Below are 65157 nucleotides of genomic sequence, written 5' to 3'. Positions count from 1 at the left end.
TTCATTAAAACTGGAAACAAGAAAGCGATAAATCATTTCGCAGATGTTTAGCAGATTTAAGATTTCTTTTTTTTTTATTTCAAGTGAAATTTAAAGAACTAGTTTGATCTTTTATTTATATTTCGTTCCCCTCAAAATTAGGACACATTAAACGCCCATGGTCATCATAAATATTAAAAAAAATTACATGCTAAATATAAATATAACACATTTTAATTGTTAAATCTGACTATAAGATTATCAGCAGCGCGGCAACGAACAAGGTAAAGTTCAATGTTGTCTTCGACAAAGTGATGCAATGAAGACCAGTTGTCTCTCCCTAGTTCTTTTTTCGCTTTCATTTTTTATAATTCAAGCATGCGTAACTGTATCAGTTCAACGTTCTGTAACAAACTAAGGTTTTCTACACTTTCCTTCATTGAGAACATGTGACGAAAACATTGTTTTGGTATGAAATGTTTCTTCCTGCAAAGTCTCGTGGTGTAATTATGTCCAGTTTAAATATCTAGTTGAGTGAAAAATGAATAAAAAAAATGCTGTTTCCTTAATTTAAAACTCTGAATATCAAACATGCATGTTTCTATTCGTTAATCTAAAAATTATTTCCTTACTCATCAGCAAATGCTATGTCAATCATGAATAAAAGAAAGTATTCAACGAAAGCGAAATCAGTCGTAATAGATTCAAAACACGTCTCTCCCTTCAAAGGATTTGAAAGTTAAAATACAACGCTTGAATGCTTTTATCTGAAATAATAGTATTACAGAACTTAAAATAGTCTTCAGATTGTAATGAGTACTTGAGTTTAAACTAAAATTAAGGACTTTATTCATTGAGCTTCCTATTTTTGTAAACAAGCTACATGCCCATTTTTATACATAAATTATTCTACTAAAAAAAGCATTGAATGACATTTCTATTAGGAGAGATTTAAGTAAAGAATAAAAGAAATTATTCATTTAAATCTCCTTTTTATGAATCTTAGAATGAACTTGTTAGTGACCATTTTAAGGGGAAAATTATTCTTCTCTTATTATTAGCAGTATCACGTGTGGGATATGAATAAGTTTCTTATTCTCTTAGGTCATTGGATAATAGTTTATTCATAAAGAAAAATAGTGTTACAAAACAGTAAATAGGAGATATTTCATTTCTTGCATTTGTTTTCTTGTTCTAAAAGATCTTTAAAAAATTAAACTGAAAATTATCACTTATTTTCTACTGTCTTTTAATTGTTTGGTATATAAGCTTGAGTTTTTATTAAAGTTATGTTTAGAAAGGTACTGCGTCAAAAACTGTGATAGGCATCGATGTTACGAACTTCTTTTTATGCTTATTATATCTAGGTAGAGCAGTCACTAGATTTTCCGGGGCGCAAAGCAAAGGTTTTTTCATGACTCTTTTCCACAGGATCTTTAAAAAGCACTTAGAGCTGATATTTTTGCTTAAATTAACAAAATCAATTGCACAGTATTTTTTTAATTTGATCCCTAGGAACAAAAGAAAAAATAATATTCTCCTGAATATAAATTTATTTTATTTCCAAATATTATTCTACCGTTTTATTTTTTAAATGGAGAATAGTGCAAATTAAAATAGCGAATCACACTCTGAATAACTTTTAAAAATCGATCGGATTTTCATGTTCTGGAGCTCAATTCTAATGGTACACGGGAGTGACCTCAAATATTCTAGTTAATTATTGCGGACGATATTTTAAATTACGAAACACACAAAATCATACTTTCTCTAAATACACATGCCTTTTTTTACGAATTTGGGCTTCTAACTTCCGAAATACCGCAATTCGAAAAATATAATACCAATAGTTTGATCAGGAAAGCAATCGAAAGTTTGAACCTTTTAATATTAGTTTTACTCTTTGTTTATTTTGCCATATCTCGAGAACTCTAAATGAATCAAAAACAGTTTGCACAAAGATATAAAACTCGTCTGTCCAAAGATAATTCCATCCATAAAATAATTTTTAATAATTATTTATTATTTTATATATATATTGTTGATTTAATAACAGTCAAAAAGATTTTGAATAATGAGGCACACACAAATTTCTACATTATTTTAAAGAATGTCATTTTTTATGGAAAAATACAAAATCTAAATAATTCCTAAAAATTTAATTTCAAAAAGTTAGTATTTTTTTGTGCACTGTGCAGGCACAGTACGCTCAGAAGTAAAGGATTTTGCGTCGGGGAGCTGATTAAAACAATCGTCTAAGACTTTTTAAATATATCCTATTTTCAAATTCTATAATTTTGATATCAATAGACAGCTTTTAGAAATATGAATATCACTACCCAGAATAGATAGGTGTTTAGTTTATGATCAAGTACATTTAAAGCAGAAGAAAAAGGTTTTTGAATTTTCACTATTCAAAATATTTTCTTCTTTGAATATTCATATCTTGGCTATCCCAATTGCCACAAAAATGTGTAGTCTTTAGCACATGCCCTATCCTTACGCCGACACTGTATCTAGACACTGTATTCAGAACTATTTAATTGCTGTATTGGATTTTAAATCTCCAAACATTAAGCCTCTTCAGAGTAGTTATCTTCCTTTGATACTGTATCTTTGATATATCTGTAACATCCTTTGATAAATACGAATTTTGAACTTATGTAGTTTTAAGTTTATTTTCTATCCGATTGCATTTAATTAAATTTAATCAATACCTGTGAAAAATTAGAAAAATAAACAAATGAAAAAGAAATCGTATTATCACTTTTTATGTGAATTCCCATTTTTGGTTTCTAAACACGTGTATGTAAATATCATTTTCTTTTGAATTCTTTAACATTTGTAAATTGTTCTACAGATAAAATGAGCGAGTAAAGTGGTCTAAAAAACTGTGCAAGAAGTTTAAAGGGTTAGTGAATATTAGCGAGCGGGGTGTAGCCATTATAGTAATTTAAGTAAGAAAACATTTTCTTTTAATTTTATGTCGAAGGTGAATTTTATTTTTTGTTCAGAGGAATTTAGTTTAGGGGGAACTATTAACAGTAACATTATAATATTTTGCTGCTACGTAATTTTAATTTTGATTATAAATAATACATCCTACATTGTTTAAATTTCTATTTAGTTATGGAATAATTTATTTCTAAATTTATTTATAATTAGTTATTTTTTTCTTTTCATAAACGAATATCAATTCACTCTAATATTTTGCTTTTTTATTTTTGGCTCTTTATCGGTTATCCATCCCAAATTGGAAATTGATCTGAAAAAAAAACTTAACAAGGAGTTTTGAGAGGTGGTGAGTGATAATAAGCATGGTACGTAGTCTTTAATATAATTAAAGTTTAAAAAACATTAACATATACAATATGTGGTATTAAACAAAACTAAGGGGGAAAGAGAAAGCAAATCAATCTGAAATAAACTATGAAAGCCATTCTGGAAAATTGGTAAGTGATATCGAGCAAGACGAGGAACCTCCTAGTTTATAAAAGAATAAATACATATTTCAAATTCATTTTTTTTCATTTAATTATTTCAAGTTACATTTTTTAGCAATTATACTACTAAACAATAAAATAAAATATGCATCATATTATTAATGATATTTTCATTGCTCATGCATTATTCAATTACATTTGTATTACATATATATATACATTTGTAATTACATATTGTAAAATCAATTATTATAAATTATTATGTAAATAATTATATAAATAAAAATATAGTATTTTTACAATACTCCGGGTAAGAATTGTAAAGAGCGATAATACTGAATTCATATTTTGAAGCCATATGCAAAGAACTGTTAAGTAGTTCGAGATAGCGAGCAGGAGGCGGAGTCCCTAGTATTGCTAATATAAAATAATTTAATTCCTTCATTTCATTAATCTAAGTATTTTCTTGTATTTAGTTAATTTTGTTTTAATGCACCATAAAAGGGCTAAATAATCACTAACGCAATGACAGATTTTCTGAAGAATAAATTTATGTGACAATTCTATATGTGTTATAAGAAGTCACCTAAAAGGTGTTTGACCTTTAACACCTTCTAGATGTTTTAAAATTTTTACATCCTTTATAGTAATATGAAAAAAAGATACTCCATAAATATCATTTATTCTTTAGTTATTTCAAAAATAATAATAAAGTACGCCAGATTTTAATTAAAGTAATCATAAAAAAGAGAAGAACAGAACGGCAGAACATTATAACAACAATATTCAATTCAAACACAATGCATGAAAATATTTAACAAAATATAATTCTAAAATTTTTTCGATTATTTCCGTGAATCGTCCCAACGCAGAAAATTAAAACAATGATAATAGTAATTAAACTCATAGTACCAGGTAATTCTCTTTTAATAGCAATGTTTCATTATCACATTCTCTTGGAAATAGCTAATTCCTAAGTCATTTCTTTCTTTCATACAGGCTTTAACTATTATTTCCCCACACTTTATCTACAATTTTTTGCTCGTATGGAGTAAAAAATTGTAAATAAAGTCTCTTTTTTTTATCTCTTGATTCAGCAGTCAATATCGTTTTTGTTTGAGTTTTTTCTTTGTATTCAGCTTTTCTACGAAAAGGGTAATTAAGGTAAAAAGAAAAAACTCTTACTTCCTAAAAAGTTCGTTTTTCATGGTTGAATAATTTGGCGATGCTTTTAAAAAGACTGTCGTCATTTTGGCTAAGTTTTTCTTTCATTTTGGCGATATATTTTAGCGGCTGTTTCTCTATGATAATTTGTTCTCTTCATTTCATGATCCGAGCATTATTTGAATACTTAGTGTGTGTGCCCGTATATCATTCATTAATAATTAATTTACTGATTGAATCAAAGATACAGATTTTTCTGTATAGATAATTTCACAGCAACAAAATGTAAGTTTTATATATTTTTTTATTTATATATTTTTTTTTATTTATTTATTAACTTATATTTAAACTTACAACATTAATAATAAATAAATAGCTATAAAAACGTATTGTTTTTTTAATACACTAAGAGTAACAAAACTGCATTTATATCTGCAGCTGTTAGTAATATTTATGACAAAATTTTGTGCAAAAACTGTAAGACTGTAACTATCTATTTTAAAAAAATTGTGCTAAAAAATATTGAAACATTTTTAAAATAATGTTTATCTTATAGTTATTTCGAATGATAAAAGATGTGATGTAAATTAAATTTAATTATTGATTTAATCATAGAAAATCACAAAGTATATTCCAAAAGGAAAAAAGGTTTTCGGAAAAAAGTTTCTTAACATAAAAATATTATGAGTATGTCTTGTGCTAAAAATGATTATGCCAATTAAATCAAGCGAAGAAAAGGTTTATTATTTAATGCTTGTTTCGCTTGTTCTTATTCCAAAGAAATTATGAAATTATATTAAAAACATTAAAAACTTCAAATTCATAATTAACAATAAAATAAATTATGAATTTAGGTATATATATTAAGGTAATTTAATTGAAATTTCAGTGTTCTTGATTTCTCACAGTCGAAAAACCAGAAATAAGAAAAAATGTGAAATCATGAATAAAAATATGTAATGTGAAAATTTCATGCATCAGAAACATTTTCACTCAGAAATTATGCAATTATTGATAAACAGTTTGATAAATAAGTAGTTTTCATTGACCATGATTTTAATTCCTTTAGCCTAATAATTTTAATTTTATGGAATTAATTTTATTTTCCCTCATTGTGCTAATTCTTAATTCCATGCTTTGAACGCATTTTGTTTAAGGGAAACATTTTGTATCTTTTTCAAAATAGAAAAGTGTCGTAATAATTTCTAATTTTAGCTACTAAATTGAATACCTTAATTATTTTATTTTTACAATTTGGGATGAAGTATGACTAATAGGACTTAATTTGACCCTCATACTCAATCAACTTTTTGAATAAGTCATGGATCTCCTAAAATTTGGACTCGCTGCAAACTTGGGTAGCCAAAATTTTTCGGCCGAAAAAATTAAATATTTAAAAAATGATTTTAATTAAGAAATTACTTAATCGAAAAGTTTTTTTTTTCATTTTAAGCTATAAGTGTTTGTCGCGCTGAACTCATATTAAAATAAAAATCAAAAAAAATTTCTAATTTTTCCCTTCATATTGTAATATTTTATCAGAAATCCTGGTTTTGAAAAATTATAGTTCTTATTAGTACACATTTAAAAAAAAGTACAAAACTGAAGAGTGAATTTAGCTGAGCAAATAATTTTTATGCCATGCTCTAAAGTATCAAGAAAAAATAACCAAATTTTAACACACATTATAAAACTATATTTTATTGTTAATTTAACAAAAGTCTCTACCAAAACGTTTCGGAGCTTCTTGGTAGTCCAATAGAGTCAAAAGCCCAATAAATTTAACCATATTCTGATAATTTTAACGTACTTTCTTTCTCAATGCAAAATTTCGCACAAATTCATGAATACAAAATATTGTTAATACCAATATAATATTAGATGACTTTCTCATTGTTTAAATACTGTACGTTAAACTTGTAATCAAGTAAATTTTTTTTCAAAATATAACTATGTGGTAGAAAAATCTGCTATCGTTATGCAATGTTAGAAATTTTAAACTATTATGTCGTTCAAATTTGCTGCAACTTTAATACTGTCTTAAGTAAACCGCATGATGAACTTTGTTATAGTGAATCAATACATAAAATTTATTTAAATGACGCTATGATTTATTTTCAAGTGAAGAAGGGTTTAATTTGACATCTGAATGGGACAGCAAATTGCACCATATTACGATACAAGGTGTTAATATCATAGTTAAATGTTGAACCAATTCTTCTAACAATATAGGAGTTTTAATAATAAAAAATAACTACATATAGTATAACTACATTTTGCCACCTATAGTAATCATTATTTCTTAATGATAGTCATAGCAATAGTCATACATTTTCGGTTAAAACGCATAAAAACTATTAAAAATTAAAAGTTTTAAGTAAGTTAAAGTTTTAAGTAACAACTTAAGTACTATTTGTCTTTCCCATGTAAGAAAGAAATCTTCAAACTTCAAATTTTAATTTATCCAAATCCTTAAATAAAATGAATTTAAAAACTTTTTAAAGAACAAAATTGATATTAAAAACTTTCAAACTACTACAAGAATAAAATAATTACTTATGTGTTAACACTAAATGTTATTGTGTTCTATTGTGTTTTATGTGTAAAAGAAGCTCCTAATATTTTCGGCAATTAAGCAAACTTGCATTATTTTTTTTTCAAACTAATTACTTTCACACACCAAGGACTTCAAGAATTGTTCAATAATCGACAATCTACTGTTTGTTGTAAAATACGTGAGATTTTTTTTTTATCTTTTGTGAATTCGCAAATCTTTTTTTCCTCTTCCACTGCCTGATCAAATAAATAATCAAATTTACCTTCAGGAAAAATTATATTCAAAACGAACTAAAAACAGACGATGGTGCACGAACACCATTCGTCTATTATTTAACTAAAATTGTCTGTACTACTATTAGGGTAGCAGAAAGAACAATTTCATATAAAAAAAGTAAGCCAAATTATATATATGGATGTTACTTGTCTCCCCTTTCCAATATCTACAAATAATCCTCCAATTTCTGTATGAAGAGTCATCAAATTCCCATATCCTTCTCATAGCCTTCATACACATAAAGGATATAAGAAGAAAATAAAGTTCTTCCCCTTTTAAAACAACACTAGTTCTTCCCCTTTTAGAACATTGACACAAATTTTATTTCATCAAAAAATAATTGCTGAAATTTTTGAATTTATGCAGCTCCACGGGAGGTTTCCCATCCTTTGAGTACTTCCCTCATTACCCTAAACTATTTTGAGGAATAAGGTCAAATATATGCTGAATATAATATTCAAACAAAGAAAAATACAATATTTTAAATTTTTATTTAGTTTATTTTAAATGTAAAATAAAGTATATGCCAGCGAATTTTATCAATGAAGAAATTTGACAAAAAAAATCTAAACTTTCTTCTAATTTTAATATTTACGGAGTATATACTTAATCTAACCAACTATACACAATTTAAAAATAAAATAATATTTTATATATATGTATATATATATATACAGTCAAACCCCGCTATAGTGAACGCGGCTTATAGTGAACTCCCGGATATAGTGAACGAAATGCTCGGTCCCGTGCTTTGCTATACACGTATAATGTTATTTTTAGTGGATATAGTGAACCAAAAAAGTCTGTCTTCGACTGATTTCTCCCCCCCCCCATCTTCCTTGTAATAATTTTGAAATTTCTACTTCAAAATAAATACATATACTAATTTTTAAAGCCGTTTATAGAAACTACTTTTATGTGCTCGAATGGCAGATTGGACGGGTTTAAAAAGCGGAATAACAGAAATTCAGGAAAAATTATCTGAGAGTCAGGAAGTGTTTCCATATCTGATGTTGAGGATTGCTCATCAGCTAAAGATTACTAATTTTTATTTGTACGCAAGACGAAGAGTGATGAAAAATAACACATTTTTTGCTACTGCATAATATTTTCAGTCATTTATATGAATATAATGTAATAAAAGGGAGAAGTTTCTGAACCATTAGTGAAATTGCCTGCGTAACGGATATAGTGAACCAAAATTTTGGTCCCTTGAAGGTTCACTATAGCGGGGTTTGACTGTATATATATATATATATATATATATATATATATATATATATATATATATATATATATATATATATGGTGGCTGAGCGGTGGCGCTTCGCGCTGTCGTGCCAGGCAAGGTTGACTCAGCCTTTCATCCCTTCAGTGGGTCGATAAGATAAATGAGTGCCAAGCATGTTTGGGAACTAAAGATTGGGGGTTCCGAGTTCGGCTGACCACCCGACCGGAACATCTGCTCCTGCACCCCAGAGCCCAAGGTCAAGAAAACTAAGATGGACACAGTAGGCCTTGGCCCTCTATGAGCTGTCGCGCCACTGAGATTTGTTTACATACATAAAATTGTTGTACAAATACAAAGATTGTTTAAGTGATTTATTAATTTGTGTAATAACATCATCGTACTGCTTAACATGATTCATTAATTTTTTTCAGTTTGTAATTTCATTTGCTATGATTAGACATTGCAACTTAACTTATGTTTAAATTTTTAAACATTTCATCACATGAATAACAACTTTTCTTCTACAACGATAACTATTCAATCCAGTTTCCAATATCCAAAGGTTAACAAGCCTAATATCTTTAGAAAATCATTTATTTTCTATATATTAAAAATGTTTATAGCCCTCAGATTTAATAATGATTAAAATAACAAAATATTTTTCAGTTTTAAGAGTATAAACCAGAAAGTTTTTTAAGTTTTCTTGTATGACAGTTTTAGCACAAATTGTATGTTTTATATCTAAGAGAATGAACTCATGATATAGCATGAGTTCACACCCTTTAAAAATTTAACATCAATAAATGAAAATGCACTTCATTTCATAATATTATATAAATGGAAATGAGAAAGATAAAAACTTTACATTCTTTGCCTTTTTTTCGATTGAAATTTTTTTTTGAACTTGCAAAGAGTAAGAGAATATACTAAAACTTACTGACATAATAACTGGATGTCTCAATTTCTACAAATAATGCAATGCTTATATTGAACGCTTATAATACTTGCTTATTTTCATACATACTTCTCATTTCGTATATATATATATATATATATATATATATATATATATATATATATATATATATATATATATATATATAGTTCAGTTATTGTTTTCATATATATATTTTTGCTCATAGATAATTTATTTGTTTAATTTAATAAAAATGTAAAAAATAATTTTGACTTCTTAATGTTTTCTAGAAAATACTTTATTTGCATGTTCGCAAGATTGTTTTAAAGTTAATTCTTTCTACAAGAAATTATACTCTTAAGACCTATTGTTTGTCTTATTTAAATTCGAAAATATTTTCCCAGTTGTCTAAGAAATTTTCAGTATGGACTTGACAGATTCTGATAACCATCGTTTCAAATACTAAATCTGTTTCTAAACGATTTCTGTCACCGATTTCGTGCAACGAAATTTCACGCATTTATGAAAACAAAGTGCTGACATTTTGAAGATAAAAAAGGACAGAAAAATCTCATTTTGATTTATAAGCATATTTCCGCGATGGGTAATTCGCTCTCTGACGTTTTTAAGCTAGTTTTACTTTTCTTCTTTAAATAAATAAGCTTAGATGTTTGGCCATTAAATATGTCTTTATCATCAGATTTTTTTTATATCTTTAAAACCCCTCATTTCATTGTGACTGCAAACATCCTATTTAATTCTCCGGTCAGCAGTTTTATTTGCATGAGATATGTGACACTTTTTATATCGTCTTTCTACTACTATGTCCAGGTAATATTACACAGTGTAAAAAGTTCTGGCCAAAATACTGTATTTGTATGGTGGAGACAAAAAAGTCCATAAATCTGATAATTAAACCAAAACAGATGGTATTTAAACCATTTATTTGCTAATTTTTCCGTTCCATTACCAAATTAATTTGGGTAAATTACCAAAATGTTCTTCAGTGCTATCATTCGTTTTTCCTATTATTTTGCAATTTTAACCTTTATGCCTTTTATAGAATAGAATAGTAAATAGAATAGTAATAATCAGATACATGGTTTATTTAAAATAGCGGTTTATTAAAATGGTTGGTCGGAGTTAAATGACGTTAATCATTTTTTTCCTTAATATATTTCTCAATTATAACAAGGGGAAATAAATTATATATATATATATATATATATATATATATATATATATATATATATATATATATATATATATATATATATATATATAGTTCAGTTATTGTTTTCATATATATATTTTTGCTCATAGATAATTTATTTGTTTAATTTAATAAAAATGTAAAAAATAATTTTGACTTCTTAATGTTTTCTAGAAAATACTTTATTTGCATGTTCGCAAGATTGTTTTAAAGTTAATTCTTTCTACAAGAAATTATACTCTTAAGACCTATTGTTTGTCTTATTTAAATTCGAAAATATTTTCCCAGTTGTCTAAGAAATTTTCAGTATGGACTTGACAGATTCTGATAACCATCGTTTCAAATACTAAATCTGTTTCTAAACGATTTCTGTCACCGATTTCGTGCAACGAAATTTCACGCATTTATGAAAACAAAGTGCTGACATTTTGAAGATAAAAAAGGACAGAAAAATCTCATTTTGATTTATAAGCATATTTCCGCGATGGGTAATTCGCTCTCTGACGTTTTTAAGCTAGTTTTACTTTTCTTCTTTAAATAAATAAGCTTAGATGTTTGGCCATTAAATATGTCTTTATCATCAGATTTTTTTTATATCTTTAAAACCCCTCATTTCATTGTGACTGCAAACATCCTATTTAATTCTCCGGTCAGCAGTTTTATTTGCATGAGATATGTGACACTTTTTATATCGTCTTTCTACTACTATGTCCAGGTAATATTACACAGTGTAAAAAGTTCTGGCCAAAATACTGTATTTGTATGGTGGAGACAAAAAAGTCCATAAATCTGATAATTAAACCAAAACAGATGGTATTTAAACCATTTATTTGCTAATTTTTCCGTTCCATTACCAAATTAATTTGGGTAAATTACCAAAATGTTCTTCAGTGCTATCATTCGTTTTTCCTATTATTTTGCAATTTTAACCTTTATGCCTTTTATAGAATAGAATAGTAAATAGAATAGTAATAATCAGATACATGGTTTATTTAAAATAGCGGTTTATTAAAATGGTTGGTCGGAGTTAAATGACGTTAATCATTTTTTTCCTTAATATATTTCTCAATTATAACAAGGGGAAATAAATTATATATATATATATATATATATATATATATATATATATATATATATATATATATATATATATATATGTATATATATAAGCTAAAATAGTGAGAAAATATAGGTAGTGAGTTCGAATCGCGGGATATATCTTTGTGAAATCTCTCTTTATCTTATGCTATCTGTTCTTCGACTTTGCAAATGCTTATAAGCAAAACTTTGTAAGTAGCACAAAAGCCTTCATATGTATGTGTAACATTAAATAAATATGGATGAGCCTAAGTTTGCAGTGGGATTCGAACTCGTTCATGCTTCCATTTTTAAGATGCTGCAACAGCCTGATGGGCATTTAGGATTCTGATTTAGTTTAGCCTTGAACAGTCATTTGTATATAGTTGTGTCCCGCGACGGACTGATCATAAAGACACGGTTCCCCGTTGAAAACCGATCGGTAAGGGGCTGGGTGACCACTTTGATGCGCCTACGAAGGACCAAGGGTGCGTGGTATCTGTCCTCCTCAAACTGTTCTACCATAAAGTTCTCGACTTCAATAGCAGGTCGAGCGGAGGAGCCATCCCCTCTTCAGAGGATCAGAATTGAGATGGCATGTCTTCGGATCATCCTCAGGGATGTTTCCAAGACCGTCGCCTTTAGCCCATTGTGCAGCTCTAGAGCGATTTAAATAAAGTACCTATTTTTATATAGTTGTATATTTTCCTTTGTCGAATTAATGAACTCAAAACGATTTTCATGAAGAAGCATCTTAAACCGTGTGAATAAGAAGAAAAAAACGTACACATATCAGGTGAGGGCAGAGCGGTATCACCAGCCAAACACTGCGCGAAGCTTGTAGGTGGTGGATTCGAATCCCGTCGTAGCCATTGATGTATTTATTCTTCCTGATGACCTTCTCTTAGTTTTTCTATCTGTTCCTCTACTTGTACTCTAAGGTACGTGGTTCTGCCTAGAGGAATGTCCTTCTACTTGACAAACGCTTATAAGCCTACATTGAGCCCACAAGCCTGCAAATGTATGAAATTTCAATAAAGCAATATCAGGTGAATACAGAATCCCATGAGTCCTCTTGCCATATTTAAGGTTGTTTTCGACGTATTGCTTCATGCAAATGCCACAACACTTAAATAATAATCTTATTTGACTTCCTGGCAATTCAGTAGGAATTCATAATGCACAATACTCAGTCAAAGCTTCAATCATAATGTAATAAAAGAAACAACAACATTACCTTGATTTTTGAGTGATTTTGTTGAGGTGTTTTTGGCTTTGCTTCAACTTCCCGGCACTATTCACTTGATTGTTAAGCTGTTTCTGCGTCAGAAGCACAGATCTAGCTTTCATCGCCGATAATAATGTGTTTTATGAAGGAATCAGCTAAATATCATCTCTCGGGTCGCTCGAACACATCGCTGATTTTTGAACAAATTCTAAGTTCGAGGAGTAGTTTTAGATGCGACGAATTGCAACCCTAATGTTCTTTTAAAATTACCTGACTTAAGCTAAATTATATAAGAGCTAGTTAAAAAAGTTTCTGTTGTCAAACGACGATCACAAAATATCAATTCCTTGACTTGATCGATATGTGATCATTAATCGAACTAAACGGTCAACCAGATCGCTGATCATCTCTACCATCCTCCAATTTCTTATGACATTCAAATACTGTCGTGTTTAATATAAAAGAACTTTTTATAACATTTCAAATGCTTCAGTGGAAAAAAATTTTATTTTGAAAGCAAAATTAAATGCATGTTTATAACTATCTCTTAACTTAATATCATTCACCACTTTGGAAAATCGACGAAATGAAAATTCCTCTCTTATTCTTACTTATTTTCAGACGATAAAAGTAAATATCTTTTTGACTATTTTCAAATATTTATAAAAAGTTGTAAAAATGCTTGATAAAAATTTGCAGACGATATCTATTGTAGATGAATTGAATTTTAAATGAAGCAATCCGGCTACTTTTTGAAAGTATCCGGAATGCTCTTTTAAAAATTCACAGAAGTATGAAACAAAGTTTAAGTTATCAATTTTCTCTTTTATTTCAAAATATTAATCGAAATTTTAATATTAAACTTTTTTTATTACTCTGCCAAAAAATAACTTTGATATTAACTATTCATGTATATTCATGTTATTCAATTATAAAAAAAAGTCCCGACATTTTTAGTTCCTCTAAAAATGAGCATCTTATACTTTCTTGTTTGCTATTTCATTGATTCCAAATAAGATTTAATTCACGAATGTAAAATATTTAAAAGTAATTATAAATACTTACACAAAACTATGTAAGCTGTGAGAATTTATATTGTGAGAGAATTGTTTTTTAAACTTATATTTACAAACTGTGATATGACCTATTTTTTCTGAAAAAAATATGAATAACATTTTCAATTCTTATTTAAATCTCTTCTGTAATCCTGTCTGATAGTTTAAGCCTATAGGCTTTAACTTGCATCAGACTATAAGAATAATGCAAATTATTTGCTGACGAATTATATATTAATAAGCCTTGGCCAAGAATAAAAAATAAAATAGCACAATCTTAGCTTGGCTTTTCTCCCCTTCATTCTTCCTTCATTTTTTTCTAGGTTACAATGAAACTCAATTCTCTAAAAATAAAATATCATGTTTTTAAAAAAAATACAGGATATCAAAATTCGTATATAAATATAAGTTTAAAAAACAATTCATAATGATCAAAACAAAGTACATACAACGAAAAATAAAATCAAAAACTTTCCAATACAAGATAGCATATCTGCTACTGAGGGCAGTAGTGTTTTTAAATAGCTACCCTCTCTTGCTTCTATAGATTCTCTTCGCCACTTAGCCCCAATTTATTTGTTTAAAACCATAACTTATTTTCCGTAACATTTTCCCCACAACTTCTGTATGTCTTCATGTTTATCGAAAAAGAAAGAGGAAAAAATGCATGAACACATTTCTTATCTCTCAGCTGTCAGTTTAAAAAAATTCAACTAAGCATATGTTTTACAAGAAACTAGATCTCAAAATACATCATATAGAGCGTCAAGAGAAATAAAATAAAGCAGACCACCTAAAAAGCACATCCCTGCATAAGTTTATTTGTTTAAAAACTTCCGGGACCAAAAATGGTGCTATGTCGTCGACCTTAGATCACCCAGACGCGTTTCTCAAAAAACAATGCTGTAAATTTCCATCATTTAGATTTTATTGCACTACTCTAGACAATTTTTTATGCTGCTTCCTACTTTATACACGCATTGCACTGCTAAGTTGAGTGTTGACCACTGGAGAAGATAGGGTCAGTCAAATTTAACCTTTTATAGGACCACTTTTTTCTTGTAATGCTATGTTAAAATATCTAAATTACCTAAATAATAAATTATCTATTTTAATTACTTGCTGATTTTACTACCTAATTTAAATTACCTATTCTAAAATCTGATTCATACAAAGAAATTCGTTTAGCTTATTATCTAAAATTACTTTGGTTTTTCAGACCAATTTTTTATGGGAAAGTGGGTGATGTTTTTTCAAAACTTGACCAACAACCTGATGTCAAAACCTGATGTAAGGAATTTACCATAAATTTGAACTTCTGTGATTCTAAATAATCGAATTTATAAATACTGAGTTTAAAAATACAAATATACTCGATGAGAAATTATCAAATGAACGAACGCATAACGTACAAATGAAAATAGTTCTCTAAAATAAGCTTCTCTTCTTGATCCCATGTGAACCTTTACTGCTACCTACATTTATGTTAACAAAGCCCTCCTCATTGGTATTTTTTTCTATTTTCCGACGTTATCAACAGATGGTCGCACAAATTGCAGGTGGGAAAATAGTACATCGACATTTAAACATTAATAAATTTGGTGAGTAGTATACTTTCCACGGCATTACCAGGGCTTAAATGATGTTTTTATTTTTCATAAGACACTGTGAAAAATTACAGAAATTATGAAAAGGTACCGGCACTTATGGTTCCATTTAACACATTTAACATGACACATTTTAACATAAAATCCATTTTCACCTTAAACTTTTTCTGAACAAAAAATCGAATAAACGATAATTTTTACAGTAATATTTACTGTACAATTACTGAATCACTTTAATTAAAATTACAATATGAAATGTTACTGTAAAAATGGATTTTACTGTAAAATGGATATTATGATTGCTGTACTCAGGGTGTCAGTACTTTTTACCGTAATTTGATCTGGAATTTATTACAGTGAATGTTGAAAATTTCATAGAAGTTTTAAAAAAAAAAGTTATTAAAAACTGTTATTAAAATGAGTAATTTTCCATAAAAATATTAACCAGCTTCACCCCCTGCTCGCTTCGCTCTCTAAACCTCACGACTGCTATCCAACCATTTTTGTTTCTTGGCGATAAACGGGTAGTTGCAATTGAAAACTTTTAAAATAAAACATCCCATAACTTTTTAATGCATTAACATAGATTGGGTTCCACAGATTTTGCTCCCGATTATATTGGGATAAGATTTACGCAAAATAATTTAGGTCGTTGCAATTACAACATAATTCACAAATTTCTTTCATTTTTTCTTGCTTCGTTTCTGATTACTTTAAAAAAAATATTTTTCGCCTAAGAAATTATTTAGCAATAATGAAAAAGAATAGTTCTTAATAGAGTTTTAGGATTTTAAGTAGATATTTAGCTTTCATTATTTTAATTGCATACGTTGACTGAGCAAAGTTTTACATCAAATTTATTGTTAAAGTAAATAAAACTTGCTAAAGCAGTAAATATAAATTATTTACCATTTAACAATTGTAAAATAATATCTAAACAACTTGAAAACAAAATGCTGTGTGTTAAGAAAATATTATAGAATTACTTTAAAACGTAAAAAAAAATACCACTTTTAGTTCTAAGCTTTTAATTTTAAATGATTATCAAAATCAAAAACTCAATAACAGAGAATGAGAAGAAATGGTAAATAAATAGTAATGATAAATACTATCAAATAAGAGAGATAAATAATTTACGGGTAAATACCATTATAACTTTTATTAATTTTAAGATATCACAGACAAAAATTTCCGGATCATCTTTGTTAATTAAAAATCATATGATTTTTCTAGCCAATAAAAATATCTCAATAACAATGAGAAACGGTTATTAGGCCTATATCATTTAAAGCTATATTGAGAAATCATAATGAAATACGTCATTAGATTTTTTTATATTGTTATTTTTAATTTAATCACATTTGACATTGATAAAATAAGAATTTCAAACTTTAGCTTTCAGATTTAGAAGTATGTAAATTAATTTTGTACTCTCCAATTTTATAATATAAATAAAATTAAAAATACAGTGTTATTATATAATATGTCTGTCTAAAATAACTTTTTCATAAAACAGCAGACTGGGTATATATTATTTTAACCATAATATCACAAGAAAAATTAGTATTAAAATTACTAATTACTTTCTTATTTTACCAAACTGCATATATAACTAGCGAACTTCTATTTATGAAAACACTTCACAAAATACATTTCCTATGATATTATAAATTTGAGAAAATGAGAAAAATCAAATGAGCACAGAATAAATAAGTTCAAATTCATAGAATTCATTAATACCGTACATTTATTCTCAAAATAAAGCATGTGACTTAATATAGCTGAAAACAATTACCATAATGCTAGAAAGTTGAAGTTATTTGCAGTAGAACAAGCTGAGGTTTTACTTCTCTAGGCTCAAAGTAACAAAAGTCAAACTCTGTACTAGAAACTATGTTTGACGTAAAAACAATGAGTATTAAAATTACTAATTACTTTTTTATTTTACCAAACTGCATATATAACTAGCGAACTTCTATTTATGAAAACACTTCACAAAATACATTTCCTATGATATTATAAATTTGAGAAAATGAGAAAAATCAAATGAGCACAGAATAAATAAGTTCAAATTCATAGAATTCATTAATACCGTACATTTATTCTCAAAATAAAGCATGTGACTTAATATAGCTGAAAACAATGACCATAATGCTAGAAAGTTGAAGTTATTTGCAGTAGAACAAGCTGAGGTTTTACTTCACTAGGCTCAAATTAACAAAAGTCAAACTCTGTACTAGAAACCATGTTTGACGTAAAAACAAAGGTGGAAAAAAACGTAACGAAAAAGTCACGTTACTCGGTAACCCATATTTAACTGAAGCAGAAAAATTCCCTGGAGGAGTTAATGCCGATAAATGATGGTCATTTTTTTTTAAAAAGAGGTCCTAACATTGAGTTTTTCAGAAAAATGAATATATAAGTTTTATTCATTGTTTTATATGATACTTCGACAAATTCCTAAAACTTTAATCAGACCCGAATGTTTCATTGTTTTTTTCCTAAACTACAAATGAAAACATACACTGAAAAAAATTCCGGATCAAATTTAGATATAAAGTACCGGCACTTTGGTTGCATCACCCGTAAACTCCATTTTAGCCTAAAAACAGTTTTGCAGTAAATACCATTTAAGAGTAAAATCCATTTTTACCGTAAAATAATACACTGTAATTCTTACATTAATATTTATTTAATTATAGTGATTTTACGGTAACTATTACCGTAAAAATTACGTTTTATTAGAGTTTTTCCGTAACATGTTCCAGTAAAATGGATTTTGTGGGTAAAAGTACTAGCTCCCTGATTGCTGGTACTTTTTACCGTAATTTGATCCGGCATTATTTAAAGAGTGCATTAAAAACTACTATTTTTCAAACTCAAAATATTTATATATTATTCTGCTCTTTTAAGAAACGTTTGAATAGTAACTTACTATAGCACTTCTAGAACATTCTATTAAGCAATCGAAACCCTTCATGTTGTATTTATTTATACCATTTCCCAGTATGCCAATTAAAGCACAGTGGAAAAACTGTTTACCATCTTTTCAATAATTTATTGCTTTGAACCACACAGTCTGATCCCCTCTCCCATTTTTCTTCGTGGAATTTTACAGTTAAGGCTTAGTTTCATTTATACGGAGAACGAGTCACTTGTAACGGTTTGTCTGACTCAGCAATTAATTCTGTTAAATGAAGAATGTATTTATCTTAATGACATAATCATCAGCAACACTGAACTTTTTTAAACCTTATTTATATCGTTAGCTCCAGTTACTTTAGATAAATAAAAAAAAAGAGTCAAGTACCATACGGCAAAAAATAACTGTTCTTAGAACGAGGTCTTAGAACTTTATATCACACTTTCCACATTAATACTAATTGATAAAATTTTTGTTCATAAAAAGTTACATTTATTTTGTGTTTACAAATTTGCTTAATTATTCGTGATATTTTAAAACATATTTTAAAACATCTTTTTCATAATTAACTCACTTATAACACCTCATAACACCTCACTTTTTAATAAAAAAAATAAAAGAATTACTTTAACTATTTGAAAATAGGTAACATATACATATAGCTTTGTTCCACTATATATTCCAGCTGCACAATATGTATGATGGCAAATCAAGAAGCCAACACAATTTTATGTTTTTCAAAAGTCTCTTTCTACTTGGTCTTTTTTTCAGAGATCAAAAGTCTTTTTCTACTTGTTGTAAAAGTTGATATATCCTTAATCATCCCGTACATAGGGTTTCTAGAGCAAAACTTCGATACGCTTAGCTATCCTATTTGAAGAATCTACCATTGAAAAACAGCCGTCAGTTATTATTTTTCGTCGTAATGAGTTGCCAAACTGTTACACATTTTCCCCTACATCAATGTTTTCTGTTAGTTCAATGTTTTATCAGCGTGTTCTACAAAGTTTTCTATAATCATCGCCTTTAATTTATCTATTTTGGAATCCTTATCATAAATGATATTGCAAAACAAACACACTTCAATTTTCCACTTTCCAGGTATGTACATGATAGTAAATCAAAAAGTCACAACAGTTTTATATTTTTTAAGAATAAAAGTAAAATGGAAGCATTGGGTGTCCACTTGTCTACTTTTTGTTTAAGTAGATATATCCATAATTATCTCATACATTCGGATGTCCTTAGAGCAAAACTTTGATTTGCCTAGCAATCCTATTCCAAGAATAGACGATTAAAAAATAGCTGTCAATGATTTATTTTTCGTCGCCTTGAGCAGTCAAACTGTTATACGTTTTCCCACACATCTTTGCTTTCTTACCTTGTCCGACAAGGTATTACGTAATCATAGCCTTTAATTTATATATTTTAGAATTCTTATCAAAAATGACGCTATAAAACAAGCACATTAACCTTTGAAAATTAATATTTAAACTGGCAAAACAGCAAAAACGCTATAGAAATCTGATGAATCACTATAGAGGAAAGGAGGATTTAAAACATTAAAAACTGTTTGATTACGTGATAAGAACAAATGAGTTCAAAGGCGATTATTAGACAATGTTTTAACCTGGAATCAAACAGAATTTGATGGCTTTGCACCCACCTACTTAAGCTGTGATTGTTTGATTTCGATAGAGTTTTTTTTTTCCTCATTTAATTATAAATTTGCTATCTCGTTCGTATTACCTTACTTTGTTTTTTGGCAAAAATTCTAAAAATACATATTAAGAGTGGACGTTACGGAACATCTTGAACGACAGTTCACACTCAACATAAAAATTGCACTTGCACTTCAATGGAGTATGGTCATTAAGTTTTCGTTTCTCTCTCTCGCTCTCAAAAATTAGGAATATTCCGACTTCCACATCAGGTCTTATGCATACACATTGTAACAGCATACACATAAAGCTTCTGTTTATTTTACGTGAACGCAAGTGTCTCGAAATAGATTTTTTACTCTCTGAATATCACAATTAATTTTAATGAAATATTAATTTAAATTCGCTTTTTAAGAAACAAAAGACTTAATTAATATAAAACTACTTCCTTTGTTGCATCGCTTCTGTATTAGTTTTGAGCAAAATAATATTTTTTGGCCACTAAAAAATGATGAAAAAAATTGTGAATAACAGTAGTAATATTAAACAGGTTCGTTAAAAATAATGATGCTTCAAAAAATATTATGTTTCAAATTTAAAAAATGTTCTGAAGAAAATTAAAATAAATTCTCGGAATTATTTTCAATAAACCCAATTTTACCTTAAAACGTTATTGAATTATCACAAAAAACAATCCTAATTCCTGAGATTGAGTATAAATCTTATTGTTAGTTAACGTTCATGATCCGATTAAATCGGTGAAGTAACTCAACTAACAAGTACCGTTATGTAAGAGCTTTGTTATCTGCCGTAATTTTGAATGTTCTATTTATCCATTGTTACTCAACCAAATCTTTTCAAAAGAATTCCATTATTTAAAATCACAAAACCATTTTGATTCAATGATTTACAAAAGAAATTCAGTTTTGTATTCAATGTCTTAATGCTACTGTTTAGGGGAAATAAGGAATAGAAAAATATTACAATACATGTTATTTAAAAAAAGTTTTAATACAAATTTTTGAACTAGTTACATATATTTCCAAAACTAAGTTAAGAGATTATTTGATTTCAATAACAGATTCCGATACACTACTGTTTACTAATTTCAATACACAACTTTTTTTTTAAGTTTTTGGTCAAAACTATGCAACATACGGTATTTTAATGCAACATTTACATAGCTGATGCTTTTAAAACTGCTTCCATTCAGTTTGTATCAAATATTGATAATAAAAAAAAGATAAAAATATATTTTAAGACGTTGTTCAAAAAGTAAATCTTAAAGCAATGTTTTGATCACTTTACGAAGAAAAAAGTTCTGGTAAAATTACCGTACTGTATGGTCATGACATTTCTGGTAAGAAAATAATAATTCTGATAATAAAACTAAAATATACGGTATTTAACCCATTCATTTGATATTTTTTCTGTTCATATAGTAGCGGTTTACCGGAAATTCCGGTTTTCAAAATTATAGTTCTTATTACTACAAATTCAGCAAAAAATACAAATCTGAAACGTAAATTCAACCGAATAAATGGTTTTTATATCATGATAAAATTATCAAATTTTTTCGCATTTACCAAATTTTATCACCTGCAAAACCATATTTTATTGTTTATTTTACAAAAATCATTTCCAAAACGCTTTGGTGAAAATTATCAAGCTTTTCGATGTTCCCATAGAGCCAGAAAGAGAGTAAATTTTGCCATATTCTGGTAGTTTTGACTATACCTTTTTTCACAGTGTGCATCGTATTATACAAAATACATGTGATGTTACGTGTTTCATTTAGACATGTGTAACAGAAATATAAATATTGCATGCAAAAATCAACCATGATAGGTGATTAAATGATGTAATCAGTCATCGAATTTTAGGATTAACTAACCGACAAAATACATTGAATATGAGAGTCGGCGGTCTCTTCAAAAAAGAGTTAAATTGATCAGAGGCAGACTTCAAACAAAATTCTGTTGAGCATGTCAAATTATGTCCATATAAATAAATATGTCTGCAATAATATGTCTATAATAAAATACGTCTTTCTTAATAAAAAGTTTATATTTAAGCAAGAATTTATTACTTTGTGCTTGTCTTGAGAAAACTGAAAAATAAAGCTTATATTGAAATTAATGAGTGGTAGTGGGATGCAATGATCTCTGGCTAGTAAATTGATATTTTAATTTTATATCAATAAAAAATGAAATTTAAATTTGTTTTTCTAGGCAGCTTTTCTGTTTTTCTTCTTATATATATATATATATATATATATATATATATATATATATATATATATATATATATATATATATATATATATATATATATATATATATATATATATATATATATATATATATATATATATATATATATATATATATATATATATAACAGTCGCTGAAGAGCCGAACTAATTGAGGGTTTATGACTACTAATGTTCATCTCCGTGGAGTTGTACTTTTGAACCCAATCCAGAAAACAAGGAAACTTCTGGGTCTAAAATTGGGAGAATTTAATCATCGTGAAGGACTTTTTTTATGGAACTAACGCGCATTTGCATCACATGGAGAGGAAAACCACGAAAACCTCCTACAGTTAGCTCAACGGTAAGGGGACTCTTACCCATAATCCGTCTAACACTGAGGATATTTTAGGTCAGCACAGGGGTCGGTGCGAGCCGGGTGCGGAATTCGCACCGACCAACCATCTCAGGAATTCAAACCCGGTCCATTTCTTTGGAAGGCGAACGCTCTATCCCCTGAGCCATCGCAGCTCATGTGCATATTTTAAAATATTTATGCGGTATCTTTTCGAACTTATACATATAAACAGGCAAAGGCTAAAAAAAATTATAAAAAATATAATTTTACAAGCCATTGTACATCTTTTCGCAACAATATTTGTAAGTGTGGCGTATTTTCTTCATAACAAAATCAAAGCCGAAAAAAGGTTTGAAAATGTTTTAATTAAATCTTTAGTCGTTTATCACAAAATCCACATAAAAGAATATATTTAAATGGTTAAATCCTCTAAATGCTATGAAATTAATATGAATTTTGTTTTTCATTGATTCTTTAAAGTAAAAAAATAATAATTTTGAATAAGATATTTAATTCTATTGTACTCTATACAGAATGAAATGCATGAAATTATTAATAAAAATAATTTTGTAGTTTATATATAATACATTGACTTTTTAGTTTTCTGCTTAAAAATGCTGCTTTTAGTTGTAACTCTTCAAAAACTGTACTAGTTACGAAAAAATCAATACGTTACTTTTAGGAACTTATACTTCTATCTAAAGTCTTTGGAAATAACGTACTCATGTACCTTTTTAAAAGACAGAATTGGCTCCTGATCTAGTCATGAAAACACTTGCTCATTTGATAAACAAAAAGAAAACTAAATATTTAAGTTTGTAAATACTAAGAAATCACGTTAGGGAAATTCTTTTAAAAAGTACATGATATTTATTTCATATAAATATTTTACTTTTAATTTAGTACTTTTATTTTAAACTATAACTTCAATCATTATCTTATATAGCATAGTATAATTCAAAATCTGAAGAAAAAGTTATCGATTTTTTTTAAACAAAAATGAACTTCTTCAATCCATTACAGCTTTATAGATCCTGAATCGTTTTCTGAATTTCCAACGTAACGGAAAAGCATTTCCACTTTTCACTTAAGCTTCAATTTTAAAATCAGAGTTACAATGGTCTCTGAAAAAATGAACTAAATAATGAATTAATGTATTTTTCTTGATCGAAAAGGTGTTTAAAGGATGGATAAGAAGAAAATGATGGAACTCATCCTGTCGATTTAGTAAATTGTCTTCTATCGCGTTTAGTTGGAATTTCTTGGGCTATTCGCCAAGTTCAGGGTTATTTATCTAATCCTTTTTCTATCTTTCATACAAAATTCATGGACCAAGAACATCTATTATGCCGAGTTCTTTTTGATCTCTTCCAAAACTTCTTGGTACAAATCATTTTTATACAGAATGAACATATTTTTTTCTGCATTTTTTTTTTTTACTTAAGGAAAAATGTGTTGAGGAAAAATAACACAGAAATGGATCTTTTATATTGTGTCGCTGTATTGGCAATTCGGATACATATTAAAGTACTTATTAATGCTTGTTTTAGTACTTTTTTGGATAATTGTTATTTTCAAATCTTGTCCAAACAAAAATCTTGTTGAAAAAAACATGTCCAAACAACGAAACTTATTTAACAACAAAACGTTAAAAGTATTTAACAAAACAACATGTTTTCTTAAATACTTCTTAAATATTATGCTTTTAAAATATTAAAATATAATATTTTACTGTGCATTTATTAAGGAGGAAAATTATTCGAGAGAGAAATCACACATTAAATGCTCCGCTCTGAAAGCATTTCCCATACTCTTCAATCAAAACCATGCTTAGAAAATTTGAAAGATAAGATTTCAAAATACAGCCACTGTGGCTTAGGAGATAAGCCCCTTGCTTCTGAATGTGATAACCCAGGTTCGCCTCCTAGTGATGACTGGTCGATATGAATTCTTCACCCGGCTCGTACCGACTACAGTGCTGGCTTAAAATATCCCCAGACGTAAACGGAATATGGGTTAGAGTACCCTGGCTGTCAGCTAACCATGGGAGGTTTTAGTGGTTTTCCTCTCATTGGTTTTTTTTTTAATTAAAAGCGTTCTCCCAGAAAGCTATTTTCTCTCAATGCCTGAGCCAGGAGTTCTCTTGTCTTCTGGGTTGGGTTCATAGTTACAAGGCTATGGATATTGATAGTTGTAAACTCAGAATTGATTCGTCTGTTCTTGGCCGGTTACGAAATACTTTCATAAGTAAAATGTCTTATCCATTATACGAATTCAGATAAGTATTACAATAATAAAAAAGTGGACTTTTAAACTAAGTGGCTAAGTACTTTCCTCCGTTCGCTCGAACTTTCGTTTTAAAAAATAACCACATGTTTTAAGACTCCAACATATATTTCTTTTATACTTTCTTAAGATATTTTATTACATACGAATATACGAATGTTTCTTTTTTTTAAAAGATAAATGTTAGTAATGAAATAATTGTGTTACTACTGTTTAACATTCTGACAAAATGGCCTATGTTTCTTATGGACGTTAAGTTCTATTCAACTAGTTAGGTAAGATTTTTTTTTCCGTAAGAAAATGCTCACCATATTTAATCTGGATTAAAGACAGATGACATTTTTTTTTTCTTCTTTAATTTTTGTTATCTACTTAGTTAAAGCCAACTTCTTAATTTTACTTATGTAGTTTTAGTAAAATTATTAATAAATGCGTTTTTGTCAATACACAAATATGAGTACAAACCACTATAAGAATAACCAACGTTTTTGTACCAGGTTCAAGATACCGGAACCAAACTTCAAGTATCACTGTATATAGGATCATTGTCAAAAAACAATTATTTTGTAATTTTATTTCTTACACCATTATTTCGAAACATGATTTTTCTTCTTTTTTTTTTACATGCGTTACTAGAAGCTCACAATTTTTGAAGTCTTCTGTTACTATAATTTCCTTACGTAGGCCTATTTTTCATGTGAGTGATTCTTCTACCAGATTCGTTGGAGCGGAAAATAGTTTGTAATGGCTTGACACAACATACACCTTCTTTTTTCTCACTTTTTTTCTAAAAAGAATATTTTCTTTTACTCTTAGAAAAAAAAAAGATTCATGTCATCCAGCTCTATAATTTTTTTACCTGCAAATAAATCACTACGTGTAATAAATTTATAATTAAAAATACAACCTTATCTGAAATATCTGACAGTTTATTAGTTCTTTCACCTATTTTTAAAAATTAAAATATTTAGTGCTAATTTTCTCAAAATTATGTCAAATTTAATTTAAGGCAACTCCAATTGTTACTCCCCCTTAAATTTCTATCTATCCACCTATCAATCTATATATATATATATATATATATATATATATATATATATATATATATATATATATATATATATATATATATATATATATATATACAGTTCAAAATAAAGATAAAACAAAGGAAAATTACAGACTTATGAAAAAAAGGGGGGAAGAAAAATAATAATAAAAAAATAACAAACAACTGGGCAAAAAAAAATTATAAAAAAATTTTTTTTAAATCCGGAAAATAAAAGGTATAATCTTTTCATCAGCCCACACGATTATATCCGCAAAAAAGAGTGCTTTACAATATAGCCAAAGTATGTGTGTATAAAAAGATTGCGTATTTTGTGTATTTATTATGCTTGTATAAAATGATTTTAGAAAGGCAAAAACACAGGATTTGTAAAGAAAGAAAAATCAATCTGATGCAAAATGTACATCTTTTGATGATTTTTTTCCTTGCTTTTGTCTACTGCCCTCTAATATTAGCCATATTTGTTTTAATTGTAGTTGAATCGTTGTCATCATATAAGGCCAAAGTAATTGTAAAGTGAACCAAATTTCAAAGGTGATTTTTTTTTCTTACATCTGCCCTACAGAATTTTGAATCAATATTTTGATAATCTATCAGTAAAAGAATGAATTGAAAATCATGATAAGATGCTTTAATTTCTTTCGTATACCAAGCTCGAAAGTGCACTCCATCTGCAAGAAACATAAACTACATTTTTATTTTTTTTTTATTATTTTTATTTATAATTAGATAACTGAAATTTATCTTGAAAATGGTAATCTTTTGTATACAGATTGCCTGAGAAATTTTAAACTTATTAGTCATGTATCTAATACATTTATTTACTAATTTCTGTGCTTCAAATTTCAATTATATATTTGAATATATATTTCAAAGTAACCATTTCAAAAAGAAGCTATGAACTCTTTTTAAGTTAAATATTTTTTTATAGTGAAAATTTTTATTTTTTTATTTAGTATCTATGATATTATTTAGTTTTTCATAAATAACTGCTTTAAATATCTTTTTTAATGAAATAAAATAATAAATAATAATAAAATGTAGCAAAACTTTACTATAGTTGTTCCTTAATTTATTAAATATTACAATTTTGGAAAAAATCCAATTTAATCAAAAAATGAAAAATCTATGTAAATCTCAGCTTTTGGATATTGCAAAGCATGTAAATGCCGACCAACACCAATGAAATTTAATAATATGTTTTATACTTTTTCATTTATTTTTTGAGACTATGAAATAAAATCGACTGTAATATCTAAATTTCTTATGATGACCCAGCATTCAGTTCAAATGATGCCAATAATTCCAAAAGGAAACATGTAATTAGATGTTATAATTTTGTAACGGAATTTAGTAAGGTCGAAACACGTTGGTACTTTTCTGCTGGCCAGAAAGTTGTGCCATGAATTCAAAGACAAGGTGTTTTTATTTTGTTCTTTATTTTATTTTTTATTTAATTCTTAAAATTGGAAATTTTGTCATATTTTTTATTAAAAAAATGTGCAAAAAATATAACAAATTTCCTTTATTTAATGAATATGGCTGATACACAAATCATTGGAGTTTTTTCTTTACATAAATAGTTCAATTTAGTAATATGAAATTCGTATTACATAATATCTAAGAAATTTCTTTACAACATTATGAGCCTGTTGTTGTTGCTGTAGTTCATTTACGTCGCACTAGAGTTGCACAATGGGCTATTGGCGACGGTCTGGGAAACATCGCTGAGGATGATCCGAAGACATACCATCGAAGACATTGATCCTCAGCAGAGGGGATGGCACCCCCGCTTCGGTAGTCCGACGACCTGTGCGCGAAGTCGAGCACTTCACAGTAGAACAGTTTAACGAGGACCAATACCGCACACCCTCGGTCCCGACACAGACTAATCCAAGTGGTCACCCACCCCCACACTGATAGCAGCCAGTGAAGCTTGACTTCGGTGATCTACTGGGGCATTAAGAGTATGAAATTGATTGTTAAGACATTGTGAATAAAAAGACACAGTAATTCTTTGAATATAAACAAATTTCAAATATAGAAATAATATTATTTCAATATTTTAATATTATTACAGATATAATAACTAATATAATTTCGATTGAAAGTAATATCATGAATTAGATCATTTTTTAAAAAAAAAAAGAATTTAATTCTGATTCACGCTAAAGACAGCAACTACATACGACAGCTGCTACATATTATATTTTATTTTTAGTATCTTGCATATTTCGAATAATATTTTGATGCTTTTACCTTCTATCTAATGTTAAAGTATAGTCCTTTATAAAGTGGAATAGCGAAAAACCTTATCTAAGCTTATGAATTGATAACTGTATAAACCTAAGCAAAGGTGGTGATAGGGGTAGATACTTGTAGTGTTTACAATTGGCGATTGAAATGGGCTACAGGAGGGGCAACACTTCGTATACTTTCACCATTAGCGTGTAAAATCATAAAAGAAAGAAGCACGTTAGTTTCCGTCTTGATTCAGACAGATTAAAAAAAAATTTAGATAAAATACTCGAAAATTATTAAGGAAGGGAAAAAGTTTGTAGTAGATTTGCAACTGAGTTGGAAAGCGGGAGGATCAGGATCTGGAACGGTTTTCTCCCTAGATGGCGAATTCAAGTATTGCGATCGCGAATATAATACATTGTTTTATTTTAACTTTAGCTTAATCCGTTCAATTTTAACTGATAATGAATTAAGATAATTCCACAAGCATGCTGTGATACTACTCAAGAAATAACAAAGGCCGATATTTTATACATTTATCGCCAAATAGTCACTCCAAGCGAGCATGACACGCTTTATTTATGTTGTAATATACATTTTCTAATTTTTATTTAAGGATCATGACTTTTTGGAATTTAAAAAATTACGAAATACTCTTAAGAAGGTAAAATTACGCTCAAATTTAAGCACAAATCATAATAATAAAACTTCCTAGATAATCAAACTTCTTCACACATCACTTCATAAACGTAGCCTAGGTGGAGGTACACCGGAAGTTTTCTATATTTCGTCCAGTTTTAGGAGGCATGTTCAGGGCCGGCTTAAGCATGCCGCGTCCCCTAGGCAATGCTCGTCTCGGCCCCCCCTGCCCCTAGGCATTGCTCGTCTCGCCCCCCCCCCCCTATCGTCTTCTAACTTCTTAATATATTTTTTCGCTAACGCAACACTTTATTCATAATTAAGCTGTTTTTTACTACATAGGTATATTATCACATTATTCAATAAAAATATTGAATCAAACGAAAAGAATATAAGTAATTAATATATGCATTTAAAAAAAAATCATACAATGAGCTTAAATATTAACTCTTCTAACTTTTTTTGTTACAAAATCGTTCAAGGCATCCTGAAAGTTAACCTTTTCCAATACACCATTTTCAATTGCCATTATGGCCAATGAATTTAAACGGTTTTGAGACATAGTTGTACGAAGACAGTTTTTAATTAATTTCAACTTGGAAAAGTTTCGTTTTTCAAGCGTGTTGTGTTAAAAAAGCTGCTCTTGCTGTATAGTCATCTGATTAGTCGGCGTTAAAATTACCGCGATAAAATTGCTTGCGATTATATTACTGCGTTATATATGAACTAACTACCATAATATAAATATCTAATTTGGAATGCGTTCAGAAATGTACTAAAATAGCGTCGATGTAATGTACAGAGCAAGACAATCGTCATTGAAATTTCGAATTAAATTTTTACTGTTTAAGAAACATTGTCAATTTTTTTCTCTGTAGCACAGGGCCCCTGAACGTGGCGGGGCCCCTAGGCAGTTGTCTACAGTGCCTAATGGATAAAACGGCCCTGGGCATGTTATTGTTTGCTATTAGCACCCATTTTTAAAAATGTAAAAATAAAGCACCGGCTAAATTTTGCTCGAAGAGAGAAGAGTTATACAAAAAAAATCTTTCAATATGCCTGCTGTAAGAATGATCTCTTAACCATCGATATTGCATATATACATATGGATGGAGTTTCTACTATAGGGAGAACTGAAAGGTCTTGACTGCCTATACTTCCTTATGTGTTTTGAAGCCATTTGACTCATATCGTGATCATTGTGCTTAGAGATTCTCTTGAGTAGTATTTTTTGTATATTTGTATTTGTTATCAAATTTATTATTTGTGTTTGAAAGAAGAATCGTTATAATAATCGTCATTTGAAGACCTGTCATTTCAAGATATAGGAATTGTCATTCGAATAAAGAGTATTTATAAGACACTTGCTACCTTGTTAAAGATATACCAACTTCGAAATTTAAACCTAAATCATAATTTGCAAAATGAACTTAATCTCGCTGCTCGAACACTATCCTAACATTTACGTATGATGGTGCCTGGCTTACACCAAGAACAAACAGTAATAAACAAGAAAAAAGAGGCCAAATCAGATCTGCTAAAAAAAGCGAGTTCTTTCTAAATCTAGCAACCATGTCACGTTTCTTAGCAATCCATTTATAAATACCTAAAACAAATTTTCACTTTAAACTCACCACACCAGAATTACTTAATATCATTAATATCTTATGAAATACAGCAGATTTGAGATCCGAAATTATATAATTGATTTCTTTTATTGAAAACAATATTATGGGTTTGAAAATATCGCCTAGCAGAATAAACTGTAGTAAGCAGCTATTGGCGATCGCAACACTCGAGTACGCCATCTGGTGAGATTAGTAGTAGTAGTAGTAGTTCATTTACGTCGCACTAGAGCAGCACAATGGGCTATTGGCGACGGTCTGGGAAACATCCCAGAGTATGATCCGAAGACATGTCATTACAATTTTGATCCTCTGCAGAGAGGATGGCACCCCCGCTTCGGTAGCCCGACGACCTGCACGCGAAGTCGAGCATTTTACGGTAGAGCAGTTTAACGAGGACCCATACCGCACATCCTCCGTCCCTACGCAGACTGATCCAAGTGGTCACCCACCCGCACACTGACCGCAGCCAGTGATGCTTGACTTCGGTGATCTGTTGGGAACCGTGTCAGTCCACTGCGGTCAGTCCAGAACGATCAGTCCACTGCGGGACGGGGGAGAGACCGGGTTCATGCTTGGGACCTTCTCTCTTCCCTCTCCTCCTCTTTTCAGTTGTATAGGAATGTACTACGATATTTTCCCCTTTCTTAATATTTTTCCTTTTCATTTAATAAAAATATTTTTGAAAATTTCCGTGATGCTTTTCTTTAGAACTATGTTTAATGTATTGTAGTTTTCAGTTCCATATAGCTTTCCAACTTAAAAGATTTTAATCTATATGAAAATCAAGAGAGAAACTAACGCACTTCCTTCCTCTACGACTCTCCACACGCTACTGGGGAAAGCATGCGCCATAGTGTTGCCATAGGTAGAGAGTTCTGCTCTAAGCCACCTGCAGCCCATTTCGATCGCCAATGTGCTTTCTAACCAGATGTTGTAGTTGTTGTTGTAGTTTCATTTACGTCGCCCTAGAGCTGACAATGGGCTATTGGCGACGGTCTTGGAAACATCCCTGAGGATGATCCGAAGACTTGCCATCACAATTTTGATCCCCTGCAGAGGGGATGACACCCCTGCTTCGGTAGCCCGAAGACCTGCACGTGAAGTCGAGTACTTTACGGTAGAACAGTTTAACGAGGACCATACTACACACCCTCGGTCCCTACCCAGACTGATTTTTATTAAAGCAAAGAAAGACGTATTTTATTATAGACATATTATTGTAGACGTATTTATTTATATGGACATAATTTGACATGCGCAACAGAAGTTTGTCTGAAGTTTGCCTCTGATCAATTTAACTCTCTTTTGAAGAGACCGACGACTCTCATATTCGATGTATTTTATCTGTTAGTTAATCCAAAAATTCGATGACTGATTACATCATTGAATCACCTCTCATGGTTGATTTTGGCATGCAATATTTATTTCCCTGTTACACACGTCTGAATGAAACACGTAACATCATATGTATTTTGTATAATATGGTGCACACTGAGAAAAAAGGTTTAGTCAAAACTACCAGAATATGGTAAAATTTACTCTCTTTCTGGCTCTATGGGAACATCGAAAAGCTTGATAATTTTCACCAAAGTGATTTGGAAATGATTTTTGTAAAATAAACAATAAAATATGGTTTTACAAGTGATAAAATTTGGTAAATGCGGAAAAATTTGATAATTTTATCATGATATAAAAACCATTTATTCGGTTGAATTTAATTTTCAGATTTATATTTTCTACTAAATTTGTAGTAATAAAAAAATAATTTTGAAACCCAGAATTTCAGGTAAGCCGTTGCAATATGAACAGAAAAAAATATCTAATGAATGTGTTAAATTCCGTATATTTCAGTTTTATTATCAGAATTATGATTTTTTTTACTAGAAATGTCATGACCATACAGTACGATAATTTTAGCAGAATTTTTTTCTTCATGCAGTGATCAAAACATTGTTTCAAAATTTCGTTTTTGAACAACGTCTCCAAAGATATTTTTACTTTTTTTTTAAAACAATATTTGATACAGAACTGAATGGAAGCAGTTTTACAAGCATCAGCTATGTAAATGTTGCATTAAATTACCGCATGTTGCATAGTTTTGACCAAAAACTTAAAAAAAAGATGTGTATTGAAATTAGTAAACAGTAGTGCATCAGAATCTGTTATTGAAATCAAAAAATCTCTTAACTTAGTTTTGCAAATATATGTAACTAGTTCAAAAATTTGTATTAAAACTTTTTTTAAATAACATGTATTGTAATATTTTTCTATTCCTTATATATATATGCTTTCTAACCAGATGTTGCAGTTGTTGTTGTAGTTTCATTTACGTCGCACTAGAGCTGACAATGGGCTATTGGCGACGGTCTGGGAAACATCTCTGAGGATGATCGGAAGATATGCCATCACAATTTTGATCCTCTGCAGAGATGATGGCACCCCCGCTTTGGTAACTCGACGACCTGCACGCGAAGTCGAGCACTTTACGATAGAACAGTTTAACGAGGACCATTACACCGCACCCATGGTCCCTACGCAGACTGTTCCAAGTGGTCACCCACCCGCACGCTGACAGCAGCCAGTGATGCTTGACTTCGACGATCTGTTGGGAACCGTGTCATAGCTATCAGTCCAATGAGGGACTTTCTAACCAGAAGTAGAACAGATTAAGAGCTTGCGTTGTTTTTTGCATTTATATTGAAAATGCCATTCATATGTCCAAACTGGAAAACGTATATAAGTTTTCGATTGAAATAGAGAATATTTTTCAGAGCCTGTACTTGTTTTGTCGAATGGAAGAAGTTACTGATATTGCGAGTGATCTGATCCACGTGCTTTGTTTAATATCTAATTGGTGCACTATACTTTCATTAACTGATTTGCATGCAGTGAGAATAAGGATTTAAATAACAAAACACCCTTTTTCGGCCGTACAAAATTAACTGTTAACCGATCTATTGTTATGTTTTTTAAGTTTGTTTATGATTGGCAGCTGATACGCGCAAGAATTGTTTTGAAAATGAGATTTTCTTAGCTGTCTTCTAGGATTTTGAATTTTTTGTAACCATGATTTTTTTATCTAAATATGCTAAAATTTTACAAAAGTTATTATTATTTTTACTGAGACAATATTTGATTTAAATCTTTGTGACCAATCGTTTTTCATTTAAAACAATTTTTTAATCCCAATTTATGTGCTGATATCTAGTTCCAAAATAATGGTATTAATTATTTAATAATTAACTCAGCAAAACTTATATATATTTAGAATTTTTAATAAAATGTCTTTGATATTTTATTACTATTTTTAATTGAGTTAACAGTATAAAGTTGTATTTTACATAATTTAATATTACATCTTTAGGATAAAATGAACTGATTATTTTAATTAAGAATGATTTCTATTCAAAAACAAGTATACTCATTGTATATACTTTTAGGGCAAAAAAATTGGCGTGCGTGATAAGTATGCTTTCAGCATGATTGAAGCTACCTTCTAAAAGAAATCTACTCTGTAAAATATGAAGGTCAGAAGAATGATTTTACATGGGTATGATATTAGTTTTGTAATTTTTTTTTCTTCATAAAATGTTTATATAGTTGTAGGGCAAGATATTGAGTGCATTGGAATTCATATGTTTTCTATGTTATTCAAAAAACTTATAATAATTAGGTAGCTACTGTCTCTAAGAGCATGTTTGAAATTCATTACAAGTTATGTTGTTACATTTTGTCTGCATATCTACTATAAATTAAACTAATATTTATTGTTTACTATATGATAAAAAAATATAATTTGTTATATTTTTTTCCTTGCTATTAAAATAGTTTCTACTTTAGTTTAGATTATCTTTTTTTAACAAGTATAAGAAATTTAGGAATTAATTCTAAATCTGAATGGAGAACAAGAGAAATAAGTTTGCAGAGTTTCTCTAATAACTAATGGAAGTCAAACAATTCAAGAATTGAACTTTTATAATTTTATTAAATGAATCATTAGACTGATTTTGACATTAAAATTGCAGTTTTAAAGCAATAAATTCGTAGGAGATAAAGCAAGGTTAGTTGCTTTAAGCAAATGTAATTTAAATCAGTGTATAAACCAAATGGGGTTTTTTATTTTTTTAAAAAAAAAAATCTGTTTATTTCGTTAAAAAAAATTGAACATTTTTAATAGTATTTATATACATATATGTATGAATACATTTAGTTTAAATTGAAGCTAATAAAACATAAATTTGCTCATAAAATTTTTTGAATTGAGTTGCGAATATGACTCTCTAATTACTTTAAATAAAGATGTATATATATATGTGTGTGTGTAATTTTTAAATCTTTACGTATACTACATTCCTACAAAAATATCGATAAAAATAAATTATGATAAGCAAATTTAAGATTGAAACATAATGCCTCTAAAAAATTTTAAAATAAACAGACTACCAACAACTTCACATTTTGAAAGTTTTTAAAACAAGTTAAGTAACACAATTATTGAACAAATTAAGGTAAAAAGTTAAAGAAACTTTTTATAACTTATTAAAGATTCATGCTTGGTCTGATGAGCCTTATGAATATCAAAGGTCTGATGAGGTATTTTTTATATTTTTCAATTGATTTTTAATATTTTCTGTGTTCATATTTAAATTTTACACTTGGTGTGTAAGTTAAGCGCTAGTATCTGTTTACCTGTAAGTCAGGGTTGCTTTAAATATGTGTTCTACAGTTCGTAAGAGTTATTTGGCATTGCATTTTGACATAGTGAGTTGCTGTTAGTATAGACTGCCTTTAAGAAGATGAAGCCATTATCAAGAGCTCACTGATTTTGAATGTGGTTGTGTAATAGAGCTACAAGAAGGTGGATTTTCTTTCCACCATATTGCAGAAATACTGAGGAGAAATGTATCTACTGTGCATGATTTTTTAACCCTCGTTGAACAACCGACCCAATTTTTTGGGTTTACCACTGCCAATGTTCAACTCCGTAGCCTTGTAATTTTAAACTCAATCCAGAGGAAAAGGGAACTCCTGGATCAAGTATATGGAGAAATCTGTCTTTGTGTAGGGCTTTTTGATTGAACTAACCCACATTTGCGTTACATGAAAAGGAAAACCACCAAAACCTCCCACGGCTGGCCTGATGGTGAGAGGGCTCTATCCCTTGATTTGTCTACCACTGAGGATATTTTATGTCAGCACTGTGGTCAGTGCAAGTCAGATGTGGAATTCGTATCGTCCAGCCATCAATGGGATTCAAACTCGGAGATGCAACTTCTGATGCAGTATGGCTCTGGCGAACCGTACTGCATCAGAAGTTCGAGCTGCTGATGGCACTGCAGTGACACAACACATTGTTACAAATCGGCTACTTCAAGTGTACGACTCCAAGCGAGACGCCTTGTGGCTTGTATTCCACTCATTCCAAACCACTGCCATTTACTACATAAATAGTGTTGAATTACAGCTTAGTGGAGATCTATCGTGTTTTCTGATGAAAGTCTGTTCTGCCTGTGACAACTGTATATCAGTTAGAAGGTGGCCAAGTGAACCCCTGCTACCAACCTGTCTCTAGCCTAGACACACTGGACCTACACATGGAGTTGTGGTTTTTGGTGCTATTTCCTATGACAGCAGAAGCACTCTCGTGGCTATTCCATGCTCCTTGACTGTAAATTTGCTCATCAACTTGGTGATTCAACCTGTTTTGTTGCCATTCATGAACAGCATTTAGTTGGGTATTTTCCAACTAGATAATGGTCGCCCTCTTACTGCTATTGTAACCTAACATGCTCTACAAAATGTCGACATGTTGCCTTCGTCTGCTAGATCACCCGATCTTTCACCAATTTAGCATGCATCATTGGGCAAAAACTTCAGCGTCCTCCACAACCAACATTAACTATCCCCATATTGACTGACCAAGTGCAACTGGCATGCATCCCACAACCTGTCATATGGCATCTGAATTACACAATGCATGCCCGTGTGCATTCAAAATTCTGGTGGTTGCACCAATTATTAATGTATTAATATTTCACATTTGAAATGGTTTTTCTCTTAATTGCATTAACCTGTGATCTTGCAACTTTAATCAAATAAATATCTTACTCAAACAAATGCATTGCCGAAATTTCATTGCTCTTCATTAATTTTTTCTTGGTGTTGGAATTTTATTTTCTATCAGTGTAGATATTCATTTTATTTAATGCTACATTATGTTAAAAAGCATGGGTGTTTTGTTTTCTATTTCAGCAGTTCCCAATTTCTTTTGGCCACGGAACTTTGGATGTTCAACCTACTTTTTACGGAACCCTGAGAAATTTCATATGCAATTGTGAACAAACAGCTGTTATTTATTTTGAAAATAATTAATGACTGCATTTTTATTATTAATTTGAAAACATTTAATGAAAAATGACACCTTTAATAGTTCAGTTTTATGGCAGACAAGTGAATTTAAAGGCCTAGAGTGGTATCAGTCTAGTTCTTAATCAGATTTTTTTGTGTGCATAAACTGAAAATAAATGAGCTGAAATGTTGTTTTCTTTTAAACAAAAATTAACTTTGTTTGAAAGGATTAAAATAAACTTTGAGAATAATTATCAGAATAATTAAAAATTAAGGAAAACTAAGTTGGATATAAATTTTATTACATGGTTAATTCTTAATTGTAAAACTTATGTTATTTTCTAACATTTTGTACAGTAAAAACCAAACACCTGCATGATTATTTGAAATTAATCTATGCATGTTTTATTCCATAATTTTTTTTTCAAATATGAAAGAATAAATATACTTAGTTATTGCTCAAACAGTGACAATAGATGAGAATTAAATAATACATATTCTTCTTTTTGAATGAAGCATAGTGTGTCTCTCATAGCTCTCCATTTCACTATTTGTGACCAGATAATTTGCCTCTTTCCATTTTTTGCCAATTGTATACTGTACAGTACTTTTAGGTCTTCCTCTATTTCTTTTGCCCTGAGGATTCCAATCAAAAATTTGTTTTGCTTTGAATTTCTGAGGTTTACATACACCATGACCAATCTATTTCTAAATACTTTTTTTAATTTCCAGTTAATTTTTTTTTTTATGCTGTTTTAAAATTTTCTACTTTACGAATTTTATGAAACCACTTGATATGTAAGATTCTTCTTAAATTGTTAAAAAATGCTTGCAGTTTTTTTATGTTATTTTAATTGTAGTGTCACGTTTTTGTATTTCCAGAATTTATTGAGAATTGCATAACTGCGATGTGAATTAAATGCATGCACTTAATACAAATGATTATTTTTTTAATGTACATTTTTTACAGGTTATGAACTTTACCTCTTTGATGATCTGTCTCTTGTATGATGGGTGATATGTTAATTACACAACCAGAAAAAAACTCTATTTTTGAAGTCAGTGGAATGCTTCAATCTTCATTTAATAAGCTCTTTGAGTTTCTACAAAAAGAAATACTTTGTGATGTTGTGATAAAAGCTGGCAGTAAATCTATAAAGTGTCACCGTAATGTGTTAGCTTGTTGTAGCCCTTATTTTCAAGCTATGTTTACAACTCCTTTAGCTGAAAGTAAGCAAAATGTGATAACAATAGGTGATATTGATGAAACAACTATGGAAATGCTAATTAAATTTGCGTATACTGCCAAGATTGAATTGAATATATCAAATGCTCAAGCGTTGTTACATGCTTCTTCAGTTCTACAGTTTGATTCCTTAGCTCAAACCTGCTGTGAATTCATTGGCTCACAACTTCATCCTAGTAACTGTCTTGGAATTCGTCAGCTGGCCCATCAACTTAATGAATTACAACTTATTAAAGCTGCTGATGAATTTACTAAGTTGCATTTTAGAAAAATCATCTTAGAAGAAGAGTTTGTTTCCATTAGTGCCAAACATTTAGAAGAAATAATATCATCTCAGGATCTTTTTGTAGACAATGAAATAGAAGTGAGTATATTTATATTTTGCTAGGTGTGATATTAAACTATTTGACATGATCGAATAATTAACTATTTGACTGACCAAAAAATTTTGTTAGTAAATATATGTCTGATTTAACTGTAAATCAATGCTACAATTTGTTAATAACTTAATGTTGCAAAACTGCAAAGTACTCGTGTTTTTAAGTAATGGTTCGAAAAAAAGTATATAGTTGTACTTAGAAATCTAGTGGAATAAAAACATGCCATTATGAAGTACTAACAGTCTCTATTGGACGCTATAATGTGTGAGAAATCCTTCCTGGCAAATTCTCTGTTCACCTTTATAAGTAATTTAAATAGAGAAAAAATGAGTTTTGTTGAACTTAGAGTTTATAAATTTTCAAAATATCAAAATGCTAACAAATACTACTCAATAGCTAAAATAATCAAAATGCTAAAATAACAAATTACGGCAGAATTGTGTTTTGGGAAAGTTATTTTTAATAATTTGTTTGCATTTTGATATTTAAAAAAACATTTGGAACTTTATAGTTTACCTTAGATTTGCCTGAGCTCATTTTTCTCCCAACTTTAAATTTTAAAATACTACTAATAGAAGTAAAACAGAATTCTCCATTAAAAATTTCTTCTGTAGTATAGCGCTCTGTTATAAGCATTCTTTCTCCTTTCTTCTCATTTTGTAAGTTATATTTTTATTTTATAAATTTTGACTTTCAAATAAATCCAATTCTTTGGTTCAAAATATCTATTATGGTGGGCCATTATACAACATTAAAAAGAAAAATTCTGAAATGGAATAAAGCAGTAGCTCAAAAATTTATTCCAATATGACACAAATAAAATGGTATAAAGCTGTTTTCAATTAAAAGAAATTTTGAGGGCTCTACCTACAATTGAAAAATAAAATTCAGATAAAAAGAAGTACATCTTTACAATAGAATGCTATATATATATATACACACACACAAAGCAATAGTATACAAAAGTTGCTTCTTGATATCTCAAAAAATTTTTATAACTTTTATCCATAAAGGTATAAATCTTGAAGTCTCGACGAAGTACTGAAAATGGGGTTCGAAATAGAAAAAAAAAGAGTATTTTCAATGAAAATCTGATAAGTTTAAGTTTTAATGAAAATAAAAGGAAAGTTTGACTGTTATAATATTGAAATAAAAAAAAAGAAAAGAAATTATGGGATACTAACAAGAAAATATTGCAATCAAATGGCAAAATGATTAATAATTGTGAAATTTTGAAATCTTTTTCACAGTCAAATGTCAATTTTTCATTTTTCTAAGTCTTTTTGCATTGATGTACTTTTATCATTAAACAGTATTTTTTTTAAAAAAAGAAAAATGATGAATAAAAGTGACCGGTAGCTTATTTAGTTTAAGTTGCCACTCTTTCTTGTTAACTCCCCATGTGGCAGGTGGTTATTTTCAGGTGATGAAAGTAGCTTTGACATCAAACAAAACTATTAATGCTCACTATAAAAGGTTTAAACTACCACTCTGGTATGATGTGTGTCAGCATTCTTTTTACTCTTAACATTTTTTCTCATAAAAATGCTTTTTCAAACTTGCAATTTTCAGCTTCTTTTTTTTCTAATTATGTTTAACAGTAGATTTGACTTAAATTATAACTTAAAGTCAGAGTTTTTTAAAAAAAAAATTTCTTGTTTCTTATGTGTTCTTATTTATTGCAAACATATATCCATGTCAGTACATTTACATAGCTGTCAACTCTTCTGCATTTATGCTCCATTTTCTGCTTTTTTGCCCTGAAATTTAAATCATCTATGTTTTGAAATTTGAAGTGCTTCATCTTTTTAGAACTACTTATGTATAAACATGCATGTGTGAGGAGAAACTCTTTTGCCTTTTAATGGTGTCTTGAATTTTTACTATGCTTCAACTTAATGTTGTAGGTCATTAATTAATGCAAAACATGAGATGATATATGGATCTGATGATAGATGCAAAATATAAATGCATCTAATAGTATAAAAAAAAAGATAATTCATATCGATTTCAGATTTATTTTAGCTGATTATGTTAAAAAAACTAAATCAAATTGTGTACACTATATTCCAGTAACTGTACTGTTCTAAATAGAGAATAAAAATTGAAAATGTGTAAAATCCTCTTCATTAAGTAATTTCTTTTGTAATGAATCATCTGCATTTTAAAATTCAGTATAAAATTTAATTTGTTGTTATATGCGTTTAGTAAAATTGTTACAGTTTATAATCCCAATATTAATTTTTTTTTCTAAAGGTTTACGAAGCAGTCATGCTTTGGATCAAACATGATGTAAACAAAAGGAGAGATTCACTTTCAAAATTACTCTCAAAAGTTCACCTTCCTCTTTTACCGCTGTCATATTTGAGAATGTATGTAGATTCCGATTCATTAGTGAGAAAAAATTTAGAATGCCGAGATTTATTAGATGAAGCTAGACATTATCAATTGTGGCAAGTTAGTAGATTGCCAACCACCCATTTGCCAGTCAATCAAAGAACAAGACCTAGGAAGAGCTATGCTGGTAATTAATCTAATTGTTTTTTTTTTTCCTTCAATGTAATTGGTTGCACTTTTGGAGCAAAAATTATTTTTTCTTTCCTCATATTTATCTTTGCAATTAAACTACTTTTTAGTTATATTAAAATTCTGTTATTGAACTCTGTTATGTTAATCTGAATGTTTCATCTAAGCTGTAGCTGTCTTCCTTTTTTAGGGGTGATATTTTGTGTTGGAGGAAGAGGAATGAATGGCAACCCTTTTTCATCTATAGAATTCTATAGTTGGTACCATCAAAAATGGGTTAAACTGAATAGTATGTCTACAAGTCGTCGACATGTAGGATGTGTTTCTTTAAAAGGTATTTAAGTAAGGCATTATTTCTTCATTGCATTCTTTTGTAATCAATTTTGTATTAGTGTCTATGAGTTACAATACAGTGATAAAGGCACTAAACTGTCTGTCATTATGAAGTACCAGGTTTCAGCTTGTATCCCATCCAACTTCAAATCCATAGATACCGAATTGCCTTAGCAACAAAAATGGCCAGTATACAATGTTGGTAACATTACCACTATCATGCTGTTGATCATGAAATTGTAGGAATTAACTGCTGTTACCACCTTGACCTACAATGGGCTGTTACAGGAGTACTTTTTTTAATTTTTATTAGCATGCATGCCTGTACAAGGTAATTGCAAACTGAAGAGCAGGCAATGTTACAAATGACATAATTATCAAGTTTTCTGCATTAAAAATAAGTTGTTTTTTTTAATTATTGATATGTAGCAAGTAATTCATCAATGGTAAAAAATTCTAGTTCTTAGATGCTTTGTGTGTACTAGAGTAAAAAAGTTATTGGTGTTTAGAATTTCACACCAACAACAGAGGAAAAGAACATTTTAGACATCATACATTTAGTTACAATCGTATTAGATATGAGTGACCCTGTGTCTAAAATACTTGTCTTAAAAGTTCTTAAAAATAAAAATGTCTGCTACGAAATAATAAATAGATTTACGAAAAGGGGTCTTAAAATTTACAGCTTTATTTTAACATGATATTAATAAAAGTTAGATAAAAATTATTATACATTTGTTAAATCAATTTTTATGAAAAATCTTTTAAATAAGCAAACATAATATTATATTAAATGCATCAAGTCTAGAATAATTTTGTTGTTTGAAGAAAAGAATATGAAAAAACACTGGATCAATTGTGCTTTGAACAAAATTGTTTGTTACAAAGATAGGTAAACTATTTAGGCCTCTATTGTTAGGCATGAAGTTAAAATTTTACTAAACATTCATATTTATTTTTATGCATAAAAATTTCATAAATAGTATCATAATCAAAAACTGTGTATTTTGACTTCACATATTTAAATTAAATATGAGCAACTTTGTAAATGAACTGAATGTTACCTTATGTTACCATACTATTAGATATATTTCAACATTCTATTATAGGAAAATAAAATTATTTTAACTTTTACTTTGCTACAAGTAAGCAAAAAACGAAAAGAAAAAAAAAAGAGTTTGGTGAATTCTGGGAAAAAGGAGACAAGGGGCTTAAATTTTTTTAATTATTTGGTCACACATTATTTTCTTCAGAAATATATGAATTTCTTGAATCATAACATATTTTTTCCAATTAACTTATTAATTTTCTGAAAATCAGGGACAAAGTCACTTTTACTCTGTACAGTTTTCTAACCACGAAACAGCCCTATAATTTAGTGACATAATAACTGTCCTTCCGTTACCAAAATATTGCATCCCAACTATCTCACCTAGAACCTTTTAGGTTTAGAAATCAATGTTTTTGTGTACAAAGTAGAATTATTTCATTAATTAATACAAAATAGTTAAAATTTTATTGGGTTTTTATTTTAGTAGCTTTTTATTGGTAACAGAAGGACAAAAAATATGGTAACAGAAGGACAGAAAATATGGCAACAGAAGGACAATTATCTATAATCTTATTTAGATCCGAACTTTTAAAATCTTTAAAGTAAAACAAATTAATTTTAAGTTAGTATTCAAAATCGAAACACATGTAAATAATATTTACACAGAAATTTTTTTCAAAAAAAATTCTTCCATAATATGTGTTCAAAATAAGAAAATTTCATGTTTAGAAATTACAAAGTGTATGAAAATCATTTTGATGAAAATTATCTAGATGTTCATGAAAACGTTTGACATGCTTAAAATGGGAGTAGTGAGTCACAGAAAATAATAAATCTGTAACTAAAAGGATGTAAAGTCTTAGTTAAATAATGTTTTCATCTTCTTGAAGGAAAAATCTGCGCATTTTAAAAGCACTCTTACATGAAAAAATAACACAAATTCTTCATAGAAAGTAAAATAAAAAATGCAAATGAAAAATCTGTAGCAGTAGTAGAAAATTTTGCTGGTAAGTACATAGGGTGTTCCAATTCCTCACAAAATCACCATTACCAAAGATTATTAACAGTTTTTGTCTTTTTCAAAAATCAATTACAGTTTTCATTATGTGAAACACTGTTTTATGACTGATCTTAATTTCAATTCATGGACAATGAATCAACGGTCTGTGCAAAGGAGACCGCTCATCTGATGCTAAAAATTGGAGGGCTAACCTTTGTGATGCAAATTCACAGTTTTAAATTCAGTCAGCACTAAGCACTTTCACCCATTATGCAATTGGCCTACATGGTAATACATTCTTGCAACAGCTTTGCTAATATTCCAGTACATTTCTGTCATGGGTAGCCTTTGTTTTAATCTACTACTGCTGATTACTTAAATAAAGTGGCTGAAACAGCACTGTAAAGTTTCACACACACTGCAAATGCCCCTTTTACTAAATCGATAGTTTTACGTATTAAGTACACTGGCAACAATACTGGATACTTTGCTATCCTGTTAGGATGCACTAGATATTCTACGACTTTCTGAACTAAGTTGTTGCTGCTATATTTATAACCCTTTGAGTTATGTGAAAACTAGTATGAAAGTCAAAAGAACTTTTTTTTTTAACATTCTTTTCATTTTTATTAGCTGTGAGTAATGTTGAAAACTTTCTATTTCAAGTATTAAAATTTTAATTTTTTAATAATGTTCATTCCTAGATTATATAAAGCAACTTAATTTGTATATTAAATGCTTTATATTAATAATAGTAAATAAAATGTATTCACTAAATACAAAATCCTTTCTCAAACTGCAAAATATTTATATGTATATAATAATATTCTGCTCAAAACAATTAAAGGATATTGTAAATCATGTTTAAAATAACGGTATTAGCATTTTTTTTTTTATAAAGTAGAAGATAATCATTAATGCAAGTTTTTCTTATTTTTAAACTTCTCAGTATGCAAATTTTAAGTTTGATATCAAAGACATTTGATTTGGCTTTCAACTTAATGTAAGACAAAGCGGAAAAGAATGATCGACATATCGACATTCCGTAAGCGCATTGTTTCAATGAGTGCAATGTCTCAACAAAGTCATTTAACTGAATCAGAAACTTCGAGAGTTTCTAGCCAGTTAAATGGAGCTAAACACAGGCCGAAGTAGCAGAAGCCGTTGGAGTGTCTCAAAGCGCAATTTCCAGGATTTGGAACCGTTTCTTGGAGACTGAAAATGCAAGCTGAAGATCAGGGCAAAGGCGTAGATGTGCAACAACGCCTATTGAAGTCCATTATTTAACGGTAACGTCTTGGAGACAACGAAACACCTTCACTCAGCTACTGGCACTACAGTTTGAACACAAACTGTCCAACCTGCAGCACCTTCATTCTATAGGCCTATATGCTCGCCGACCAATGGTGTGTGTCACGTTAGCAGCAAGGCTCTGTTGCGCCCACAGGGAGTGGGGAACAGAGCATGTGAACTGGAGGAGAAATGAATGGCATAATATTTCTTTCTCTGACGAGTCCAGTTTTTTTGTTCATCCTGATTATAGGCATATTTTCTTCTAGAAGGAACATAGCACTAGGAACAATCCTGCATTCATGCACGAAAGTGTAAGATTTGGTAGTGGGAGAGTGGTGGACCAATCTCCATATCATTCGAAGTGGAGCTCTGACTGGTCGCCAATCCTGAGACCTATTATAGTTCTTTACGCTGCAGCAATTGGTGATGACTTCATGTTAACGGCTCACAACTGCGGGCCACATCGTGCTAACTTGGTGAATGATTTTCTCTTAGAGGAAGAAATCATACGAATTGATTTGCCAGCAAGTTCTCGGGACATGATCCCAGTTAGGCTTGCTTGGGACATTCTAGGTCAACAGATTGCTGGACGCCTACCACCACCACAAACTCTCAAAGAACTGGAAAGAGCTCTTCTGGAGGAGGAGTATGATAGAATTCCCCACCCAGCCCCTTATTTATAACCTCAATGAATCAATACCTCAAAGGTGTTCAATGTTGCTGGTCATCCGGGAAAACTATACTCCTACAAAAAACTATTTGCTTTTAAGGGAACACCTTTTTTATTTATTTTTTCTCATATGCACAAATTGTGTTTTTTTCTCTGTCGTACCCAAATACTCTAAAAAGCATTTTTTTCTGCCAAACAAATGTCATTTTTATCTCATATAGCCTACTACGTCTGTCGATAATGTATCATTCTCCAGGTGGAAGATCACCACACAACCTCAATATCCTTTAATTGTTTTGAGCAGTGTATTTTGTTTCAAATACAAGACTTCAAATATTTAATCATTGATTTTATAAGGCGTGGGTATATTAAACAAAATAAAATGAAAATTTTAAGTAATTAACCTGTCTCCCTTTATTTTTTATTTATTTATTTTTCTTAAGTTATTTTCAAAATATTCAAATTTATATCTTAGAAAATGTTTTTAATTATTGTTCTAGGAATAACAAATGTTTGTACGTTATTGAATCTGCCAGTATTCACTTTTGTTAATTAAGTTGCCAGTTAAAATTTTTGCTAATAGAATTTAATTAGCCTTCTTTGTATGAAGCATATATCTGACTTTTATAGGTAAAATATATGTCGTTGGTGGTCGTGATGAAAATGTTCATATGTCAAGTGCAGAGGTCTTTGATCCTATGACGAATGAATGGTCTTCTTTGTCCTCAATGTCTACTCCAAGGTAAATAACATTTATTATCAATTTCTACTATATTTTCTTGTAAAATTTAAGTAGATTACATCAATTTCTACTTACTGATTAAAGGAAATTTTTATTTTTAAATGACATTGTTTCTTTAACTCTTTATAAGGCCATTTTTTCCCCAGTATTATTTTGTTAAAGTATTTTTAGGATTGAGAATGAATTTTAAAAATGAAACTAATAATACTTTTTTGTTTGTTTTAAAAATACGAATAATGAGAATAATAATCAAAGAGACAAATAATCAATGAGAAATAATAAAATGAATGAATGTACAACTTCATGCCTCTTGACTTCACGTAACCTTTACTGTTACCCTCATTTATGTAAACATAACTTCCATTGTTTTGCTTATTTTTGCTTTTTGTATTTTCTGAAGTTTCTAGCAGAAGCCTCACATATCATAAGTAGAAAAATAGCATCCCATTGATATTTAAAAATTAATGAAGCTGGTGGAAAATATGTTTTTCATCCTTTAAATTGCACAATTAGAAGAAGAAAAAAAATATATGTTTTAAAAAAAACCAAATGCTATTCTGACATTTTGTGCTTCACTTTTTAAGTAACTAGTTTACGAAATTTCATAAAATTATTTTTTCTTAACTAGCAATAAAGAAAATTTTATTTGTAATTTTCTGTCGTCGTGAATCCTGCTAAAATTATATTCCATTTTGTATATTTCCAGGATGCATTTTAGATTTTATTCCTTTCAAAAATACTTAAATCACTATGGTAAACCTAAGTATTTTGTTGCAGAGATGTCTGGACATAATATTTCTGTTGAATTAAACAGGTTGATTACTTAGGCACTAAAGAGGAAATATTGATAGTAAAAGCATTTCATTTCTTTTATTGTGTAAGAGTAAACTATCTGTGACTACCACTATATATTAACAATCAGGCCCGGACTGGGATCTAAAATCGGCCCGGGCATTTTGGAGACATCGGCCCTCTAACTCACATAAACACCGCGTGCACGAAGCGTACGCGGCTCCTAATGTATCATTCTTAGTCATTTTTTACTTATAAATTCTCATGAACGTAAGTTAATTTATCGAAGTAAGAAAGTAGATAAAAATTGCTTACTAATCCTTTAGAGAATATATTTCAGTTTAAAATAAATGGTTCTTATGAGGTAATAGGTTGATAAAATCAAAAAGAAGGTGAAAGATGAAGAGTAAATAAAAATATTTATTATACTACACATGCATGAATGATTTATATAAAAAAAAATTTAAAAATAAATTTGATGCTTCTTCAAAAGTCACTAAATTAAAATTAAATTTAACTTTTGAAGAGGCTCACTATTTTCTGCTACTTGATCGATTATGTCGTCGCTATCTAATTTCATTAATAGATTTTTTTTCTATTTGCCATTACCATGAGAGCATTCAAATTATCAGAAGATAAAGTACTCCTCATTCTATTTTTAATTATTTTTAATGATCTTTCACAAGCCACCTGACTTTTTGACAATGTTAGTAAGAATTTTAATGCTAGACTAATTAAATTGGAAGAATTGGTCAATCAATTGAATCTCAGTTGTAACATCTTGTGGCAACAAATAGCACAATTTTTGAACGCACTGCGTGTCTCACATTTTAGACTTACTTCTTCTGTTTCCAAAGAAAAGTCGTTATTTCATTTGAATGATCTTCTGTGATTATTTTATAATCTCCTAAGTCTGAATTTTTCAGTTTTTCCCAATGTAAAGCTAAATTTCTTAGTTCAATCCGAAAACTTTCACCTATAGCTGTTTCGTCAAATTTTAGCAAGAGTTTGCTTAGCTCATTTAGTTCGCCAGATAGAAGCTTGTTAAGACGTTTTTCAGGAAAACGTTTCGGATCTAGATAGGAAAAATCGGCGTACAATTTTCCATTTGCCAGAAATCGGCGTTCCATTGACGCTACAACTGTGCTGAAAATAATGTTATGGACGTTTATCTTAAATGCAGTGGTTTCATCATCAAAAACTGTTTCATTCGACGCTGTCTCACCCGGTATCAATTTTCTTTTCTTCAATCTTTTTTATGGAAACTTTGTTTGAATTTCAGTTTCAGTTTCTTCAAGCTCCTTATTTGCGCAAATAATGAAATCATCTGTAACTTATTGTACACCTTCAAAATCTCTCACTATTTTTTTTATGTTCTGAACACGTTTGTGATACCATTCCAAAAGCTTTTAAGATGTCTAAACCAGAGGTTTGCAAATATTGGGAGAGCGTTGTAGTTAATTCAAATATTCTTGAGAATATTTTGACGGTGATTACTGTTTCATATTTGCAAAATGATTCCAAAAATATTTCTGCCTTTGCAAGGATATCTGGCTTGAAATTTGAATTTTGTTGTATAGTTTCTAAACTTGTAATCAATGTGGTATATAACGGCTTAATAGTAGAATCTGAGTTTGAAAATTAACCAAATATTTTCTTTAATGCAGAATCTTTGGACCACCAACGTGTTTCTTCAATAGTTGCGAGCCTTTTTTTTTATTTCCGTGCTCGTTACTTTGTTCCCAGATGTTTATGCGTTGGTATGATTCACGGAAAAATACTGCGACGCTATTTAGTAGGCTGAAAAACTATGCACTTTCAATTAGTGTCTTCGTGGTATCTCCTAAAACTAAATTTCAGACATGTGCATAACACCACACATGAATGAGACCAGGGGACTCTTTGGAAAGCCATGAAGAAAATCCTTTATATTCACCTTACATATTTGCAGCCCAGTCAGTTGAATTACCGATGCACTTTGTTATATCTATATTACAAGACTTTAAAACTGAATCCACTAAAGAAAGTACATTCTGTCCAGTTGAAGATTTACATACACTCTACAACAGCAAGAAATCTTTCATATACACGATGTTTCATATATTTTTTAAATAGAAACCTATATCTTATTTGGCATCATTGAAGAGAGTTTTTGAAAATAAATAACTTTTACTTAAAATATTTTTTAATATCTCCTACTATTTTCAAGATAATAGATAAGAAAAAATACATATTAAATAGATTTTGACATATTCACTAAAAAAAATTTTTTTTCGTCATAATGTCTTTTACCTTCATTAAAACACATTTGTGCTTTTCTTCCCATGTTTTATAAAAATTGAAGCGATTTTGATAATTTAAGTGAATTATTTTTGATAAAAATGATAAATTGAAGTAAATAATCAGAATTTTTTCGTATCTATTATCTTGAGAACAGTAAGAGATATAAAAAAATTTCAAGTAAAAGTTGCTTCTTTTCGAAAACCCTCTCCAATGATGCCAAATAAGATATAGGTTTCCATTTAAAAAATCAAAACTGTGTTCAAATTCCGGTACTTCCGGGAATTAACAATATCACTATTGAATTCCTTGGGGTCGATTTAGTTATTAGATTTTTTATTTCAAATCGATTATTTGCTCCATTCTCGAAAAAAATGGGTAGCACGCATGATCTGAATCACCCTGTATATTAAAACAATATTATTACCACATATATCATATATATGTTATTTAATGTTATTATTATTTGCGCAATATTGTTTGAATTCATGCAATGTATAAAAAAAAATTTGTCGCTGCTGGCTCGGTACAATCGGCCCTCAGGCCAGACCGGCCCACCGGGCATTTGCCCGGTCTGCCTACTGGCCAGTCCGGGCCTGTTAACAATTGTAATGTTACTTTGAAAAAATGTCACAAATACATGTGTTATAATCAAGAAAAGGACGTTGAATTCATGTATAGTTATTTCTTGCCTCCCCTCCCCCTCAAAAAAAAGATAAAAATATATAGTCCCTACTGCCATTTTTTTTCGTAAGTGGCAACCCTGATTTTATTATCTAAAATGGTTGATCAGTGATGTAATGCAGGAATAATTTATACTTTTTTATGAATGTGAAATGGAACTGGTACTTAACACTAAATAATCTAATCAAAGAATGAGACTGATTTACCCAAATTCAGAAAAGCCAAAATAATTAATAGCATTTAAAATAATAAATCAAAATGAAAAAGTGCTAAAAGCAGCTAAAACCAAATTTGTCTTATTTTAATTGAGAAAGTCAGAAATTCTAGCAGAAAACAAAGAATATTTTAAGGTATGTATGTTAGCAAGACAGCACTTGGGAGCAGCCAATGCACAGGAGCCTTTCTGTTGTCAGTGGTAATACCAAAAACTGATTGCACCCTGAGGCCTCATAATGGATAAACAAATAAGAAGCAATTAGAAAAGTTGAGATGTAAATGCAATGAAAAATTAATGACAAACCGAATTTAAAAGTACACGGAGTAAGACTTAATAATGAAATGCCCACATATAAGAAAAATAAATAAAGATAATGTCACAGTTAGAATAACCAAATCAAAATAATATATAGATTGCCAAATCATTAAGAAAACTTTAGAAATAAATCAATTACTGACCCGTTTTGAAAATTTTGAAAAATGAAGCATAAAACATTCAATGAGTAAAAATTCTATAAAAGTGCTGCCATCTATATGCTTCAGGAACAAAAAATTTTAAATCTCACCCCATAGGCCTATTTATGCGGGCTTCAATATTGGCCAAATTATTTGAACGTCTTTAAAATATTTTGAATTAAAATATTATAATTACAGTAATTAAAAGGAAAATTATTATTCTCTAATGTAATCTTAAAATTCTCGATAGCTGAAAGAAAATCTGCTTTATTATTATGAATAAATTTAAACCTAATAATTTGACCAATCAAAGTATTCTTAGAAATCTTAAAGTATAGATTGCAATTAAAATGTGTTTAACTAATAACATTATATTTAAAATCTCTTCTTTTATCGTATAATCTGATGAAAATTTTTTGGTAATGAAGTTTAATATCAAGATCTTAAAAAAAAAGTGCCATTTTCATCTGAATTAGTCTTTATTAAATTTAGTTCCATAGGATAAATATCTTTAATTAAATCAAAATCATTGCAATCAAATAATTAAATCTTCAATTAATATTTTATGTTATTCCTTTATCTAATTTTTTTTCTTAATTTATTATTCTGAACTAAACACTCTTTCTCACCCTTTAATATTCACGTCCTGTATTTTTGACTTCAAGTTATGCATTGACATTTTTGATTTCTCCCTTTCATGGAATCGTGAGAAAGACTTTTTTCCTCGACCTATCTAATAGACCAATTATGATTACTAAGATTTCCCTAAAATGAAGCATTTTACGGATTTATTTTGAAAGATTTTCTCTAACTTTTATTGAGGAGCACTTTGATCTTTTGTCACTTGGATGCTAGCTCTTCTTCATGTCTTAGTAAATAATAATTTTGTATGGAACCTGAAACCTGCTTATTTTCACCTCTCGGCGACGACCTGATATATATGTGTGTGTGTATATATATATATATTAATAGTATATTTTATTAATAATTATAACTAAAGGTAATTCTAACATTGTTTAGGCGAGGCCTTGGACTTTGTTCAATGGGTGGCCCTGTATATGCAGTTGGTGGCTTAGATGATGTTGTTTTCTATTCCATTGTTGAAAGATATGATGTTAATTCTGATGTATGGAGTGTTGTTGCCCCAATGAACTGTGCTAGAGGAGGAGTAGCTGTTGTAAAATTGAAGGTTTGTTGTTTATCTATTTCTGAAACACTTTTTTCATGCCTGAATTCTGTCATAAATTATTACAATAATTTTAATATATCTATGCACACTACCCTACAATAATAGAATAGACACATTTCAACATTTTTAAATTTCTCAGGAAATACTTAAAGGATTATTTTGTTACTTTGGAGGTGTTTAGTTCGTGTGATTTTTCATACTTTGTAATAAGATTTAAAGCTCTCAGAATTTTGGATGACTAAATTTTTCTTTATGTGAATGAAAAAGAATAAAATATGCTTCTCTCAATTGATTTTATAAATGTTTTACATCAATATAATTTGTTTCAGTTAGGTATAAACTATGGTTAATTTTTATCATAAATATTTATTTAATAAACAGCAAGCTTTTAATATAAAATTTGTACAACAATTCATTTAAATATGTACTTTTTTTTAACTACAAATGTAGGGTTTGATGTATGCCTTAGGAGGAAATTGTGGACAAGTATCATTGAATACCTGTGAAGTATATGATCCTCATCTTGATAAATGGACTTTTATATCACCAATGAATAGATGTAGAGCTGGAGCTGGGGCTGCAGTATTAGATGGTGTCATCTATGTAATTGGTAATGCATTGTTTTTCTTGTTTAAAAATTGGCAGTGTTTTACATTATGTGAGTTTTTTTTTTTTTTTTTTAATATTTTATTCTTGTTTAGGGAAAAGTTCTGCAATGTTCTGAAAAGCTAGTTGGAATACTTTTTTAATTGAAATTAATTTGTTTAATAAACAAATTAATAGCATTAATCTGTTAATAGTTCATTTTTTCTTGTGAAAAGTGTTTGACTAAACTTTCTAATGACAAATACAAATGTACTCAAATAGGTCATTACTTTCAGCTTTTAAATTCTTTTTTTAAGAAAAGAAAAAAAAATATTTAATTTATCTGGTATGACTCTTAACAATTTAGGCAAATACATGGGTGAAAATATTAACCCAAACTAAGTTTAAAATCGCCCACCTTCTTTCAAAATATAAAATGTTTCTTCTAAGCAATATTGAATTTCCATAAAATAAATTTATAAAAGTAAAATCCCTTGATATTTAGTACTTTGTAATAATTATTATGTAAACTGAAGAAGTAGTTGTTTGAGTTTCATTATTTATTTATTTATCTTTTATGTTTTTTTATTTTGCTTTTGTCTGCTTACTCGTAAAATGTTCAAAAGGTCAATTAGCAATAAAATGAAGGTCAATTTTGCTTTCAGCGTTTAGGCAACACAACTTATAGTAGTCATCAAACACAGAACTACAATTAAAATTTGAGCAATCTGAACAGTGCTTTAAATTTCAATTAACGATTAACTCTTTGTGGAGCAGGAAAATTTGAACCTATATGTTTTTTAAGAAGAGGTTTCAAATTGTGGTCATCGCATATATGTCCGAAACTAAAGTGATGTGCTTTATCTTTGCATTTTTCAAAATTTAGAGTTATTCAGTAGAATCTACTTATTTAAGGGGATAAAAACTATTTTGATTTTAATGGTTTGCATTAATATCAAAAAAGTAGGGCATTTTTTTCACTCTTGAAAGGTTAAAAATAAAAATTGAGGAAATTATTTAAATTTTCACTATAAGCTGGTGGAGTGATTTTATACTTCTAGCTAATTCGAAAATAGTCAAAAGTTTTTTATGAAGCAAAACATTCTATTTGGCAATAAAATGGCATTAAAATTTGCTTGTTGGAGACATAAAGCGATTAAACTTGTATTGTCATTCGCCACAGAACTCCAGTTAATATTTTAACAGTCTAGCTAGTTGGAAAGTAAACATAGTGTCATGTTATATGGACTGTGTCCACAAAGGGGGCGAGACGCCATTTTTCTATATTAAAGGCACTGATGCATTTAAGACTAAATTGGTAAACAAATATTGATAGATTAATTTATTTAATAAACTTACCTATTTGTTCCATAGATATTGTATGTTTCTCTTTGTTATTTTTGAACATACTCTTTTTGGAAAGGGAATGAAATTTCCTTCAAAGATCTGATAATTTTTTTTTTCTAGAAACTTAAATAATTTTAAAGTACAGTCAACCCTCCTATAACGCAGTGAGTGCGTACCGCATTATATGGAAACCGCGCTATAAGAAACTCGGATTTAACCGTACAAACCAGGCTAATTCGTAGTGCGTTCTATGGAAACCGTCTACCGCGCTGTAAGAAATGCAGAATTAGTACAAATCACATCATTCGTACCGCGTTGTATGGAGACCAATAAGGACAAGATAAATTATTTTTATTGAATTGAAAAGTTTATATAAAGAAATGATACCAAAATTAAACTATAAATCTGTTTTCCAACAAACGCAAGAAAGACTTTTGTAAAATTTAATTTTTCAACACTCATCCTCGCTGTCAGATAATATGAGTCACCTAACTCGTCTTCTTTTAATAGGCAAAATATCTTCCTCACTTGGCTCATCTTCACATTGGTTTTCGATTGTAGCTTTTTTTTCTAATTCCACTAAAACCTCTCTATAGGGAGCTAAGCAATTTCTTAACTTTCTTTTAAACTTTGCGCTACGCACCGTTGAATGATCAGTTTCAATGAAATGGAGTTCTAATTCTTTAGCCAAATTTAGCCCTTTTTTTACATCTTGTAAATCGACATTTGGCACCCATTCGTTTTTCTTATTTTCATTTACCAATGGATTTGAGGTGGGTGCATCAATTAAATCCATCAGTTCATCCTCATCTAAAGTTTATTCCTCGAGTACGAGTTCTCTTATATCCTGATGGTTTGTTGTAAATTCTTCATCGCCTAAACGAGAAGCAATGTTTACTATTTCTGTAACTGGGAGTGAAATTGTAGAATCATCTTGTATTGCTTGAACCATTTCAGGTAAAAGGGGTTTCCAACACGCATTAAGCGTTGATGGTTTAATTTCCGCGCAAGCAGATGACACGGTTCTAATACAATCTAAAATAGAAAATTCCATCCAAACTTGAGTAAGGGTTTTATTTTCACTACTTTCTAATCTGTCGAAAATGGTTTGGAAAACTTGGCGTGTGTAATACATTTTTAAAGTTTGAATGACTCCTTGGTCCAAAGGTTGTATCAATGACGTGCAGTTAGGAGGAAAGAAGACAATTTTTACATTTGGATGATCCAGTTGTATGTTGTGGCAACCAGCATTATCAAGAACCAATAAAACTTTGAAATACAATTTTTTTTCCATCGTATGGGTTTCCACTGCCGGGATAAAACAATTATAAAACCAATCCTTAAATAAATCTTGGGTCATCCAAGCTTTCTTATTAGATCGCCAGAATACAGGCAATTCGGTCTTATTAATATTTTTCATAACACGGGGAGTTGAAGAACGATTTTTTATCATAGGTTTTATCATCAGGCTCCCTGAAAGATTGCTGCACATATGAAGGGTGACACGTTCTTTTGAAGGTTTAAGCCCCTGAACACGCCTTTGATTTTTCAAAATGAAGGCTCTAGATGGTAGTTTTTTCCAATATAATGCCGTTGTGCACGATGACGACGAATTGAACTACGATGAACTATAATAATAATAACATTTATTTACATAACAGAGGTAAGTTCACACAAGCTGCAGAAGACCGCAGGCAATCCTTTTGCATGACAATCACGACTACAACTACTGTATTACAACAAACTTAGGGGAGGCAGCCGGTAGCTGCTTACTTCGCTCCTTTTACATTGGAATGTGCGCCAAAGCGCCTTGTGCAAATTAATTCGGCACACACCCCACCGGTGAACAGAATGTTCACCTAATTAATACCATTTAAGCATTTACAATAATACTTATCAAAATAAAGATATAACTAAAACAGTTATCATAATGAGACTATTCATAAACAATTACAAAAAATTATTACACATACAATAAACATACATTACGATGCAAATTGAATATATAAGAAAAATTCTACTGAATTACAAAGAGCAAAATATTTTTAAACGTGTATACATACTTAAGGCTTTCAAACTGGTTAAAAAAGAAGTGAATTATTTAAGTTACTCTTATCTGCAAAATAGAAACAAAATTAGTAAAATGTATCAATTAATTTCTAAAGGATAAAGAAGCTGTATAGGTTTTTTAAAGCTGCCTTTAGAAGTTTTAACCAAGCAAGATCTGACATAATTGTCTCTACCTAAAAATATTTCCTGAATGATCCCCAATTCCCACAACAATTTTGATTTAACATTTCCTTCAATAAGAACAATATCATTAACCTTTAAATTTTTATGAATAGATGAAGTTTTAAATTGGTTATTAGTTTTTAATTGAAGTAAATATTGTTCTTTCCATCGTTTCCATAATTGTTTAACAAGGAGAGATTTGTAAGTTTTTCTTTTACTGTAGGAATCCCTTGCAGTAGTAGAATCTAATAGTTCTATGAAATGGAGGGGATATTTTGATTGTCCATATCCTAATTCGAGGAAATGAGCCGGAGTGAGAGGTTCAGGCTCTCCTGGACTATTTTCGACATACGTAAGAGGTCGATTATTAACAATTAATTCGATCTCTGCGAGTACGGTCGAAAGTTCTTCGTATGTTAGTAGAGCCTTGCCTAGTATTTTTCTCAAGGGTTCTTTTATGGTTTTAACTAGTCGTTCATAGAATCCACCCCACCAAGGGGCACGTTCAACAATGAATTTCCAGTGGATACCCTTGTCTGCGATGAAGTGTCGAAATTCACTGTCCTTCAAAATATTGGTGAAATACGCTAACTCCTTCTGAGCAGCCTTAAACGTACGCGCATTATCCGAATATATAATCTTGCAGTTTCCTCTACGGGAGAGGAATCTCCGGAACGCAAGGAGAAAACACTTAGTTGACATATCTGATACAAGTTCTAAGTGAACAGCACGCGTGACTGCACACGTAAACAGTGCGACGTAAGACTTATGAAAGTCTTGTCTGTCCTTTACGAGTATTGCTCCTGTAAAGTCGATTCCCACAATTTGGAAAGGGGGAGATTGAGAAATTCTGTCCTGAGGCAGCTGTCCACTTAATTGGTCAGCTGGTTTGACATATTTTTTACAAATGAGACAAAGCCGAATGATTGATTTTGCTAGCTGACGACATTTAGGTATCCAATAATTTTTTCGAATTTGAGTCAAAGTTGCCGATACACCACAATGAGCAATACGTTCATGTTCCCTAATCACAAGCAACTCGGCAAAGTTACTACGCCGAGGAAGAATTATTGGATGCTTTTCACCCAAGTACAAATCTGCTTCATTTAATCGACTGGTAATTCGCAATATATTGTCCTCATCTAAGTATGGCACTAAAGTTTTTATTTCAGAATTATTTCGAAGTTGCTTATTGTCTTTTAAAGTCGATATCTCCTCTGGATAAAATTCGTTTTGAATACTTTTTATCCAAAATTTTTCTGCATTTTGTATCTCATCCGCCGTGAGACACGAGTTTGTAGATTTATTAATATTTCGAGCATTGTTCACAAATCGTAACACCCAAGCAGTTACCCTTAAGAGTCTTTTTAAACTGCTGAATCGATTTATGTCGACAAATGGTTCTCTCTGCTTGGTAACAGCCACATGGACATTGGAGCGATGTTCCAGTTCCTTTGAACTTAAGTCCAAATCAAAATTGGGTTGGAGGTTGGGCCATTGATCTGGTGGTTGTTTGAGCCATGCTGGCCCATTCCACCACAATTCACTATGCAATAGTTTGGTAGCGGATGTACCTCGTGAAATAATGTCAGCGGGGTTGTCCCTTCCTGGACTATGTCCCCATTGATTTGGATTAGAAAGTGTCTGAATTTCTTCAACGCGATTTTTGACATATGGTTTAAAGGTTGAAGAATCACCACGTATCCAATAATACGAAATAAGTGAGTCAGTCCAAAAATATATATTGCTTTTAAATTTAAGACAAGACGATACTTGTTTGGCTAACCTGGCTGATAATAGGGCTGCTGTCAACTCTAATCGTGGCAGTGTTAGCGATTTCAATGGTGCTACACGACTTTTCGAACAAATAAAACTAGTTTCTATGCTATTACGTGAAGTAACAAAGCGCAAATAAAGAACTGTTCCATAAGCTATTTTGCTTGCATCGGAAAAGCAATGCATTTCCAAATTCATTAATTTTTTATTCGGTTCACCCAAATAATAACATGGTATTTTAATATAAGTCAAATCCTCCGCCTCACTACTCCACTTCTGCCACTTGCGGTGTAGCTCAGGGGGAAGATCCGAGTCCCAATCAAGTCCTGCTGACCAAAGTTCCTGCAGAAGGCATTTCAATCTAATGACGAATGGACCTAGTATACCGAGAGGATCGAAGATTCGTCCGACTACACGCAAAATTGATCTTTTTGATTCTATTTTACGAGACAGAAATTTTAAAAGGTCCTTCGGATCAAAATATATTAGATCACTTTCGGCATCCCACGATAGTCCCAAAACTTTAATTGAAGGTTTGGAATCAGCCAACGTGTTTTTAGAGTGCTGTGTTTCAATACTTTCTTGTTTCCATAATAAAGCAAGATTTTCCGAATTAGTGGTCCATTTGTGTAACAACATACCCGCATCACTAAATATTTGCAAGCACTCCTTGGAAGTACTTAAAGCGTCTTCAATATTATTTTGTCCCAAAATTAGATCATCGACGTAAATCGAGCTATTTAATAACTCAAATGTCTCTGGAAACTGTTCCTTGTATTTTCTAAAATGATGTTTCAAAGTCGCTGCAAGAAGGTATGGACTAGGCCTAAGGCCAAATAGAACTCTGGTAAAATTCAAAATGTAGGGATTACCATTCAAGCTATCTGCCCAGTAAAAACGAGTAAAGTTTCTATCAGGAATATCAAGTTCAATTTGAAGAAATGCAGATTTTACATCTGCTGTAAACGCTATAGGATTTTTCCGAAAACGTAGAAGAAGTTCCAGAATATCAGGATGTAAGTTTGGACCAGTAAATAAGCTTTGATTTAACGAGGCATACCCATCTTCATGGCTAGATCCATCGAATACAATACGCAGTCTACTGGTAGATTTGTCATTGCGTATCACTGCATGATGGGGCAGAAAAAATCCCGTACTATCCCTCAAAGAATCACATGAAGTATGCTCAACTATACCTTCCTTAATGTAACCATCGATTACATCCCTATATTCACAATGCAACTCTGGATCCATCCCAAACCTACAACATAACCTTTCAAAACGCTTACGAGCAATATTTTCATTATTTTTCAAAACTTCTCTCATTCCTGGTCTCCAAGGCAAGCTTACACGGTATCTACCCTCTACAAAACTAACTGAATTATCAAACTCACTAAGCACCTCTTCATCTCTATTACCTAAATTCACCGAATCCTTGTCAAATATTCCTAAATTTTCTAACTCCCAAAATTTCCTTAATTCAGCCGAAATTAATTCATTTTCATTAATAACCAAATTTACAGACGTACAAACGCTCTGCTCATCACATTTACCCTGAAGAGACCAACCAAGACTGGTATCAATAGCAACCAGTGAGGAATCCAATCTTTTAATTTGTTTTGTTAAAGACCAATAAAAATCCTGACCAATTAACAATGAAATTTCACAATTTTCAAACAATTCATCATTACTAAATGTCAATCTAATTCCCATTGACTCCATTTCCTTCCATGTATCCGGATTTGGAAGGGTAATATTAGCTCTAGAAATTTCCTCGATTTCCACTGCCTCAATCATCGCCTCATCTCCATTCAATAAATTCCTCAACCTAATTTCTACCTTACGACAAGTTTGTTTTTTAGGCACTTTAGATCCGAATGAATATATTTTTAACCTTTCTGAGCCTAACACCCTTAATCCCAATCTACGAGACAAGTTTTTCTTAATAAATGTTTTTTCACTTCCATTATCAAATAAACAAAATATTTTATCTGACGAAGAGCTACCAATAATCTCTGCCTTCACGCATTGCAGCAAAACCCCACCTTTATTATTATTTACCACAGAATTTGAACAGGTAGTTTTAACATCAACTCCCTTTTCTTTCGAATCTAAACATAAATTTTGTTTTTTAGAATTCTCTAATTTAAAACAAATCGCACGTGCATGACGCCCTTGACAAAACGAACAATTATTTTTCTTACACATTTTTACATTGCAAGAAATATTACAGCATAAAAAACATCTCCTTTCCTTAATTAATTTGTCTCTTTTTTGTTGAACATTTAAATTCTCGCAACAATCAGAAGAGTGGTTCTTTTCCGAACAAAATAAACAATTAAAAACCGCAGATGTCATTAATTCAGTCGCCGATACTCTTCCAGCCTGCCTGTTATGATTAGAGGGGGGATGAAATTCCGAATGATACTTAGAATTCCGTGTGCGAGTAACACGTTTCGCACCTAACGGACAGCCATCTTCCACAGTTTTCCTTATATTGTCTGCATTTTTCTTTAGGGTTCGAACTGTAGATTCATTCAACTTGGTTGATTTTGCAACCGACGATAGTTTTTCCCCGCCTTCTAAACGATTTAAAATTTCGATTTTATCTTCAAGAGATATAAACTTTCTTTTTAACCCTTTCCTTGTTTCTTTCGTGCTTGACATGATGCAAATCTAGGGTTAATATTTACTTTATTTTTATTATATCAGAACAAATGAAGAATATTACTTACAGTATTGTGTAATGTTGTCCAATTATAAACCACAAATTAAACAGCAAAAAGCTGAATGAACGGGCGGTGCAGAAAAAATTTTAGAAAAGCTTGGTCTCCAACAAAACGTGTGCACTGTGAAAGAGCTCTGAAAAGACTAAAACCGATGTCGCTATGAGATAAGCCGGAGATAATCTTTATGTAAACATATCTAGTTACTATGTCGCAATCCCACTGCCTGGACCTACATGAAACTGGCGCCATCTGTTCCCTTATAATTCAAATAGGCCCTAACGAACTAAACAGCTTAGGCTACGCTGGAGGAACTTATGGGATGCTGTTGACGGAAACCGCGTTCTGAGAGTATAGGAGGGCTGTCGCATTTTCAGCTCCGCATTATATGGAAACCGCGTTCTGAGAGTACCGCGTTATAGGAGGGTTGACTGTATTGAAGATTTCTCTCAGTTATGCTCATAACAAAAGCGTTTTTTCTATATAAGCATGTAAATAGCTAATTTTTAAATATTTCCTTGTTATTCTTGAGTCTTTGTTGAATTAGGGTGCAATAAACTAGTTTGATTATGTGTTGCTGTATATATAGTCAAACTCATGATGCGCTTAAAACGGTACAGTTTTAAATAGATATTTTGAATCTTATTCACCATTTTTTTTTTTCAGATTATAATGTTAAATTAGTGCTTATGATAAACAAGTTTGATATTTTGTGAATATAGTATTGAGAGATCTCAAATTTTAAGTTTGGATGAACATTAGTTTTATGAAACATTTACTTCCAATAAATTGTAGTTGAGAATTAGAAATATATTTCAAGCGTTGTCTGTTGGTGTTTCAAAACTGCAAGTAATATATTATAAAACTTTGTTAAACTGTATCCCTTAAAATGATCAATGATTTGTCTTAAATTAATTTAATACCAATCTGTTTAAAGACATTTAAATTTATCAAATTCCTTATGACAATTTTCTTCTATTTGTCCCGGTTTATACTACATTATATCTTTTATCTTGGAAAAAAGTATGTTTATTCTGCAAGAAAACTAGTAAAAATTTTGCTTTTTATAATTGTTTCTAACAATTATAATGATTTCAGGTGGATTTGAAAATAATGTTCCTTTAAATTCAGTCGAAAAATATGACCCAGATACTGATAAATGGGTCTTTGTTAAATCAATGAACTGCAATCGAGGTGGAGTTGGAGCTGCAACGCTTGGTGGTTATATTTATGCTATTGGTGGCCATAATGGAACTCATTATTTAAATGCTGTTGAAATCTATGATGTGGAAGAAGACAGGTAAAATAAATGTTTGAACTCTATTTTTTTTTTTATCTTGTCAAGTTAATATGATAATCTCTATATGATTTTCTAATAGAAAGATACATAGTTGTATAGTGTCAAAAAATATTATAGATTATGCTAGTGCCAGAAAAATAGTTTTATACCTGAAGTATGACTCTTAAAAAATTCATTCTTTTCTTAAATAAAATCAAAAGTTCATTGAGTGTAAAAAATGGTATATTTATAAAATATGCCAATGATCTTAAAGTAATGAAGAAAAAGTAAATCAGAACAATGTAAAATGGCTACAAATTATTTTTTATTAAATTATTTTCATTCTGTTGTCTTACATACACATTTTTCTTTGTTTTATTTAATTAATTTTCTTTATATAAAATGTTCAAATTACTTAACCATTATTGAAATGTCTAATAAATGCAACTGATCTATAGATGATGGGCAATTAAATATTTTTGTTTCTGTATCAAATAATTGGAAGTATTTTTATTTTAGATCCTTCTACCGGCTCCTTGATCTACATAAATTACGATTTTGAATTAATTTAAAAAATGCAATTCGGTTGCTCATGGAAGTTAGGATATGGATTGGAATATAGTGTATAACTACTTTATTTTTTTTTTTTGAAAAAAAGTAAATAATAGGCGGTGAAACTTGAAGAATTTGTTCACACTGTGAATCAAAAAACCTTCATATATTGATGTACCTTTTTTTCCCCTAAAAGTGCAATTATTGGGATTTGCTTCTGTGTCATTAAAATATTTTACTTGGTGCTCCATTAAAGAGTTCAGCTTTTCTAAGTTTCTTATTCTCAGTTATAGAAATTTTTCTTCCTTATTAATCCTTAATTATGAAATGAGATAATTAAATGGAAGGAAATTGAAGAGTACTACTTCATATTGTGTTTTGTTATCTCATAGTTTCAGATTTTCCATCTGCAATTTCTTTTAACTTTATAACTTCTTTTTGTTCATAGTTTCATTTTCATAATTTTTTTAAATGAAAATAATATTGTAGGTGGAGAATGGGTCCAGAAATTAGTGACTGCCGAGCTGGTGCTGGTGTGACATGGTGTTCTCTATCATCAGATTGCTTAAATAAGCTTTGTCAACCTAAAAGTCCTAATAAAAAAGATAAAAATTCCTCAAATGTCACAGAAATTCACACAGCATCTTGCTGATAATGTGATGGCCTGAGACATGCAATATTTAAAATTTGCAGCAATATTGCCTGCAATATTTAAAATTTGCAGATTGTCATAAGAATAGTGTGCACATTTTTGTGCCTCCAAGGTATTAACTTACCCAAAGAATAAATGCTCATTTACTTTTTTTCCAACAACTGTCAGCTTTATATTTTCTCATAAGCTAGTTTTATACAAATGTTCCTATCTATAATTATATGTGGACATATTTACTTTAAGATATTTTGTGCTTTATTGTTTATATCATTAAGAATTCCTAAGTTATTTGTGATGCTGTTGCTAGGTAATTATGTCTGTCTTCTGAAAACATGGTTTTTGTTCATGTAAACTTTTTATATTTTTATACATTTGCCAATTTTTTGGTTTTAAGAAGTGAATTTTTTGTATTACCCTTTATTATTGTAGAGCTTCAGTTTTGACTAAGTAAAACTTCCCCTCTTAAAACTAGTTTCATAATAAATGATCAATTTTAAACTAAAGTTTGCACGAAATACTTAATTTTAAACTAAGAGACTTGTTGATATAAGCATTCAAACTTGAAATTTTATAGTAAAAACAAATCTTTTTATAAATAGGAAATATTTTTCCTATTTTCATTGTAATTAGCATTAAATACTATAACTTTTTTATTTATTAATTTATAATATGCATTTTGATTGTGTACATACATGTATGTATATATCAGAGTTCTCACTGAATTAGGAAAGTGCGGTATTGCCTGGAAATTTTATTTTTATGAAAAAAAATCGAGATGTTTGATGTCAATACCCATTTCGTTTTTGTTCTATTTTAATTGGAGTTTCATTGTGTCATCTTTATAGTTGTACATTCTTCTATGTTATTGTCATTCTTTTTCCTGACGCATTGCAGCAGCTGCTTGTATTATATGTGTGACATTTTATTTGTAATGTCCTGCATTATGTTCACTTATTTAATACTGAGAATGCTTTTTTTAGCCAAGTGCTGGAAAAATTTTGCCGGAAATCTTAAAATTTGAGATAACAAATAAATCTAACCTCCATTGCAAGTATTTCCTATAAATCTTCCAAGACATGGTATTCATAAGCTTGTTGAAAGTTAAATATAAATTTGCAAAATACTTATTTCTTGTTTCAAATTTTTCTCTATTATAACCACTTCATATATTCATTAATATAATTAACTTGGTTAGTGATAATAATTTAATATCTATTGCAACTTTCTTTTAACCAAGCTTTATGTATAAATAAATGTTGGTTCTTATTTTATTTTTAATTCTGATTTAATTTTATATTGTTAATACGACTATTACATTATGATTTTTTTTTTATAATTTATATTCTTTTACTTTTAAATTTACTTACTAAATCTTCATCTACAAAAACATGGGTTTCATTCCTTTTTTTAATAAAAATGGCATATAAAACAATGCTGTCTAATTTTGTTCACATTTTCCTGAAAATATAAGGAAAATTTATTTTTGAAATTAAACAGGACTCTGATATATATATATATATATACATATATATATATGTACACACACAATTTGTGTTTCACAAAAGTTGGGCAAAACGTGAAAGGAAGGTAGGGCACATCATGGTTGAGAATCATATAACATCTAATGCTAGGAAATATGTTAAGGAAGTTGCTAAAAATTATGAACTAGCTGTTAGTATTCATTTGAAATGCTACTTTTATTAATATAAGTTATTTTAATTTTTTGATAGTCGTGTTTTTATCAATTTTTGTCTAAAATTGTATTCAAACAGGCCTGAAAATAGCTATTTGTAGTAATTTAATGATTTGACAACCAATTGGTGATGTTAACTAGATGGAATTTAATAACATTTCTTGTAAAAGGAATATGTTGCTAAGCAATTCACATTCTTCATGATGTGCCTTGCCTGTATATACAAAGTCTAAAGACAGTTTACGAAAATTAATATGCTCTAGACATTTATAAAAATATTCAATTTCATAGTCAAGTAATAGTTTCT

General features: G+C 29.8%; 1 protein-coding gene across 2 annotated transcripts; it reads left to right on the top strand.

The window, feature by feature from the left end:
• Positions 1 to 33747: 33747 nt before the first annotated feature.
• Positions 33748 to 63315, top strand: LOC107450103 (kelch-like protein 8). 2 transcript variants are annotated; one of them, XM_016065836.5, is made up of 10 exons: positions 33748 to 33862; positions 34243 to 34352; positions 38121 to 38760; positions 41033 to 41300; positions 41493 to 41636; positions 46280 to 46391; positions 51840 to 52008; positions 52459 to 52618; positions 61773 to 61974; positions 62995 to 63315. In XM_016065836.5, the coding sequence occupies exons 3-10, from the start codon at positions 38158 to 38160 to the stop codon at positions 63155 to 63157; spliced, it is 1821 nt and encodes a 606-aa protein (XP_015921322.1). In that variant the 5' UTR covers positions 33748 to 33862; positions 34243 to 34352; positions 38121 to 38157; the 3' UTR covers positions 63158 to 63315. The 2 variants fall into 2 exon arrangements, with proteins under 2 accessions (XP_015921322.1, XP_015921321.1); XM_016065835.4 differs by having other exon boundaries at positions 33759 to 34023.
• The last annotated feature ends 1842 nt before the right edge of the window (positions 63316 to 65157 follow it).

Source organism: Parasteatoda tepidariorum, chromosome 11, assembly GCF_982258835.1.
Source record: "Parasteatoda tepidariorum strain Cologne lab strain chromosome 11, Ptep-v5.0, whole genome shotgun sequence".
Classification (NCBI taxonomy): Eukaryota; Metazoa; Arthropoda; class Arachnida; order Araneae; family Theridiidae; genus Parasteatoda; species Parasteatoda tepidariorum.
This window is presented reverse-complemented; position numbering and strand designations above follow the sequence as displayed.

Excerpts from the sequence above, each read along its gene's own strand:
- LOC107450103 (XM_016065836.5), top strand. The coding sequence starts at position 38,158 with ATGATGGGTGATATGTTAATTACACAACCAGAAAAAAACTCTATTTTT. Across the intron at positions 46,392-51,839 it reads TCCTCAATGTCTACTCCAAG|GCGAGGCCTTGGACTTTGTT; the intron begins GTAAATAACATT and ends AACATTGTTTAG. Across the intron at positions 52,619-61,772 it reads TGGTGTCATCTATGTAATTG|GTGGATTTGAAAATAATGTT; the intron begins GTAATGCATTGT and ends TAATGATTTCAG.